General features: G+C 37.1%; 2 protein-coding genes across 3 annotated transcripts; both read left to right on the forward strand.

Annotated features, from left to right (window-relative positions):
- Positions 1-6,276: 6,276 nt before the first annotated feature.
- On the forward strand, positions 6,277-32,568 carry LOC149820336 (probably inactive leucine-rich repeat receptor-like protein kinase At5g48380). Of its 2 annotated transcripts, XM_089983235.1 has the most exons (3): positions 6,277-7,121; positions 7,392-8,384; positions 32,544-32,568. In XM_089983235.1, exons 1-2 carry the CDS (start codon positions 6,288-6,290, stop codon positions 8,370-8,372), a joined length of 1,815 nt encoding a protein of 604 aa, XP_089839361.1. In that variant the 5' UTR covers positions 6,277-6,287; the 3' UTR covers positions 8,373-8,384; positions 32,544-32,568. The 2 variants fall into 2 exon arrangements, with proteins under 2 accessions (XP_089839361.1, XP_089839360.1); XM_089983234.1 differs by lacking the exon at positions 32,544-32,568 and having other exon boundaries at positions 7,392-8,542.
- Positions 32,569-38,258: 5,690 nt separating this feature from the next.
- On the forward strand, positions 38,259-41,486 carry LOC149820337 (probably inactive leucine-rich repeat receptor-like protein kinase At5g48380). The gene is made up of 2 exons (XM_089982007.1): positions 38,259-39,887; positions 40,154-41,486. Exons 1-2 carry the CDS (start codon positions 39,054-39,056, stop codon positions 41,156-41,158), a joined length of 1,839 nt encoding a protein of 612 aa, XP_089838133.1. The 5' UTR covers positions 38,259-39,053; the 3' UTR covers positions 41,159-41,486.
- The last annotated feature ends 30,603 nt before the right edge of the window (positions 41,487-72,089 follow it).

The following is a 72,089-nucleotide window of genomic DNA, read 5'->3' on the forward strand; positions in this document are numbered from 1 at the left end:
AGGCAGAGCTTTAACCACTGTCGGTTGGCAAGAAAGAAAAAGGAGGACAAGAAGAAGAAGACATGCAAAGGGGAAAGAGGTTACCTGCGGAGGCGGCTGGCGTCACGGGTTACCCAACAAGGGTCGCCAGTGAGAGCACACGAGGGAGGCAAAAAGGCAACCGAAAGGGTTGCTTGCGTCGATCCTGGTAAACAGAATAAGAGGATAAAGGAGCGAGAAGCAGTGGTGGTGGCATTTTCGCCTGGCAGCGGTGCTTGCCGACAACGACGGGTAGGGAAAGGCGATGAGAGGGAGAGTGCTCGGGGGTCAGCGGTGGTGGCACATGACAGCGAGAGAGATGGAGTGAGGGAAGAAGAAGGAGGTGAAGGAGAGAGCGGCGTGCGAAAGGCGGTGGGTGACAGGATGAAATAGAAAGGAAAAAGAAAGGGGCTCACATTAGGGTTTTATAGGAAATTTAGCGACGAAACAATTCTGTCATAAATGCCGTCTTAAATTTATGATGGAGTAGCGACGAAAAAATGTTGTCACGAAGTTGCAACGGAGTTTGAGACAGAATTTTTTTGTTGCAAATTTGTGATGGCGTTTGCGACAGAATTTTTTCGTCGCTAATTTTGCAACTAATTCCAATTTTAGGGACGGACAATTTTCTCTCGCTAATCTATCAGAACTTTGTGATGGATTATTTCTATCGCTAAATAACATTTTTCTTGTAGTGAGATCTTTCCTGTGAAATACGGGTCGCGGTCGCTGACAATGTTTGCTTGAATCCCCTAGTTAGTCACAACATGCTTCACGAACAAACGAGAAATTCGCTCGGCATGAAGGTAACATACTTTAAAAATCAATCCACCACCACAAAGATCGATCTGCAATCGTTCACATTCAATAGTCCCAACATGAAATCCATGGAGATGCTCTCCCACAAACGACTTGAAATAGGAAGAGACTTGAGTAGTCCTGCAAACTTTTGATTACTCGGCTTATCCTGCTGGCAGATCAGGCAGGTGCGAACGTAATCCTCAATATCATCCAGCATAAAAGGCCAGTAGTAGGCCTACTCTAATAAAGCAAGTGTCTGATGTTGCCCCGGGTGCCCTGAGTACCGAGTATCATGACACTCCTTGATTACCAATCTTTGTAATGATCCCCATCATAGTACAAAAATGCAATCGCCATTAGTCAGCAAGAGTCCATCTTGCATCCAGAATCTCTTAGTTTTTCCTTGCAAAACTAGGATCACTAGGTGTTGAGTTGATGGATCAGACTGGATGCCTTCTCGAATGCGGTTGAGGAGGTCGCTCTGAGGCTGAGAAGTCAAAGCTTCCTCCTCTCGCAAGGCCGCCAACTTGATCTTTTTGCTTAGTGCATCAATTACGAAATTGGTCTTTTTAGGCTTATACTCCAAAACCATGTCAAACTCTGCTAGAAATTGTTACCATCTAGCCTGCTTAGGGCTAAACTTCTACTATGTCTGAAAGTAGATAGTGACTATGTTGTTCATCTTAATGATGAATTGAGATCTCAAGATGTAGTGACACCAAATCTACAAGCAATGCATGACTACCATCATTTTTTTCTAGTGCACGCAATATCATCTCTCGACATCTTTCAATTTGCAGCTCTCAAAAGCGATGGAGTGCCCTTCCTGCATAAGCACTCCACTTATTGCAAAATATGAAGCGTTTATGTGGACCTCAAACATCTCCGTGTGGTCGAGTAGCCTCAACACTGGATAACTGGTAACAACCCTCTTCAGCTCCTTAAAGGTTGTTTGGCATGCATCCAATCAATCCTAACTTCAATCCTTCCGAAAACAAATATGTAAGAGGAGCACAAGCCAGAGAATACCCCTCAATAAACTGGCGGTAGTAATTTGTGAGTCTTAAAAATGAGTGTAGCTCCAACACAGAGGAGGGAAGCTTCTACTCCACGATGGTTTGAACTTTCTACTGGTCCACCTGCAACATGCCATGTCCAACAACATGGCCCAAGAATTCCACTTATGCTTACCCAAATAGGCACATCTCCCATTTCACATATAGATCATTGTTCTTCAACAACTGAAATACAATGCACAAGTGATGCCCATGTTCCTCCAAATTCTGGTTGTAGAAAATGATGTCGTCCAAGTAGACGACTACAAACTGGTCCAGGTATGGATGAAAGATTTTGTTCATAGGGGTCAAGAAGGTTGTAGTGGCATTCGTCAGATCAAACGACATAACCAAGAACTTGTATGTGCCATATCTCACACGCACGTAGTCTTGGGCTCCTCCCCTTCTACGATCCTGACTTGCAAATAACCCGATCGCAGGTCTAGCCTCGAAAACACTTGGGTATTAGTCACCCGATCGAATAGGTCAGCGATCAATGGTAGATGATACTTGTTCTTGACCGTCACCTTATTCAGTGTCCGATATTCCACGCATAACCATTGAGGCTCATCATATTTCTTCTGAAAAACCATGTGTGTGCCAAATGGTGCTTTTGAGGGACGAATGATGCCAGAGGCTAGCATATCATCTAGTTGCCTTCATAGCTTTTTCAATTTTGGTGGAGCCATGCAGTATGAGGCCATAGTAACGGGCTTTGCACCCGGCAGAAGTTTAATCTCATGATCTACCTCCCTTCAAGGAGGTAATCTCTTTGGGAGCTTGGGAAGCATCACCTCCTTAAACTCTTTCAATACAGGGACCAAATTAGATGGGGTGTCTGCTTGCTTTGCAGACTCGACTTCACGGAGGTATCTCCCTGCTTGATGCCCTTTTCAACTAAATCGCAGAGATTGTGCGTATCTACGAAGCATCAATAGGACAAGCAACAACCATGCACGAGCATCACTCATCCATAATAGACACCATATTTAGGTGGGGCATGATAGAGGCTTTGTTCGCCCACAAGAACTCCATGCCGAGGATCACCTTAAAGTCATCGAGTGGGGCTATCGAGAAACTGGTTGTGCCCAACCAATATCTCATCTTAACAGTTACATTTTTTGCCTCGTTGAGGATTGGTTTTGCTTCTGAGTTCATCGCTTTCATGCGGCTCACCTTCTTCATGGACTTTAAGCCCACTCACTTTGCCTCTTCCTCAGAGATAAAGTTATGGGTGGCACTTGAATCGATCATAGCCTAAGTGACCACTCTTTTCACGATGACATCAACGTACATAAGTGCCTTGCTGGATGAAGGCATGCCAATGCTTGCTCATTTGATCGTTGATACTCTTTGTAGCGCACCCATCCTTGGTTGGTCGTCTGGTGGGTCTTTTGTCTAAGCTGTGTTCATAGCTCTATTATCATTTCTGTTATTTCCATGGTAGCTCTTGTTTTTGTCATACTATCCCCAATAATTTCTGTTTCGATTGTCTTGGCAATTTTGCCCTTAGGCATGCTGTCTGTCTTCCCAATTATCATTCTGCTTTTTGTCTCTAAAAGTTATCTTTTTTCAGTTGCCTTCCCTTAAACTCAGGTTTTTGTAGAAATTTTGATAGTACTTCTGTTGTTGTTAAGGCGCTAGCAAGATCCCGAGGTTTCTACTTTCGCAACTCTTACTTCGCCCAAGGTTGTAATCTCATCATGAAACAGAGGAGCCGGTCTGCCTCTCCCATATCTGTAATCTCCAACATGAGGGTTGAATAGGTCTTGACGTAATCATCGATCGAGCCAGTCTACTTTAGACCCGTCATTTTCTTGTACGCCAAGTACCATCGAAAGGAAGTGACTTCACAACTCTCTTTTGAAGTCATCCCATATATCAATTGTGTAGAGACCATTTTCTATGTCATAACGACTTTTTTGCCATCATATAATGGCATAATCAACCAACCACATTGTGGTGGCTCGAACCTTAACCGCTTCATCCTTTACAAAGCTTGCATCAAAGAATTCCTCTATCTACCATAGGAAATTCTCTACTTCCTTGGTATCGTGAGCACCAATGAACTTGGGCTCTGGAACATTCAGACGAGTAGTCAACGTCTCAACTATACCGTAATTGTCGATCGTTGGCCGACATTCCAGCCTAGTTCTTATGTTCCATTCTTAACCCTTGATCCCTCACGGTGTCCAACTCAGCAACGATCAAGTCTACTCTATCTTCTAGTAACACGATAATTCCTGAGTTCTTCGTTCGCAGTCTTGAGCTCATCATCGAGCTTTTGATAGCTGAGAGAGGCTTCACACACTGTAGCCTTTATCTCTTGCATTTCTCATAGGAGTTTTTTTACCATCTTTCCCAACTTGGTAGGGTTTGCCGAAGGAGTTTCCCAAGCATCTCCAATGGTAGGTATCTCTCTCATTTTTCTTTCTTGCCCTTTGGCTTCGGCGGTATCACCACACCAAAATCTTCAGAAGCCATGATCCATGATTGTCGCTTGGTCCATCGATACTCAACAAACTTCACCTTGTCTAGGGTGAAGTTAGCTCTGGTACCACTTGTCAAATGCTAAATTTTAGATGTCCGTGCGGCATTGGAAAACCTTGACTCAACAAGCTTTTTAGCAAGTTCTAAAATTAAACACAACGGATCTTTCAAAGCAACAAGTGCGCATGCAGCATTGCATGCAAACACACAATTACAAGGAGACAACAATCACACAGAGTAGAGAGAGAATGAGAGAATAGAAGATGAGAAACGAACGCTCAATAACAATCAATTCATTGAACATGGGTAAATATAGTAGTGTCGTGCACCACAATCTCATTAATAAAAATACAAATTAAAGGTACTTAAAGTTGTGTAAACATTAAAAAGCCGAAAGGCCCGTGTGAGCCACGCAGGGCTTTCGGTAAGCTTAGTACAAGACAAAAAACTGCGCAAAAAGTTTAGGTATAACAGTGCAGCCCCAAACAGGGTTTTCCTTGCTTCGGCAAGTGTTCTTCTTCTTAAAAAAAAACAAGGTGAAAAGAAAAGTCCGGGCAACGATTCCCACGATGCCTTAAGGGAGTAGAGTCCAGTTCCAAGGAGCGGGTATATGCCATGGCGTATACCGTAACTAAGGTAGGGAAAATGGGGAGAATGCCTTCCAACTGTGCCCTTTCCCTTTCTTACTGGAAAACTAAAACACTCGTAAAGAATGTTCAGAAAAAACTTGTAAAGGCAAATAAAAATGCCCCTACTTCTTCTTCATGCTTCTGCTGTTCTACTTCTATTTGGTTTCATTCTCTTTGTCTGTATCGAAGATAAATGAGTACCCTCCCTCAATTATGCCTCTGAAAAGGAAAAAATGGAGTGAGGAGGAAAAACGGACCCTCATAGACAAGTACGCTGAGATGCTTGCTGACGGGACATTGGGTAGATGAAGACCAGGGAAAAGCGGTTCAGACCCATCGCTGCCCATGTGAATATGGCGAACCATGCCCATGACCCAATTGCCTTCCCCTGGCAGTGGACATGGTGGGATCGTATTGACGAGAGTTGTGAACTTGGGGACCAACTTTGGCTTGTATGTAAGCGACGGACCAACAAGGAATGTTCCTCGAAAGCATGATCCTGTTTGGTGTCGTGTCCTTGTGTTCAGTGTCGTTGTGCCGTGCTTGACCGGTAGACAAGGCAGAACGAAGATGAAGACTTTGCTGAAGAAGTATGAGCCAAAGACAGCCGTCGTTTTCCCACCGAAACGGTTCTTTACCTTTTGTGGGGCCACACATTTAGCATCAACCCTTGACCTTGTCATATGCTACTTTGAGTGTACCATACTCAAATGACTTTTTTTTTTTTACATTTTATTGATGTTTTTTGGTAATCAAGTTTAATGGATAAAATCTAAGCGGTTTGTTTTAGTCAAGAATATGTTTTAGATGTTCTAATCTATACGGTTCATTGCATCGTGTAAATAGATTTTTTAAGAGCTTCAAAAATCAATGGTCAACAGTAGATTAAAGTTTCTGGATTGTACCAACAGGGGCTTCGGTTGTTTGGTAGGAGCAGTGAGTGCACGCCATCTTGTGTTCGGACGTTGCAAGTTCAAATGCTATTGGTATGGTTGTATAACTGGTAGGGGTCTGCCTAACCCTAGCTGGCCTATCAAAAAAAAAAAGTTTCTGGATTGAAAATGAATTTTTTTTCAAGCAAACTACAGGATAGAAAGCGTAATTCTAATAAATGAACAATCATGAACACATAACACATCGACGGTTAGATTTTATGTATCTACAGATCATATGTCATGTGAGGCCAAATTGGTCAAAATGAGGTACACGCATCATTGAATTTTTATTAAAGTGAGCGTATTTAAAAGCAATGGTATCAAATTTGGTACGCACAGTGGGTTTTGTTTGGTTGATCATGATTATGGGTGCAAACTGGAGAATCTTTGGTTTTCTGTATATTCTCGCGGTGTTCTCGGTGAACACAGATCCCTGTCGCTCTACTGACACTGATATACTGTGTCTGAAAACCATACATTCGTCTTTCGTTGATCCCTTGAAGTCTTTGGCGTCCTGGAATTTTCAAAACGCTACAGAAGGTTTCATCTGTAACTTCATTGGCATAGAGTGTTGGCACCCAAATGAGAACAGGGTCCTCAACATAAAGCTCCCCTCCATGGGCCTTCAAGGGAAGTTCCCAGCTGGTCTAGAATATTGCACCAGCATGACCGGATTGGATCTTTACCAAAACGAGCTCTCCGGGCCCTTGCCGGCTATTATTTCGCGCATAGTCACAGTTGTGACTTCATTAGATCTCTCTTACAATAAGTTCTCTGGTGAAATCCCTGGTGGCCTTGGAAACTGTACTTATCTCAATACATTGAAATTGGACGCTAACCAGTTTACCGGCCAAATTCCCAGTGAAATTGGGAAGCTTGATCGCCTCTCGACTTTTAGTGTTGCAGATAATAAGTTAACAGGGCAAATTCCTCCATTCCGGAAACCACAGGCTGTTGAAAACTTCGCAAATAATACTGGGCTTTGTGGGTATCCTTTAGTAGGTTGCAATTCTCAGAAAAAGAGTGGCCATGTTATTGCTATCGCTGCAAGTGCTGGTGGCGCAGTTCTCTTGATCGCTGTACTCGTGATCATCGTTTCGCTGCTATGCTTCCGCAGGAAGCCCAAGAAGAAGGATGAAGACATTGAGGGAAACAAATGGGCCAAGAATATGAAGGGAGAAACAGGAGTAAAGGCAAGCAGATCTCTCTTAATAGTTTTATTAGTAAACACTTTTGTTGTTTTTCTTTCTTTTCTTATTTATTCATCCTTAAGTGCATGATTTTTTTTTCAATTTGTCACCGTATTTGCATGTCTAAATTCGTGTGGTTCAAATTTAGCCTGTTTGAAATATCAAAAAGAAGAGAAAATTATTTATAGTTCATTTTCCTTTCGATTTGATCTTTACTTCTTCTTTTTTTTAATTTTTATCTTTTAACAATGGATTATCGTTTTGGATATGCAGGTATCCCTGTTTGACAAATCTATTCCAAAAATGAAGCTGAGAGACCTAATGAAGTTTACTAACAATTTTAGCCAACATAATATCATAAGCTCAGGTAGAACAGGAACTGTGTACAAGGCAACCCTTCCAGATGGTTCATTTCTTGCAATTAAACGACTCCAGGATTCTCAACATACCGAGAAGGAATTCAAGTCTGAAATGGAAACAATTGGAAAAGTAAGTCATCAGAATTTGGTTCCTCTCCTTGGTTTCTGCATCGCAAAAAAGGAAAGGCTTTTGGTGTACAGGCACTTGCCAAACGGGACATTGTACAAACAACTGCATGAAGTTAAGGCTGATTCTGAAGTTATGCCATGGCCTTTAAGACTGAGAACAAGTATTGGGGCAGCAAGAGGGTTTGCTTGGCTTCATCACAGTTGCAATCCACGCATAATTCATCGGAATATTAGTTCCAACTGTATCCTGTTGGATGGTGACTATGAGCCAAAAAATTCTGATTTTGGGCTGGCCCATCTTATGAATCCTGTGGACACCCATCTTATTCCTTATGTAAATGGTGAATTTGGTGATCTGGGTTATGTGATTACTACTCCGAAGGGAGATGTGTACAGTTTTGGGGTAGTTCTGTTGGAAGTAATAACTGGTGAAGAACCCACTCATGTGGCAAATGCCCCAGAAACTTTCAAGGGAAGCCTGGTTGACTGGATTACTCTACTTTCAGGTGACTCTCTTGTTCAAGAAGCCATAGATAAGTCCCTGATTGGACGTGGTTTTGATGATGAGCTACTGCAATTTTTACGAGTGGCATGTGCTTGTGTTCTCTCGGCCCCTAAGGAAAGGCCTTCTATGTTTGAAGTCTACCAGATGCTAAGAGCTATAGGGCAGAGGTACCAATTTACAGCTTATGATGAAATGCCACTTGAACCTGGCAGTGTTAGTGATTGCCTTGATGAACTAATTGTGTCCAAAGAAGCAAAGTGAATGCTGTAGAAGGTACACAACTTCAGGAACATATACTAAAGTAGGAAAATGTGTGTTAAATATGTCTGTAAATCTAGAATACCTTTGTTATGGCTACCTGCGTATTATAAATGTTTCAGGTTACAATTATCACATCCCATAGGCCAGCATACGATGGGGTGTTTTTGTCTTCTTTTTTTGGAGATAATCACTAAATGCAAGTTTTCTACGTGCAATGGGATTCTTAAAAAAAAAAGGCATAATTTCGAAAACATTGAGTGCAAGGATTAAAAACAGAGACCGGGGGAGGGGGGGCCGAGAGATTGGAGAAGAACGCAAAAAAAGAGAGAAGAAAATGCACAAAAAAAGAGAGAGGAAAATAAAGAAAAAGAAAAATCTCACATAAAAAGAAAAGTGACCTCACAAATGCTCTGAAAGAAAAAATGTGAGGCATGAGAGGTGCACATAGGCTAAGGCCTGTTCCAAAAAATAACTACCATGAGGGTAGGGATTGAATTAGTTCACAAATGCATAAAGCACCAGGACGAAAAGGCATGAGAGGTGCATTTAGGCCAAGGCCCAACTTGGGTTGGTTCTATCATGGGGGGAGAGGTTGGATTTAAAAGCCAAATCTTAGACCAGATAAGCCACCATGAGGTTAGAGGTTGGATTAAAATATCGTGCGCTCGGAGAAAAACCGACTCTAATCTCATAAGTACATGGCATGGAGGGTTAGGCAAGGTTGGGTAGTGATTTGCATTGCCCTTGCACTTAAGGCGATGTCAAAATTGAGAACAAAGCCTTTCAATTTTAAGTCATTGAGAAAAATTGTCTTTATTTCTTGAATATAGAGAATTATTCATCTTGAATCCCAAATCAACTAAAGGTTCTAAAGCTTTTAATGGGGGAATCACTAATTTGTTATTTTCAGTCAAAATTGGAAAGGAAAGACAAATTCTGGGATACTGAACGAATTCCTAATCCAAAATAATTTCTGAAAGGAGATTGGAAAGAAGAATTTTCTAAATTTAAAAATCAATGATAAAGAAAAGATAGGATATCACACCTTGAAATAAAACAAGTGATGCACTTCCAGCACACATTTCACTATTTCAAAATAACTTTTCAAAATTCTAAGACAAGTTTTGGGGCAACCTAATTTTGAATAATCATTTGATTAAGATATTAATTTGCGCTCTCAAGCCAAGAACATCCAATTAGAGAATCCTACAAATGATTTTCTCCAAAAGAATTCAAAGATGCTTTGGAAAATTCCCAGAATTTCAAAAGCCAGACAAGTCTCTTTGCCAAAAGCATAAGATTTTGAAAATTGAAAATTTTTTAAAAAATCCTTTATATGCCATTTTCTCCTAAAATTCCTCTTTGAAAACAAAGTTTTCAAAAAGTCTTTGATTTTCTTTTTCTGTCAAGGTCATTCTTCCACCCAGGGAAATAAGTTTCCCACCGAGCCCTGGTCAATGTTTTATATCTAATTTTTCCACCGGGTTAAAGTTTGACCTTGACTTCTTCAGCTTCGTTAACGGGTTCTCCTCTAATGAAAGTTGTGTGATGAACTTACCATTATGATCATCTCTATTGTCTGTACTCCCAAGGAGTACCTTGCCTTCTAATCCTATCTAGGATGGGGGGCTTTCCCTATAAATAGTAAATGAAAATAAACAAAAATAAAAAAGCTAAAATCCCTAAAAATTTATAAAATTTCAAAAAAGAAAAGAAAAAGAAAAAGTTAAAAGGAGACAAAGCCATTAAATTATACGTGAGAAAAACCTTAAAACAAGAGAAAAGTTTGTAAATATTTGAAATAAATCCCCATTATACATAGAAACTTTTCTCGTAAAAAGATTAAAAAAATGGTTAAAAAAGAAGTAATAAAAATATGACACAATGAAATGCCAATACAAGATCTCATAAAAACACGTCTCAACTCATTCAAAACAGTCTTCTCATAAGATTTTCTAGTGAACTTTATCGATGAGCGTCGATTTTCTTTCTTCTTTTCTTCTTATTGAAGAAGAAATATAAGATATGAGTGTTGCCTCTAAAAATCAAGTTTCTTAGTAGGGCATGGACTTAGGAATGATTGTTAAGGCCAAGAGGAACATCAATGAGATCCTAAAGGCCTGTTGATGTTCCCTGTGTATCGTCCAAGTAAAGTCGCTTCAGAATGACATTTTGTTAAGAGAATATCTTGGACAATTCTCTTTGACCAATAGTGGATGTTGAAGTGAGACACCGCTAACTTTTGGAGGCCTGGACAAGATATCTCATCAGATATCTGATTCCTCCGAGTGTGTCTACGATTCTTATCGATATATCCCAACCATCCTTAGGGATAGATAGTTTTGTACATGCTCCTAGAATGATTTATTTGGCCAATTTTTCATTTTTTTATTGATAAAAGCCTAGTCCCTACATAGCAGTCAAGGATGACCCTATACTCTTTAAGAATTTTGGAATCATGTTTCTCTAGGTTATATAGCGGATCTAGAAAGATTGAAAAAACTTGAAGAGATAGGAGAGATTTTAGAAGAATTACTTTTTGGTTCTATCGAAGATAATGATTTGAATGAAAATGAGAAAGAAAAAAACTCGATGTCCCTAATAGAGTGCCTAGACCTAGGTGAGGGAGGTTGGATGCACGCACAGGTGAATCAACTAACTAGAGAGAGTGTGAGAGGCTCAGTTGCTCTTTTCTTTCCTTTCAAGAGATTTTTGATGGATAAATCACCCCCCCCCCCCCATGGGACAAAAATCCAAAGAAAATTCTTAAAATCTTAAATAAGGTCTTTTGTATGATTGGAATCATTGAAAATTTATAAGAACTCAAAAAATGTTCAAAGAAAATCAAGAAAAAACTTGAAAATGTTCAAAATTCTCTAAATATCTAAAAAGTGGTCTACAGGTTCTTAAACATCAATAATCCCATTTGATAAAATGCATTTTATGATATATTCCTATAAGGTTTTAGCGTTTTTGGGTATTTTAAAAAAAAATAGTTTTTATTAAACTTTGACCCATAAAATAACATCCTGCAATGTGACATAATATAAAAAATTGATTAATAAGTATACAGAAATACTCACAAATTTGACTATATATATATATATATATTTATTTATTTATTAATGACTTACCATTTTCTTCTGGTGGCTCCCAAAAGTCCTAGATCCACCTGTGTGTAGATGCGTATCGGGCATCGCTGATCGGTTTTGTGCAACCTTTGCTGAGCGGTTTCAAAAATCATTGCTCGTCCACTTGTTACACATGCCCTCCCAATAATCTCTCATGACAGTAGCTAGCCCATGACCCTTCCACTGCAGTTGATCATCTATCCCACCAGCTATTTTTTTTGCTGCAGTCTTCATATTGTGCAGGATGTCGGCAAATTGATTGATAGTCATCTTCTGCCACACTATCCTTGTGTCCTTCTCCTCATTTGCACTCGCGAAGCGATGGGAGGCCTATAAATACTTTCAGAACGTTAGCATACATTTCAATAAAACACTGCTTGTTATGATAAATGATTGCATACCTTGAATAAGAAAATTAAGTTGTCCAACACCTCTCTCAGGTACTCTTTTCATTGCACTACCGATCCTGGAAGATGATGCAGTAATGACTTCGTAATTTCTCGTATTACTTCTTGTTGCTCAAACCTTACACTACACATCAAAAGATACACATTAACAATCGACCGTCAATATATATTTTTTATAAGTTAAATATTGAACAAGTGACAATGAAATACTTACGGTCGACCATCGATATACACTATTTGAATTACTTGTCATGGGTCACATGGAGAAGACCTTGCATCCGGCGTATGTGGGTCATGTGTAGGCGAAACAGCACCTACAGAACAATGAGTTAAAAATTCATATAATGTAAATTTCAACTAATCAAATATATAATTATTTAAATAATATACCTATCGAAGGAGCCTGTGAAGATGAAGGCTCAGACTGACTACCACTGGGTACTCGACGACTGCGTCCTCCATGAACGATATTCTAACAAATTAAAATGTATTGTCAATACATTCAAACATTGCATTATATTTCAATATATTCAAATTATTCAGATCAAATTGAAAAAATCTTCATGCAAGACATTCAATAATTGCAACACATTTCAATATATTCAAATCAATACAATACATTTCAATATATTCAAATCATTCATATGAAATTGAAAAAAACTTTATGCAAGACATTCAAACATTGCAACATATTTCAATATATTCAAATCAATATAATATTCAATACATTCAAATCATTCAGATCATTCATATGAAATTGAAAAAAACTTTATGCAAGACATTCAAACATTGCAACACATTTCAATATATTCAAATAAATACAATACATTTCAATACATTCATATCATTCTAATCATTTAGATCAAATTAAAAAACCCTTCATGCAAGACATTCAAACATTGCAATACATTTTTATATATTCAAATTATTCTAATAATTTAGATCATTTATATGATATTGAAAAAAACTTCAGGCAAGACATTCAAACATTGCAACACATTTCAATATATTCAAATGAATACAATACATTTCAATACATTCATATCATTCTAATCATTTAGATAAAATTGAAAAAACCTCCATGCAAGACATTCAAACATTGCAATACATTTCAATATATTCAAATCATTCTAATCATTCAGATCATTCATATCAAATTAAAAAAAACTTCATGCAAGACATTTAAACATTGCAATACATTTCAATATATTCAAATCATTCTAATCATTCAGATCAAATTGAAAAAAACTTCATGCATGACATTCAATGATTGCAATACATTTTAATATATTCAAATCAATACAATACATTCATATCATTCATATGAAATTAAAAAAAACTTCATGCAAGACATTCAAACATTGCAACACATTTCAATATATTCAAATCAATACAATACATTTCAATACATTCAAATCATTCAGATTAAATTGTATTACAAGTTGTATTTCACTAGCTCGTGAATGACTCATCATCACTTGTCTTACTTTCATAGTCTTCTTCCTCCTCCTCCTCTTGGTCATCATCATCTTCTTCTTCATTTAGCGTTCATCCACTTCGTATATCATTTGGATCACATTCTTTCATGCATGTGCCATCAGCCAATGTAGATATGACATGCATACCATGTGCATCATCGTGACCATAAAAGAAGTCATACATATCATCTGATTGATAGTATTTATCATCTTCATCAATTTTGTCTTCCTATAACTGATCATACTCGGGGTATAATTTAGACTTCACCTTACAAACTGCCCACCATTCATTTCTATCTAACTTCCTTGTAGACGGATATGATGTATAATACACTTGTTGAGCTTGTGAGGCTAATATGAATGGTTCATATGTTCCAAACCTTGACTTATCATTCAACTCCACAATGATTGAGACTTTGTTGACTCTGGTTGTTTTGGGATCAAACCATTGGCACTTGAATAAAATTAACCTGTTATTTGTCCCTAAGTAAGTCAACTCTATTATTTCTTCTATAACACCGCAGTAGTCATGTTCATTTTCACCATAGTTGCTACCCTTGACACACATGCCACTATTCATCGTTAACTTGTTGACACCGTAGTCTTTTGTATGGAAATGATAACCATTTACGATGTACCCGTTGTAACACTGCATAACTTTAGACGGACCATTCTGTAAATCACATATTCCTTGATCTTTAATATCACCATAGTGGACCTACAAGTGCAAACAAAGACTATGATCGCGACAAATATCTTATTGTTGTATAAAGGAAAAAATGTATACAATCATCCTTACCAACTCCTCCAACCATGCCACGAATTTATTTTCATGTTCTTTCTGTACTTCTGCGTCAGTGAGTTGTAAAAGTTTTCTTCACAATTCTAGATTAAATCGTCTACACTTAACATAAACGTATTTTATCGAACCATGTATACACGTATAGAACTTAATGTTACGTATTAACTATACTTACTCAATGTATGGGTCGATTACTGAGCAATTGAAAAGGATATATATTTGTGTTGCGTCTTGCTCTCGATCTTCCAAGAGTCTTGACCGACAATTGCCAAATGCATGTCCAAGTGGTTGAAATATAGACAGTTTGTCAGTTCCAGTTAATTGTTCTGCATCATCATTATGAGGTGGACATGTATAACATGTTGGAATGTGAGATTCAAAGTACATAGATGAGAAATTTGAAATCTCTTTCAGGGTGTATGCCTCACAAATAGAGCCCTCTACTCTTGCTTTATTCCAAACCTTTTTTTTGAGATCAAACATGCATATGTCAACAATATACATCTTGGATTACAATAAATTTCTCAATAGTATTGAAAAGAAAATTTTAAATAAACATATACCTTTCAAATGGGTATATCCATCGATATTGCACAGGTCCACCAACCCTAAGTTCATATGGAAAATGTATCACCACATGTTTTATAACATCAAAAAATGCTGGTGGAAATATTTTCTTCAGCTGACAAATAGTAGTTACGACAGATTCTTCTAGATTCTTTACCCCAGATACTATAACTTCATTTGCCCACAATGTTCTAAAAAATCTACTCAATTCGGACAATACCCCCCCATATAGGTTTGTCTAACATATCATGGAATGCTAGGAGCATCAACCGTTGCATAATGATATGACAATCATGGCTCTTCAACCCATATAATTGTTCATCATCTATCTTAACAGCCTGAGCAATATTAGAAACGTAGCCGTCTAGAAATCTCAACTGCCTCAACCATTGACATACCAGCTTTACTTGATCTGTAACAAACACATACCTTGCCTTTGGTTTCAGTACTTTGCCATTGTACTCTTTGAGTTCCAATTCTGATCTTTTACATACCACTTTTAAATCCATACGTGCCTTCAGATTATCCTTTATTTTCCCTTTCACGTTCATTACTGTATAGAATACATTATCGAACAAATTTTTCTCCACATGCATGACATTTAAATTATGCCGTATCAATAAAGTTGGCTAATATGGTAGTTCCCAAAATATAGATTTTTTTGTCCAATTGTGATCCTTCCCAAATTCAATAATGGGCATCTGTCAGTCTACATGAAAAGTATCACAATCTTCTTAAAATCTCTATGCCAGACAACCTTGTTGGTGGACCTTCCATTTCAATTGTTCCTGCTCGAAACATATTCTTTTGTCGTCGGAACAGATGATCGCTGGGTAGAAATCAACAGTGACAATCAAATCAGCACGACTTCCTTCCATGCGTCAATCTAAACGATTTTGTATCCTCCATGCAGTACGAACATGCTAACCTCCCATGTGTGCTCCAACCAGATAACATATCATATGCAGGAAAGTCATTGATTGTCCATAAAACAACAACCTTCATATTGCAGTTTTATTTTTTATGGGCATCGTACATTAGAACATCGTCATCCCACAGTATTTTCAGTTCATCAATCAATGACCTCAAATATACATCAAGATTTTGGCCGGGAGATGTCGGACCAGGGATCAATAGAGACAAGAAAAGATTTTGATGCTTCATACATAAGCTTGGAGGAAGGTTGTATGGGGTGACAAATACTGGCCAACACGAGTATGGGGTTGATCTACCCTCAAATGGATTAAATCCATCTGTACATAAACCTAACCTAACATTTTTTACTTCCAAAGCGAAGTTCTGATGAGTACGATCAAAGTGCCTCCAAGCTTCTGCGTCAACAGGATGTGTGATATTGTCTTCATCATGTCAAACTTTATTTGCATGTCATATCATTTGTTTAACTGTCCTCGAAGACATATAAAGATGTTGCAATCTAGGGGTGAGATGGAAGTAGCGAAGTGACTTATACGACACTTCTTTTGACCTTGTGCTACCAATTTTTTTTGTCTTTGGCTTGAACCAAGGATGTCTACATGATGGACATGATCTGCTTTTTTCTTGATCTTTAAAATACAACATATAGTGATTGGGATAAGCATCTATCTTTTGATACCCTATACCTAGAGCATTGACCATAACCTTCGCACGGTAGAGATTTTGTGACAATTTTTCATCTTTGGGCAACATACTCTTCACAATAGAACACAGACGGTCAAAACATGACTGAGTCAAATTAAACTCTCACTTCAAATTCAGTAGTTGAAAAATTACAGTCAGGATAGTGTTGAAATTCCACTAGAGGGGGGGTGAATAGTGAAATATGATAAAGATCGATAAAATAAACTAATCAGGCAATAAGGCACAACACATAAAACACAGAATTTATACTGGTTCGGTCAATACCCAGACCTACATCCAGTCCCCAAGCAAACCACTTGAGCTTTCCACTATAACATCCGAGTCACCGGATAAATAGTACAACACCCTCTTCCTTAGAGGTCTTCTTCTCTCAACAGAGAAGGGGCACACCCTCTTCCACAGAGGTCTTCTTCTCTCAACAGAGAAGGACAACACCCTCTTTCACAGAGGTCTACTTCTTTCAACAAAGAAGGAATACAGTGAATAACAGAAAGTTACAATACTTCCTATAGAACCTTCAGAAAGATATGAATGCACGAATGAAGGATTCTCAGAATGTTCTGTTTGTCAATCAGAGGATACTCTTTGTCAAAGAGCTGGACTTGACTTTTTCTCTTTCTTTTCTTTTTCTCTTTCTTTTTCAAGGCTCTCTTTTCAAATAATGAATAAAATTTTTCTCGTTGTAAGCTCACACGTCTATTCCATTCTCCTGTAGAATAGTTTTTTTGAGTGTGTTTATATAGATTTAAAAAAGTAGTCGTTACATTTTGAAATCGTAGCCTTTTTGAAATGTGAAATGTTATGTCATTTCAAAAACATCTTTTAGAGAAATTCGAGAATGCCTTTTTCCATAAAAGTAAAATATATGGTACACTAGTCGTTGTAATATTTTAGGTAATACATATTTTATGTAAAAAGTCTATTTCTTACAATAGTACATTGAACGTTGGATTGTAGTTTTGTTTTTATTCTAATTAATGATTTGAGGTACGTAAGTACTTCTTTACTTTAAATGAGTGTAAGTACAATGAGTGCTTTGAGATATTTATTTGTACATAGTCATGTCAAGTGTTTTCTTTATGTTGTGTTTTCCAAAGTATTCAGAGAGAATGAGGACTACAAAAAAGTCGACATTCTTGAGAAGGATATTAACAAGGATTTCTTACAGGAGATATTTAATGCTTGTACAAAGAGAATGATGACTTCAAGTAAGTCGACATTCTAAGGGTTTGTAGAAAAGTAACTAGAGTCTTTTCAAAACAACATATTATATTTGTTTTCTTTGTGTAGCCGATTTTCATGTTTTGTCTTTTACCTATTTTTGAAATCATTTCTTTAAAGAAGGTAACTAGAGTCTTTTCAAAAACATTATTATACTTGTTTTCTTTGTGTAGCCGATTTCATGTTTTGTCTTTTTCCTACATTTCTTTTCATGTTGTCTTGTATATAGTGTAAGGTACAATTATTATATGTCAAAATATCTTTTTCATAAAAGGTTGTAAGAAGGTACAATTATTAGTTTTCAAAAAGGAGCTTTTTGAAACTATCGTATACTTTTATGATATAGTTTTTATGAATAAGTAAGTAATATGCAATATGCATGTTCCTGAAGGTTCTGTTACATATGACTCTAAAGAAGAAAAAAAATCTTCATCTTGAGGTAGCCGATATGTTCAGTTGAACTTTAGGAATGCATGGCTCATCAAGCTTTTTCTTTAAGGAGTATGATTGCACTAAAGTTGTACTTGAACAGGAAGTCTCCATCCTTTTTGGGTGAGATATCCTTGCATCAAATACTCGTTAGATGTATGGCAAAACATATTCAGTCATAATATAACATGTTTCAAGAGGACATATTATCATATTATATGAAATCAAATACGACAGTGTATCATATTATGTGACATCAAAACATAGTTTCTCAACATTCTCCCCCTTTTTGATGATGACAAAATATGTTCCCCCTGTCAAAAAGACATTATGCATAGAAATAATAATATGATAAAATATTTGAAAAATGTTTAAAGAGAGTATTTCTCCAATAATGGAGACAGGTTTTCTCCCCCTTTGTCATAGACAAAAAGGAAAGGATCAGAGTAAAGAGAGTTATTACAGACCAAAAATATTACTGTCCAAAATTAAAAGTTATTACAGATCAAAACAAATAAGTTTATCTCGAAGGTGGAGGATGTGGATGTGTTCGGTTGACTCGATCCCACTGGAGGGTACGTAGAGTTTGCTGCAACGAGGCTTGACGGCGAAGAATACGATCCTGAGAGCGCTGGACATCCATCAGAGCAGGGAAGTAATTGAAGGTGGATGTTGGATCTTCTTCATCAGAGCCGGGCATGTGCAGGGACCTTAGATTAAAGGTGGTAGCATCGAGGACCTGAGAGGGATAGAGGATGACTTCGTTGTGAAGGGGTACTTTGAAGTAGTTGAGAATGAGAGTTATGAAACACCCGAAAAGAAGAGGCTTGAATTTTTGATAACGAATAAAAAGGTCGAAAAGAATGGAGGACCAGTTTATCAGAGTAGAAGAAAAAATTGCATATATAAGAAGAGAGATTTTTCATGGAACTAATCCCTTGCGGGGAAGCTTGGGATAGATGTTGTGGAGAAGAATCTGGGCAAGTAATTGAGCATGAGGTTGGAGATTCCTCATGTGCCAGGGAAGTTGGTAGCAGTTCGTGCAGAGAAGAATTTTTCGAAGTACCGATCGTTCGATTGGTACTATGGTGTTGAGGTCTGTCCCGGTGGAAGGTAGGTTTAGAATTCTACCTAGTGAGGAAGAACGAAAGATCATCAGTTGTCCGCGAACTTTGGTGGTGATTGTAGTTTGTTCATGATCAGTGGAAAAGTTTGTATAGAAAAGTCGAACTAGTTCAGGATAGTAGGCAGCTTGGGATGAAGATCCTAGTAGATGTTTGAGTTCAGAGAGATAGTTGTCTAAGTAAAATAGCATGAAGCCGTCGAAGTTAACCAATTTACCTTCATGAATGGGGCGAGAGCATAGTAAGCTGTAGTCGTGAAACAGATCTTGATACCTTAGATCTGCTGCAGTAATCACATTGTTGGAGGAGGAAGAAGCCATTGCAAGAGTTTGTAAGGAAAAGAAGGACTAAGGAGAGCGAGTTTGAAGTGGGAAATAGTTTGTGGGAGAATTGATAGATACGAGTGGAATTGGTATGGGATGAACCAATCCATTAAATAGAAGAATGAAAATAATTTTGAATGACATTGGAAGTGAGTGATTTTTAGAATTTAGTCAAATAAGGAAATCCGTGAGTAGTAAGTTAAGGGGCTTGTGAATGACAAATCAAATCAATGTTTGAAGATAGTGTATTATATTGGGTTGAGAAGGACATAGTTTTGAAATAATTAATATATATATATATATAGATTTTACTATGGGTGAGTTTATCGACTAGTGAGAGAATCCCTTAATAGAGTATGGGGTGTCATGTTGAACTAAAAAGAGTGAATGATTTTAAAAATAGTGGCCTAATAAAACAAGCAACTTTTTACTTTATGTGGACGTATTCTTAATTCGTGAATGGAGAGTTTAGAATAGGACGGCCCATAGGGTATGAGTGAGAGACAATAATAATTTTTATTTATATATATTGATAAGCGTGAAAGGAGAGTGAATAGACATAAAAAGATGATACGGATGTGTAGAAAAATGAGAAAGGTTATAAAGGACAACAATCACTTGATTTAGATATGACATAAAGTAGAGTTAGATTAGCCAATAGATAAAGTTTTGCTTGAAAACAAGATTTTTATGAATCTCGATTTAAGAGAGACATAAAATGAGAGAGAGTCATGGTCACAGATGGAAGGTCACTTCATATGAGATAAAAAGAGAAAATAAAAAGGGTGGTACTAGTAGTGCTAGAAACAATAGAGGACAAGTTGTCGACAAAGGAGAGTTTAAAATATTATTTCATAAATGATGTGACAGGATGATAATAGATTATACTTAAGCTATGAAATAACCGATGATATAGTAAACGTTTTACGTGAAGTATAACCACTTAAAAGGTAAAAAAAATAATTACTTTGAATTTTTCATAAGAGGGTTTAAGATTTTCGAGAAGAATATTGATAAAAGGTCATAAAAGGGAATATATCACATGAATATAATTAATTAAGAATAGTAATCAAAATTATGAGGAATCATGTTTGGAGGTCGGCTAGCTGATCGTATGAGAGGTTGTCACAAAAAGACAAAATATATAAAAGGTGAAATGAACATGAGTGATGTGATCCAAGTCATGATGGCTTTTTACTTAAAGTAAATGGTTCTTATGGATATACGTAAAAGGAGATAGGACAAGAAGTCATTATGAGAGTGTACTTGAAAGATGACAAGTTGAAAGACATAAAGAATGTGTCATAATGAATATGTTTCTATGAGTATTGAGAGTATACGAAAATATGAAAACATAGTTTGACTTTGAATAGTAAAACAAACACACAAAAAAATCGATACGAGAAAAGCCTTTTAAAATAAGATATTATCAAAAGCAATGATCTTAATAAGTGTGATTAATTTATAAGTCACTTAGTTTGCATATTCCTAATTCTCTTCTAATACGTGTGAAGTCTTCATGTTTTAGTGGTTTAGTGAATATGTCCGCTAACTGTTGATTAGTGGGTATAAATTCGAGTTTAATAATGTTGTTTAAGAGTTGTTCTCTTAAGAAGTGATGTCTTATTTGAATGTGCTTAGTTCGTGAGTGTAAAATGGGATTTTTAGACAAGTTTATAGCACTAGTATTGTCACAGAAAATAGTTGTATTTTCAAAATTTAAACCAAAATCTTTTAAGGTTTGTTTCATCCAGATAACTTGTGTACAGGCTAGGCTAGCAGCAATGTATTCGGCTTCAGTGGTTGATAAGGATACACAATTTTGTTTCTTACTGAACCATGAAACTAGTGAGTGCCCTATCATGTGACATGTTCCACTTGTGCTTTTTCTATCAGATTTACTTCCAGCAAAGTCAGCATCGCTGTATGAGATTAGATCAAATGTAGAGGATTTTGAATAGAATAATCCAAAATCAACTGTCTTTTAAATATCTCATTATTCTTTTTACAGCTTTAAGATGTGATTCTTTTGGATTTGACTGAAATCTAGCACACAAGCAAACACTGAACATAATATCTGGACGGCTAGCAGTTAAATAGAGAAGTGATCCTATCATACATCGGTATACCTTTGTATCAACAGACTTACCATCTTCATCTTTGTCCAAAACAGTAGTAGTGCTCATAGGAGTAGATTTTGAAGCAGTTGAGTTCATGTTGAACCTCTTTAGAAGTTCACGAGCATACTTAGACCGATTGATGAAAACTCCATATTTGGTTTGCTTAATATGCAGTCCAAGAAAGTAGGTGAGTTCTCCCATCATACTCATTTCAAACTCTTTCTGCATGGACTTAGAAAATTCTTCACAAAGAGTGTTGTTAGATGATCCAAAGATGATATCGTCTACATATATCTGAACAATTAGGGTATGATCATTCACTATTTTTACAAATAATGTAGAGTCTGCTTTGCCTATCGAAAAACCAGTTTTTAACAAGAAGGTTTTGAGTCTATCATACCAAGCACGAGGTGCTTGTTTTAAACCATACAAAGCACGTTTGAGTTTGAAAACATGATCTGGATATTGTTCATTTTCAAATCCTGGAGGTTGTTTTACATAAACTTCTTTATTTATAAAACCATTTAAAAAGGCACTTTTAACATCCATTTGATATAATTTGAAATCCATATAGCTTGCATATGCTAAAAGCATTCTAATAGATTCAAGTCTAGCAACAGGAGCAAATGTTTCATCAAAATCAATACCTTCCTCCTGGTTGTATCCTTGAGCTACTAGTCTGGCCTTGTTTCTTATAACATTATCTGTTTCGTCTAGCTTGTTTCTGAAGATCCATCTTATCCCAATGATTGGATGATCCTTTGGTCTAGGTACAAGATCCCAAACTTCATTCTTTTGGAATTGATTCAGTTCTTCAGTCATGGCTAGCATTCAGAACTCATCGATGATGGCTTCATCAATCTTCTTTGGTTTAAGTTGAGAAATGAATGCCATATTTGCAATTCGTTCTAGCTGAGCTCTAGTTTGAACCCCCTTTGTCAGGTCTCCCAAAATCTGCTTTTGAGGATGATCTTTGATATCGACAAATGTTCTTTGATGATCATCTTCATTAGACTTAGCTGTGTTATCTAAAAATAAATTTGTACTTTCAATATCATCATCGTTAGTTTGCTTATGAACAGATTGATCAATAGATTCACAGAAACTAACATGCATAGATTCTTCAATAGACTTAGAATGCTTATTGAAAACCCTGTATGCTTTACTATGACTTGAATATCCTAAAAATATGCCTTCAATAGATTTAGAATCAAATTTATCTAGGCTATCTTTTGTGTTTAGGATAAAGCATTTTTCTTGGAGTTCTGTCATAGAATAGTTCATATGGAGTTTTATTTAATAAGGGTCTAATGAGAACTCTATTTGTTATGTAGCATGCAGTATTAACAGCTTCTGCCCAAAAAGATTTAGCAAGATTATTGTGTTGGAGCATAGTCCTGGCAGATTCCTGAAGGGTTCTATTCTTTCTTTCTACTACACCATTTTGAGGTGCAGCTCTAGGAAAGGCAAAGTTATGAGAAATACCATGCAAGTTACAAAAATTTTCAAAAAGTTCATTTTCAAATTCTCCTCCATGGTCACTACGGATTTTAACAATAGAACAAGAATTTTCATTTTGTAACTTTTTACATAAGATTTCAAATTGACAAAACGTGTCACTTTTGTTTTTCAAAAATATTACCCAAGTAAATCTTGAGTAGTCATCTACAATGACAAAAGCATATCTATTATGATTAAGGCTAGCTACCCTAGAAGGACCAAAAAGATCCAGGTGGAGAAGCTCTAAAGGTCTTTTACTTGAAATGACATTTTTTGATTTGAAAGATGATTTTGACAGTTTTCCTAATTGACATGCATCACAAAAATGATCATTTTTAAAAGATATTTTGGGTAACCCACGTACTAACTTATCTTTAGCTAATTTAGACATGTATTTAGAATTGACATGACCCATTCTCATGTGTCATAGATGTTGAGTGTCATTATTAGCTATGAGGCAATGTTCTGTGATGTTTTCTAGGTATAGTTCATATATGTTATTCTTTCTTATACCTTTTAAGATGATGTTTCCATTAGTGTCAGTTATGAGGCATGCATCATGATTAAAGTTAACATTATAACCTGTGTCACACATTTGACGGATACTTAGTAGGTTATGTTTTAAGCCTTTAACAAGGAGAACGTCTTTGATAAGAGGTTTATCTATGTTACCAATATTACCAATACCAATTATCAAACCTTTGTTGTTATCTCCAAAGGTGACGATTCCTCCTTCTTTATGATGAAGAACAACAAAAAGGTCTGGATGTCCTGTCATGTGCTTTGAACATCCACTATCTAGTATCCATCTGTTCTTCTTCTTTGGAGCCTGCAAAACATTAAGTAAATCTCTTTTTTGGTACCCAATCGGGTCCTTTTTTGTTAGACTTTGGAACCCATATCCATTTGGATTTGGGTTTGTCTATATCTTTAGAGGAGTTCAAAAAAATTATCATTATAATACTCCTTATTTGGTTCAGACGAACCTTTCACAAACGTGGTCTTTTGATTGATACAAGAAGGCTTGTTGAAATGAGAATAGTCAATACCATTCTTGTAGAAAGAGACTTTCTGAGAGGATAAGAGTTTATCCAAGTTCTCTTTACCTTTAGTAAACTTGAAAACCGTTTTCATGAGGTTCTCAGTTTTACTTTTTAGTTCTGAAATTTCTACTTGCAGATTTTTAGTTTTGGAGATAGTAGAAGAGATTTCAGACATAAGCATTAAGTTTTTCTTTTTCAACTCAGAGTTCTCACTACTGAGTTTTTCATTTTTCTGAGAAAGCTCTAGATTTTCAGATTTTAAGGCTTTGTTTTTTAAACTCAATTTTCTAGATTCTTTAAATAATTCTTAAAAAGCATCTAGAAGTTCTTCAAAGGAAAAATCAGAAATTTCACTTACAGAGCTTTAGTTTGCCATGAAACACATGTTTGCAGTTTCGGCTTCATCATCACTTGACTCTTCACTGGTGGATGGTTCTGAATCATCCCATTGAGCATGCAGAGCCTTTTTCTTGAAGAACCTCTTCTTTGGTTCCTCAGTCTTGGATTTTCTTTTGAGAAGGGGACAGTCACGTCTCAAGTGGCCTGGCTTATTACATTGATAGCACATGGGATCTTCTTTAGGATCTTTTCTTTCCTTGTGCCTGTTTGGAAGCCGGTTCCTTCTCATGAAGCGCTGGAATTTTATGGTAAGTAGCGCAATTTCGGATTCTTTATCTGAGTCTTCATTCTCAGATAGAGCTGGGAAAGCTAGAGTTTTCTTTACTGGTTGCTCTTCTTCCCTTCTTTCTTTCATGTGGACTTCATAGGCCATAAGATTGCCTATTAAGTCGTCCAAAGTAAGCTTAGATAAATCTTGAGCTTCTTCAATAGCTGTAGTCTTCTTCTCCCAATCAATTGTGAGAGATCTCAAGATTTTCTTCACCTTTTCTGTTTGGGAATATGTTACACCCAGAGATTTCAGATCGTTGGTGATGTTGGTGAATCTGGTGAACATCTCTGTGATGGGTTCATCTTTGTTCATTTTGAACAACTCATATTTTCTAACAAGAGATGAGATTTTGGCTTCTTTTACTTTATTGGTTCCTTCATGAATAACCTTCAAAGAATGTCAAATGTCATATGCAGATTCACATATAGATATTCTGTTGAATTCATTCTGATCAATGGCACAATATAAGGCATTCATAGCCTTTGCATTTAGGTTTGCCATTTTCTTTTCTTCATCAGACCATAAGTTATAGTCTGCGGATGAAGATGTGTATGGATGCTCAACAATTTTCCATACAGCAAAGTCTATGGATTTGAGAAAGATAACCATTCTACACTTCCAGTATCCATAGTTGGAGCCATTCAAGAAAGGAGGACGAGATGCGTGTTGACCTTCAATATCACGAGCATAAGAGGTAGATGCCATTTGTGCTGGAAGACTTGTTATGTCGAAACCAACAAACCTGCTCTGATACCAAATGAAATTCCACTAGAGGGGGGTGAATAGTGAAATATGATAAAGATCAATAAAATAAACTAATCAGGCAATAAGGCACAACACATAAAACACAGAATTTATACTGGTTCGGTCAGTACCGAGACCTACATCCAGTCCTCAAGCAAACCACTTGAGCTTTCCACTATAACATCCGAGTCATCGGATAAATAGTACAACACCCTTTTCCTCAGAGGTCTTCTTCTCTCAACAGAGAAGGGGCACACCCTCTTCCACAGAGGTCTTATTCTCTCAACAGAGAAGGACAACACCCTCTTTCACAGAGGTCTACTTCTTTCAACAAAGAATGAATACAGTGAATAACAAAAAGTTAAAATACTTCCTATAGAACCTTCAGAAAGATATGAATGCACGAATGAAGGATTCTCAGAATGTTCTGTTGGTCACTCAGAGGATACTCTTTGTCAAAGAGCTGGACTTGACTTTTTCTCTTTCTTTTCTTTTTCTCTTTCTTTTTCAAGGCTCTTTTTTTAAATAATGAATATAATTTTTCTCGTTGTAAGCTCACACGTCTATTCCATTCTCCTGTAGAATAGTTTTTTTGAGTGTGTTTATATAGATTTAAAAAAGTAGTCGTTACATTTTGAAATCGTAGCCTTTTTGAAATGTGAAATGTTATGTCATTTCAAAAACATCTTTTAGAGAAATTCGAGAATGCCTTTTTCCATAAAAGTAAAATATATGGTACACTAGTCGTTGTAATATTTTAGGTAATACATATTTTATGTAAAAAGTCTATTTCTTACAATAGTACATTGAACGTTGGATTGTAGTTTTGTTTTTATTCTAATTAATGATTTGAGGTACATAAGTACTTCTTTACTTTAAATGAGTGTAAGTACAATGAGTGCTTTGCGATATTTATTTGTACATAGTCATGTCAAGTGTTTTCTTTATATTGTGTTTTTCAAAGTATTCAGAGAAAATGAGGACTACAAGAAAGTCGACATTCTTGAGAAGGATATTAACAAGGATTTCTTACAGGAGGTATTTAATGCTTGTACAAAGAGAATGATGACTTCAAGTAAGTCAACATTCTAAGGGTTTGTAGAAAGGTAACTAGAGTCTTTTCAAAACAACATATTATATTTGTTTTCTTTGTGTAGCCGATTTTCATGTTTTGTCTTTTACCTATTTTTGAAATCATTTCTTTAAAGAAGGTAACTAGAGTCTTTTCAAAAACATTATTATACTTGTTTTCTTTGTGTAGCCGATTTCATGTTTTGTCTTTTTCCTACATTTCTTTTCATGTTGTTTTGTATATACTGTAAGGTACAATTATTATATGTCAAAATATCTTTTTCATAAAAGGTTGTAAGAAAGTACAATTATTAGTTTTCAAAAAGAAGCTTTTTGAAACTATCGTATACTTTTATGATATAGTTTTTATGAATGAGTAAGTAATATGCAATATGCATGTTCCTGAAGGTTCTGTTACATATGACTCTAAAGAAGAAAAAAAAATCTTCATCTTGAGGTAGCCGATATCTTCAGTTGAACTTTAGGAATGCATGGCTCATCAAGCTTTTTCTTCAAGGAGTATGATTGCACTAAAGTTGTACTTGAACAGGAAGTCTCCATCCTTTTTGGGTGAGATATCCTTGCATCAAATACTCGTTAGATGTATGGCAAAACATATTCAGTCATAATATAACATGTTTCAAGAGGACATATTATCATATTATATGAAATCAAATACGATAGTGTATCATATTATGTGACATCAAAACATAGTTTCTCAACAAGTGTGACTCTCGCAACCATTCCATAGTGGTTCATCAGCATCTCTAAGTAAGTCATAGAATGTACTAGCTGCATCGTTTGTTGCTTCTTCATCTACCCCAGTTGGTGCATCACTATGTCCCAAAGCATAACTCATTTCCGGTCCTGCAGCATCAAATATCAGGTCCACATATGGATTATAATGCACCACATCCACCCTTGCGTCATAATTATTCCAAAAATTTTCACCATGAAGCGTCCAATTTTGATAACCACTAACAAAACCCTTACTGTATAGGTGATGTCTAACGCCATGAGGTTCTATAAATCGATTATTCTTACACATTGTGCAGAGGAATCTGATCCGACCGATAGGATCCACTGTACTGACACTTGCCATTGCAAATTCAATAAAACTGTCAACACCATCCATATATTCATGCAACACCTCATTATCAACTATCCTACGATACATCCATTCACGGTTTGCAGTCATTTTGTCCTAAAATATTACAGATATTTTCATCACTAGTTAAAAGAAAATCTTAATAATGCTATGATGACACAAATATATTCATTTGAACAAAAAATTTATGATACAATTTCACATAGAAGGTATAATCAAATGGAAAATAACTTCATGCAAGCATGGATACAGAAACATCAAACATTGCAATACATTCAAATCATTTATATCAAAACAATATCAAACATGTACTTGCAACAAATACACTCTAATATTCCACTAACTACTACCATGCCTAGCATGAAATCTGTACTTCAAAAATAAGAACACTTTTATTCTCATACATTAAAGTCATGCTCAGCATGATCTCCAAACTCCATCATAGCAGTCCTAGATATCCACAACTAAGTGAGTGTGTGAACAAAAAAGTGTTGCATCTAATAAATTAAATAACATGTGATGCGCTTGCATCACTTACTCACCTCGGGTATTTACCCGATTTGAATTGCTTTTCACTGAAAATCATTTACAAGCACAGTGCTCAGAGCTCCTTATATTTACTGAAAAACCGTAAAACCTGTTGAAAAATCACACGAGAAACTTAGTTGAATGCTAAAACAGATTAAAACAAAACAAAACAAAAATCGAGGCACCCCTTGCCTGTCAAAAAATCATAGAGGCACCCCCTGCCTGTCAGAAAATCACAAAGGCACCCTTTTGCCTGTCAAAAAATCACAAAGGCACCCCCTGCCTGTCAAAAACACATAGAGACAGGGGGGCTTTGCCCCTTGCCTGTCGAAAAATCTGAGCAGCAGGGACCGAGGTCCCTGCCAGACTGTAGGAGGCAGGGCCTCGCACTCCCTGTCGAAAATCTCGAACGGTGGGGCCGAAGCCCCCGTCAGATGAGAAGAGGCAGGGCCTCGCCCTGTCTGCTAGAATGACCCGAGAGGCAGGGGTGCCCCTGCCAAAAAAAAAATAGAGACAGGTAGGGGCTCTGCCCCTGCTGGAAAATAAGGCGGCAGGGGTGAACCCCCTGCCTAATAGAGAGGAAAGAGGCAGGAGGGCTTGGCTCTGCTTGACCAAGGAGAAAGGCGGCAGGGGCATCGCCCCTGCTAATCTGCTGAAAAATGATAGGCGGCAGGGGCATCGCCCCTGCCGGTCTGCTGAAAAATGACAGGCGGCAGGGGCGACGCCCCTACCGAAACAAGATGAAGAAGAGGAAGGGCAAGAAGGAGATGAAGAAGAAGACTGGGGGAGGGAGTTACCTGAGAGACTGGGGGGCGGTCGCCGGTAGCCGAAGAGAGGGACAGGGCGGTAACCGGAGGGCGTGAGGGGGGCGGTCGCCGGTAGCCGGAGAGAGGGAGGGGGCGGTAGCCGGAGAGCAGACGGATAGCGACGCGAGTGAGAGAGAGAGAGCGGCGCGAGTGAGAGAGAGAGAGCGGCGCGAGTGAGAGTCAAAAAAAAAATTGATTTTGTGCCCTAGGGGGATTTACATCGAAAGTTAGCGACAAAATATTTTCGTCGCAAACGCCCTCACTAACTAGCGACAAAATTATTCCGTTGCTATATCCATCGCTAAGTACATCGGGTTTTGCGACATAAAATTTCAGTCGCTAATCCGTTGCTACTTAGCGACGGATTTGATGATGGATGCTTTTCCGTCGCTAATTTCGTAAATATTTACGAGCGTAGCGTCAGATGTTTTTCTCTCGCTAAGCCATTGCAACTTTGCGATGGAAAAATTTCGTCGCAAAATTTCGTCGCTGTTTGGCATTTTTCTTGTAGTGTTTCTTCTTCCTTTCCTTTGCTTCATGGAGAGACTTTATGAAGTAAATTTTTAACTTTCTCTCTAGGTCAGGTAGCTTTTCAAGCTAGTTTTTCCTACATTTTATGCTAGATTTCTCACTTGGCCATCAAGTTGAGAAATAAGAAAGTGTGCTTTTGACACTCTTTCAACGTAAGAATAGTTTACTTTTGGTGCCTTTCACATAGGATTTTCTCATGTGGAGTTGGAAAATTTGTAAGTTTACTAATATAGTTTAGGAATTAGTTTTATGGATTAGTAGATTAATCTGTCCTGCTGGGAGTGCCTTTTCTCACTTAGGATATATGGTGGTCATAGAGACAAAGCTCTTCCAAAATTTCAACTTGTGGGTGAGCATGGAGGTTATGTTGGTCCAACAAACGAGGGCTAGGGCTTTTTGGAGCCAGATTAAGTATCTTTTTTTCTTCTTTCTCTATTATTTTTTTATGAATTATTTTTCTCCACTCACTATTTACTAACTGGACACACTGTTTGTTTGAGCCTTGAGTGGGTCCACCACCCAAGACTTATTTCACATGTACTCAAAGGAGGCTTCACAAGATCAATTTTCTCAAAAAATCTCAACATTATTTTGATTATCCCTTGCCACTTGGGGGAGGAATGGCCTGGCCTTGTACCAGCGAGTGCCCACAACATTTTAAAAAGAAGTTGGATTTCAAGAAATATTTTTCAAATAAATACTATTGTTTTCAAAGGTAGGATTTCCGTCCCTTAGGTATATTTTTCCATGGAGAAATAGTCCGGCTCCCAAGGGTCTAACTATTTCTCCATGCTTTTGGGGAGAAATAGTCCCTGTAAACCCAAAAGGCATGGGTACTAGTATCTGATAGCGCTGCAGGACTCGTGTCGTAATGGGGGTAAAATGTCCACCCTATATATGATTTCCGAGTTATCAAACATGACTTTATAGAAAACAAATTAGATTCTCGTAATCATGTTAACCTTGAACCACCTTTCTGGCTTTTTTTTTTCAGCTCTTTCAAAATTAGAAAATGTATTGTTGTTTGAACCATGATATCATATGGTAGTGATCTAATCACAGATGTGTTCAGCAAGATTTATTCACCATTTTAGAAGGTCTAATCATTATTATTGTATAATAATATTTAATTATATTTAATTTTTAAGTCGGTGAAAAATCCATGAAGATATTGATGGTTTAAAAATGACTCAAACCATGTTGGAGTAAACATAAACATGAAAACGTTAAAGTAATAAAAAAGTTGGGCTAATTAACATGATTGATAGGTTAGTTTTTGCTAAGTCTATGTAAATCTCGAGCATACTCCAGGGTTTGCTATTACACTAGTTGCACTATATATTCCTTAGGCCTCATTTTTCGTTAGGTCCTGTTAGGCTCCATTCAAAAATCGTAGTTTTAAGTGTTTTTTCTCATGTCTAACACCGTAGACGTGATCTGTAGGTTTTGTTTAGTGGGAACTGACTTTTGGATCTCCGGAATCTAACTTGTATACAGGTTTTCTGGTGATTCAAAATCAATGGCTATGAAGGTACCAGTTTTTCTTGGCTCATAAAAATATATTTTTCATCAAAAAACATGATCCAGTAATCGATTCCCACTAAATTGAGCATGCTAAACACATCTAACGGTTCAGATCTATCATACAAAACATAAAACCTATGGGGCAGAACGATAAATGGGGCCTAATATGTCCAGTTCCTCTGTCTCTTTATATATATATATATATATATATATATATATATATATATATATATATATATATATCATTGGAGGTAAACTGGGTGATTTGGAAATGGGAAGGCAAAGCCACAATCATGTTAGGGTTGGGTTTGCTTCAGATTTGTATGTTGAGGATTCCTTTGTTTGTATGTATGCAAAATGTGGGTGTTTGTGCAATGCATACTGGATTGAAAATAGATTTTATACTTTTCTTGCATGTAAAATTAAATTAGTTTAATTATTTTTATTTTTTTGAGAATTTATTTGATTTTTTAATTTTTTCCCCCGAGATTTTGCAGAAAAAAATTCAAAAAATTAAAAATCTCCCAAGAAATTCACTCCCGAGAAATTGCCGTTTTAAGCTTTTGTCACACTGTGAGGAACCAATCACTCTTACTGTTGATATTATCTTCAAGAAAATGATAGGTGAAATCTCTATACACTCAAACCGACTCCATGTTTATTAGAATGCACTTTGAGTGGAGTTGTGTCCACGTAAAATCTGTTTTTTTTTTTTTTTTATCAATGAAATTTTAATGTATCATGTGTCTTTCACTTTATGCATGTGTTCTTGATCAACCTATTTTTACTCTATCCCATCAACAATAGAAAGGGTCCAAAACTTGGATGTTTTTGTCTTTGGGGAACCTCAAAGGGTTTTACGCTAAGCCTAGCCAGAAAAAAAGCCTTAGATACCAGTCCCACACGGTCTTCTACTCGGTGTGATGAAGACTAGAACCCAAGATCCACTTGGCATTCTGAGTGACATGACTAAGAATTCCTTATACAAACTCACTCATGTACACCAAAGGCTTATGTATCCTTATATAGGCTCTTACAATTCTTCACAGCTAGGTTAGCCCATGTCCATGTCTATGTCTATGTCAATGTACAGATCCTTCCATTAAATGACTTTTGGTCTAGGTCAACCGTATAGTCGCGATTGCCCCCACCTACAAGATACTGGATCCAAACTGACTACCCTTGAGCAAGATATTAATATAGACCGTGTCGAATCCTGACTAGTTACTTACCCTCAAGAGCTAAACATCAAGGTGGACCCATGCCTATACATCACAAAGATGATAGCACTTCAACAATGGCACCAGATCCAGCAAGACCAATATGCTGACCTTGTTTTTTAACGAAGTCAAGTTGACTTGGACAAATTTAAGGCCTCATTCAAACTATGTGCTCACTTGCAGATGCAAACCAGGTAGGCAAACAAATATCCATCTGACAAAGGCAGTGATGGACCGCGTGGCTAGAGGGGGGGTGGTTGTGAGGGTGTTGCGATGAAGGCACTGGATAAGAACAAGTGTGTTTGTAGTTTTCAAAGGTGGGCCACGTAAGGCATGGTGGACGTACAGCCCCAAACAGTGTTTTCCTCGCTTCGGCGAGTGTTCTCCGTCTTAAAAAAAACAACGTGGAAAAGGAAAGTCTTGGCATCGGTGACCACAGTGCCTTAAGGCGTTGTTTGATGGCGCGTCCTGCACGATGCGCGGGACTAAAAGGACAAAAAAAGAAAAACAGGCTTTGAGGTAAACATTGGACGCTGCGGATGTGTGGAAACTGGAACGTCGTCTGCCGTGTTCATAAAAGCATGTTCAAATTGGTTCTACCCCCTGTCCTGTTACAAAAATTACAGGAACAGGAAGAACATATTTTACTGTTTCTCGATGAGCGTGCCCGATCCCTCTCTTGTGCAGCGGGCGGACGAGCAGAGGCAGACCAAAAAAATAAAGAAAAGATCAAGGGAGGAGTGCCCGCCTTGAAGGTGCTGCTCCAGGGTGCCCTTGGGAATGAACTCAGAGACCAGAAACCTCTGTTCCTTGCAAATGCAGTAGCCCAGCAAGGACACCTCGGTGGTGCACCCTGTTAATTATCTCCACCTTTGCCTGAAACTGCCTCTCCGCCTACCGCGATTTGGTCTCCTTTAGCCTCTTCACGGCGACTTCCTTCCCATCCGGCAGCCGTCCCCTCTAGACGAACCAGAACCCGCCCTCTTTGATCAGGTTCTGCGCTGCGAACCCACTGGTCGCGTCGCAGAGCTCTCAGTAACTGAACATATACCTCCATATCCACAAGGTCACAGGAAACAACACCGTTCTTTCCGGCCACAGCACCGTCGGTTTGCCTGAGTAGGCCGGAGGAATGCTTGAATCATCCCTAATCACAAAAATGCATCATCGTCTTGGCAGCACTGGTTTCGCTGAGCTCTGTTCCTCAACGACCAGAAAAGGACTAATCCGGCGAGTAATAGTATGCTGCAGGCAGCCGTAGTTTCGATGATGGTGGCCCATGGGAACTTTGTGGAACTTGGTGAATTTCTCTGGATGCAGGGATTTTGGTGGCCATAGCCAGAGAGTGCCGTCTGAATGGTGAAGCTGGCGATGGTGGCAGTCATAGTGGTGGTTGAAATGAGCCTAGTTTTAGTTGTGGGGAGGAGGTTTTCATGAGAGGCAATAGACGAGGGGCTTGTGGTAGATTGGGGGCTAGAGAAGGTGAACCTTTTGGAGTGAAATCAAGGGAGAGGAGAAGGAAAGGGTGAATTGCGGGCAGACGAAATTGAATTGAGTCATACGATCCAAAACGAAGTAATTCAACCCATTATTCATGACTATTCATGTTGTTTGCACATCGTCATCAAACAACCAACATTTGGAACATAAACAATGGAAACAATGTTCTAATCTGTCTTTTTTGTTCATTTTGTCTAACTCTGAAAAAGCCATCCAACATAGTCGAGTCCTGTTCTAGGGAGTGGGTATCATGGCATGTACCGCATGTGAAGGTGGGGAAAATGGGGTGAATGCCTCCACATTGTGCCCTTCTCCTTTCATACTGAAAACAGAAACCCTCGTAAAGAATGTTCAGAAAAAACTTGTAAAGGCAAATAAAAATGCCCCTACTTCTCATGCTTCTGCTGCTCTACGCCTATTTGGTTTCATTCCCTTTGTGGGTATCGAAGATAAATGAGTACCCTCCCTCCATTATGCCTCTGAGAAGGAAGAAATGGAGTGAGGAGGAAAAACAGACCCTCATAGACAAGTAAGCTGAGATGCTTGCCGACGGGACACTGGGTAGGATGAAGACCGGGGAAAAGCGGTTCAAACCCATCGCTGCCCATGTGAATATGGCGCACCATGCCCATGACCCAATTGCCTTTCCCTGGCAGTGGACATGGAAGGATGTGTCCAAGGTGCAGAACAGAAGATCAAAATGAGCATGGTAGCTGATCCTGATCAGGGTGGTGCCGCCGGGCACGAAGAGTATGATTGGGTGAACAGCCTAACCGACTGGCCCAATTTTCTCAGATACAAGGATGTGTTTCCATGGCTTGATGATTCGGTTGTTGATGGGGCAAATCCTAGGAGCTCTGGTGCGATGAATGATCAGATTCATTTTTTCTGAACATTTTTTTACGAGTTTTTTTTTTTTTTTTTCAGTATGGAAGGGGAAGGAAAAAATGAGGAGGCATTCAACTCATTTTCCCACCCTCCAATACCTTTCCGCTAACTGGAACCGGACTCTAAAGGAGTCTGTGATGTACGAATACTACATTCGTCTATCAGTAAAGACCCTATGGAACCCAGACAAAGCCGTCCCACCAAAGGGGCCTCCATTAATTAATCGTAACTCTTGGCAGGGATAACCACATGTGGTCTGTCATGAAGCCTGATCTGCATTCATTGACTGCTCCCGTTTCTCCTCACCTACCACCATACCGACAAATATGGCGACATTTATGAAAATCTCACGATAATATCGCGAGAAATTGCCTGAAAGTTTAAAACGACAATTTCTTGCGAGATTTTCAAAATATCGTGAGATTTATGAAAAAAACATAAATACTGTGAAGTTAAACTTGATATTTATGTTTTAAACGGTTATTTATCGTAAAAAAATGTGTATTTTTATTTTTAAATAATTTTTATTAATATTTTCTTATAAAAATTATTTTATATATTTTTTAATTAATTTTTTTATTAGCAAGATTTTGCTGAAAAAAATGCATGATTTATGAAAAATTTTCAATTTCTCGCAAGTTTTTTTTTTTGAAAAACGAGATTTTGCCAAAAAAAAAAAACGTTTTGTCACTGTCTATACCACCTGCGCCCAAGTTTGATGGTTCCCTCCTTTCCGTTGGCCTATCAAAACCCGGTGGCTTGTCTTCAACAGATTTCCCGTCCATCAGGTATCAAAGACCTGATCGTGCTGGCTCAGCCTACCATACCTACTGCGGTCGTCTCAGAGGGGTAATCACAATATTTTTGAATAGTATCAAAATACTGATTATTTTGTAAAATATCATATTTTTATCACGACAAGAAAAATCATCTTTTGAGGCAAGATTTTACCGAGAATTAGAATTGTGACTGGTACTGGTGGGATCGTATTGACGAGAGTTATGAACTTGGGGACCAACTTTGGCTTGTGTGGTCTGTACGTTAACGACGGACCAACAGGGAAGGTTCCTCGAAAGCATGATCCTGTTTGGTGTCGTGTCCTTGTGTTCTGTATCGGTGTGCCGTGTTTGACCGGTAGACGGCAGAACGAAGATGAAGACTTTACTGAACAAGAAAGTGTGGGCCAAAGGCAACCCGCGTTTTCCCACCGAAACGGTTCTTTACCTTTTGTGGGGCCACACATTTAGCATGAACCCTTGACCTTGTCATGTGCAACTTTGAGTGTACCATACTCAAATGACTTCTTTTTTTTTTTTACATTTTATTGATGTTTTTTTGGTAATCAAGTTTAATGGATAAAATCTATGCGGTTTCTTTAATCAAGAAAGAGAGCACCATTATAAAGTATAATATATTTCCTGTAGAGAAAGGGAGAAAGAGAGGGGAAAATGCAGTATATAGAGAACATATGTGGGGCCAAATTGATCAAATGAGGTGCATCTTTGAATTTTTATTAAAGTGAGCTTATTTAAAAACCACCGTATCAACCAATCTTTTGGCACTTCTTTAAAAATCTGGCGCAGATCTGTTTTACGCTTGATTTTATAGAAATCTATCAAAAGATAAGGTGCAATATGATTGCACAAATATTTGTGCATTAAGCACCTGATCACCCTCCATTTTGGGATAGGCCTGTCAGATGCGGAGCCAAGTCCTGATGGAGGGCAATCAGGAGCTTAATACCCAAATATTTGTTAACCCATCTGGATCCTTACTAATGAGCCGTTTTTTTAGAACCTGAAAATTAACGGCTTAAAATTTTCATAAAATATTCAAACCTCAAGGATCATAGTTATTCATTTAAGAAATACAATTCAAGTGACGATTCTTTACAAAAAAGACGGTCGATTATATCTTGGGGGTTGAATTGTGAATATATATATATATATATATATATATATATATATATATATATATATATATATATATATATATATATATATATATATATATATATATGGACGAAAGTATCTTCAAACACACTAAAATGGAACAAATAGTCGAACGCAGAATCATGCACCAACTATAGTGATAAAGGGTCTTTAGTGGCAGCAGTCATGACTGCCACTAAAGACCTCTATAGTGCAAAAAAAAAGAAGTATAAATCTTTTTTTTTTAACTTTTTTTTAAATCAAACGTTACGTGTTCTAATGAAGGTACAAAAGCTAATGACTAGAAATTATTTTTTTCTTCAAATTTTTTTAATTCTTTTGTAAATCAAATGTTTCTTAAGAAACTTGTTTTGAATCATGTGATCATGACAAGTAATTAGGCTTTTAAAGAGGTTCAAAAATCAACAACCCACACTGTACCAAAATTTTATAACTCAAAAGATGACATTTTTACCTCATAAAGCATGATCCAACACATCTATGTTGCTAGATTGAGTTGATACAACTTGCACCTATGATTTTTACCTTCATTAGTAGCCAATATTAACTTATATATATATGTTGGTAATAATAGGATGCTCTCAATAACCTAAGCTTTAAATTTTTAAACTTTTAAACTTTTTTTTGTTGATCAGACCCTATAGATATGATCTATAAGCATTATTTAGCAGAAAAAGTTTTGGATCATGTAATTATAACATAGATGTATGTTTTTTAAAAACTTCAAAAATCAATGGCTTGCAATGTATCAAAATTGTATTACTTTAAAAAGCTGTTTTTTATATATAAAAAAACATGATCCAAAACATTAATCCTATCCAATAAACTATGTTGAGTACATTAATCAGGTTTAATTAAAAAGATACAACATGCAACCATGATTTAATTCGTAAGAGTAGGTAGTATTACTCTCTCTCTCTATATATATAGAGAGAGAATGAGGGGTAGCTGCCAACCACTCACTTTGCTAGATACCAGTGGACGTGAAGACATCGTGTGAGATGAACCATGCATCCCACACATGCTAAAAGTTTACAAGGGCACACATTAAGCGTCCATTAAATGCATTGATGGATGCTCAACGCGTATCCATTAGCGTCTAACCAGAAAGTAGTATGCAACTATCACTATATATATATATATATATATAAAGAAAAAAGAAAGACCATGAAAGCAAAGAAAAGTAAAAAATCTATAACCAACGACCATTTGAATTTCCTTCTTCAATGCTTGAGTATCTCAATAATTGGACCTCATATATTTATTTTTTATAGTTTATTTATTAAGAAATATGTTTTACCCAAAAACTTTACGATATATAGTCATGTTTTCGTGAAAAATCAAAGACACGCATTTAAAATTTATTTTTAGCCTTTTTCAAAAATATATTTAAACATAAAAATTTATAATCTAAAATGTTTCACGATCAAAGTATAATATATAAAGTTCCATCAACGAAAAACTCAATGGATGGAGAGGTGGGGAGTATTGGAGCTTTTGGTTGAACGGTCCTTTTCTCTGTAAGATTAGGACGGACAAGAAAAGATTGCTATAAAAGAACAAAAGACGGAAAAAAGAGAGGAAGATGTATCACCTGGTAGCGTTCACATAGACCGAGTAAGGGAGGTGTCAGTATAGTGTCTTCTCCCTAGTCAAGTCAACATGATGGGACCAGCAATTTTTTCTGGTCTATTTCTTATTATTTTATCTCATTTATAACAAACAGCAAGGAGAGGCACCATGATTAGGGCATTTTTAGTTCTGTGAATCGGCGTTTTGCCCTCTTCTTCTCTCTTCCTCTTCCTCCATGGCAAGGAAGAACGTGGCTGCCTTGTTCCATCCTCCTCCAACAAATCCGGTGCGCTCTTCTTAGACCTGCTGATCCTTGCTGTTTCTAGCGTCTTTTTCCGAGTCCTTCCGCATACAAAAGGGAGGATCTTTCCGGTTTGAGGTAGATGAATCATACCCTTTACACCCCTGTGGGATTGTTATAAATTTGGTCTTGAATTTTTGAGATGGGGATGCGGGAAATTGGGTTTTCTTCATATGGGAAGGGCGGATTCTCCGGAAGAGGTGGGTTTTCCTTAATTGGTCATGGTGATGGACATAAACTGTAGAATTATCGGTTTTCTGTGTGTTTCTGGGGTGTTTAGAGCTTTCCTTTGCTTCCAGAGATTGAATTTCAGAGGAATATGATTTGGGTATTCTTGAGATTTTGGTGGTGATGTCAGAAACTCTTTAAATTCTTCGGTTTTTGGTGCTTTTGTTTTGGGATTTTTTTAGCATAAATAGTTGCAGAGAAGTTGGATGTAGTGGAGAAGAAGAGGAAAAAGTGGGTTTTGTTTGGTTGATCATGATTATGGGTGCAAACTGGAGAATCTTTGGTTTTCTGTATATTCTCGCGGTGTTCTCGGTGAACACAGATCCCTGTCGCTCTACTGACACTGATATACTGTGTCTGAAAACCATACATTCGTCTTTCGTTGATCCCTTGAAGTCTTTGGCGTCCTGGAATTTTCAAAACGCTTCAGAAGGTTTCATCTGTAACTTCATTGGCATAGAGTGTTGGCACCCAAATGAGAACAGGGTCCTCAACATAAAGCTCCCCTCCATGGGCCTTCAAGGGAAGTTCCCAGCTGGTCTAGAAAATTGCACCAGCATGACCGGATTGGATCTTTCCCAAAACGAGCTCTCCGGGACCTTGCCGGCTAATATTTCGCGCATAGTCACATTTGTGACTTCATTAGATCTCTCTAACAATAAGTTCTCTGGTGAAATCCCTGGTGGCCTTGGAAACTGTACTTATCTCAATACATTGAAATTGGACGCTAACCAGTTTACCGGCCAAATTCCCAGTGAAATTGGGAAGCTTGATCGCCTCTCGACTTTTAGTGTTGCAGATAATAAGTTAACAGGGCAAATTCCTCCATTCCGGAAACTACAGGCTGTTGAAAACTTCGCAAATAATACTGGGCTTTGTGGGTATCCTTTAGTAAGTTGCGAATCTCAGAAAAAGAGTGGGCATGTTATTGCTATCGCTGCAAGTGCTGGTGGCGCAGTTCTCTTGATCGCTGTACTCGTGATCATCGTTTCGCTGCTATGCTTCCGCAGGAAGCCCGAGAAGAAGGATGAAGACATTGAGGGAAACAAATGGGCCAAGAATATGAAGGGAGAAACAGGAGTAAAGGCAAGCAGATCTCTCTTAATAGTTTTATTAGTAACACTTTTGTTGTTTTTCGTTCTTTTCTTATTTATTCATCCTTAAGTGCATGATTTTTTTTCCAATTTGTCACCGTATTTGCATGTATAAATTCGTGTGATTCAAATTTAGCCTGTTTGAAATATCAAAAAGAAAAGAAAATTATTTATAGTTCATTTTCTTTTCGATTTGATCTTTACTTTTTTTTTATAATTTTTATCTTTTAACAATGGATTATCGTTTTGGATATGCAGGTATCCCTGTTTGAGAAATCTATTCCAAAAATGAAGCTGAGAGACCTAATGAAGTTTACTAACAATTTTAGCAAACATAATATCATAAGCTCAGGTAGAACCGGAACTGTGTACAAGGCAACCCTTCCAGATGGTTCATTTCTTGCAATTAAACGACTCCAGGATTCTCAACATACCGAGAAGGAATTCAAGTCTGAAATGGAAACACTTGGAAAAGTAAGTCATCAGAATTTGGTTACTCTCCTTGGTTTCTGCGTCGCAAAAAAGGAAAGGCTTTTGGTGTACAGGCATATGCCAAACGGGACATTGTACAAACAACTGCATGAACTTAAGGCTGATTCTGAAGTTATGCCATGGCCTTTAAGACTAAGAATAAGTATTGGGGCAGCAAGAGGGTTTGCTTGGCTTCATCACAGTTGCAATCCACGCATAATTCATCGGAATATTAGTTCCAACTGTATCCTGTTGGATGGTGACTATGAGCCAAAAATTTCTGATTTTGGGCTGGCCCGTCTTATGAATCCTGTGGACACCCATCTTAGCACTTATGTAAATGGTGAATTTGGTGATCTGGGTTATGTGGCTCCAGAATATGCTCGTACACTGGTTGCTACTCCAAAGGGAGATGTGTACAGTTTTGGGGTAGTTCTGTTGGAAGTAATCACTGGTGAAGAACCCACTCATGTGGCAAATGCCCCAGAAACTTTCAAGGGAAGCCTGGTTGACTGGATTACTCTACTTTCAGGTGACTCTCTTGTTCAAGAAGCCATAGATAAGTCCCTGATTGGACGTGGTTTTGATGATGAGCTACTGCAGTTTTTACGAGTGGCATGTGCTTGTGTTCTCTCGGCCCCTAAGGAAAGGCCTTCTATGTTTGAAGTCTACCAGCTGCTAAGAGCTATAGGGCAGAGGTACCAATTTACAGCTTATGATGAAATGCCACTTGAACCTGGCAGTGTTAGTGATTGCCCAGATGAACTAATTGTGGCAAAAGAAGCAAAGTGAATGCTATAGAAGGTACACAACTTCAGGAACATATGCTAAAGAAAATGTCTTGGGTCTTGCCATCAGTCATGGTTCTTTTCTCTCTTTCTTAAATATGTGTGTTAAATATGTCTGTAAATCTAGAATACCTTTGTTATGGCTACCTGCATATTATAAATGTTTCAGGATACAATTATCACATCCCATAGGCCGGGCATATGATGGGGTGTTTTTGTCTTCTTTTTTTGGAGATAATCACTAGATGCAAGTTTTCTACGTTCAATACTACATATTTTCACTCTGTTGCATGCACAGTTTATTTAAGCTATACTTAGTTTTTCCCCCAAAATTAGTGTCATATCTCCATTTTTCCTTTACTGCTAGAGAGTTGTATGTGCATGATCTTCGTTATACCTGCTCACGCTGGACTTCTTGCAAATGCTTGCATTAATACATCTGAAATTCCAACTCTTATTGTCTTCAGTATGTGGTCTGAGAACAGGGTATCCCAGGGACATGTCTTAATTTCAGAACACTATGATCCATATCTGGGTTATGGATGTATGCTATGAATTGTGATGGATAATTTGCTGTGGTTGTTAACCTGGAGGCCTAGAAGCATATGCATCTTGACAAGCCAGAGGCTCGTTTGATTAAGAATTAATTACCTAATAAGGGAAGATGTCTGCCTGTCCAAATTGCAGCTATAGAGAATCTTGGTTGGCTAGAAATTACAAACTGAGCATTACTACTAATGCTCAGTTTGTAATTTCATCTAATCATCTTAATTTGCTTTTGGACACCTGTGCTCGGTTTGTAAGTTTTTCTGATGATTAGTATTTAGGAAAGCTTTGGAGGGGTACACGTTAACTTTGAGCATTTTATTTTCCAATATTTTTCTGTACTGTTGTTTATTTTTATTCATTGAATATAGATGGCAAGTAAAATTTAATGGTACATTTTTTAAAATTTAGGCACATAATGATTTATGAAGTTCATTACTGATGTCACGGGCTAAAGCGAAGGCTCCCGTGACATGCCCTGCTGTACCCCAACACCATAATGGCCTTTCAAGCACACAACAAAAATCGAGCTAAACATCGCTCGTCAAGCGTGCGGGTGCAATAGCACAAGCACGCCCATACACAATCACATAAAGAATGAGGGAAAGCAAGAGAGCATAGAAGAAGACAAGAAAGGAGATTTCTATTAGCAAGTTAAGGAGGACCGAGGGACCCTGGAATCCCCTTGTATCTCGGGGTTCTTAGGCCAAAGGCCATTACATGCAACAAAAGTAAAGAGCTTGGTGGTCCGGAACAACCGACTTGGTTCTTTATATTCCTTATCGCTTTTAGATTTTTAAATTCTTCGATTCATTCTTTCTGTGTTTTCTAACGCTCAGGGACTTGTCCTCAAAAATGTCCTGCCACCTTCCTTGTTTCCATTGCTTGCAAGTAGATGCTTGATTTTGCTTCTCATTTGGCCCTATCTTTTTTCTTTATTTTCTTACATGAGTATGTTTTAGTGGTGCTAGCTCATTAAGTCACTCTGTGGCTCACTTCAGAGACGCTTCTTGTTCTTTTATCATCTTGCTTCAGCAGCCTTTCTCTCTCTCGCTCAAAACTAAGGGCACATTTGAAAGCAAGAAAGATGTAGGAAAAGTGATGCAATATAGAAAATCTGTTCGGATTTTCCTACCCTTTCCAATGAGACTTTTCATTGAGAGTTTTTCTAAAAAGTACACTTTTTGACAAACATTCCTCCATCGAGGAATGTTTCCTACCAAGCTAAGAGTTTTTCTTTTGTTTTCTAGTTCAAAGGGCCATTAAGGAAATTTTGGGGAATCTCATCTGGGTTGATCCATATATAGATGGATACAAATTTTTGCTGGCTTTTTTTCTAGGCATCAGACATTTCCTTCTAATAAGTTTATTTTTTTGTATTTATTTTTGAGGAGTGTGGGGAAGGGGTGTAGGATTGAGATTTATTTATTTGTATTTAATTCTCATGTTTAGCTTAGTTAACGTGAGGATTTGCCAGAAAAAAGTGAGTTTTTTTTTGTTTCGACAGAAAGCTGGGGTTAGGCAGACCCATAGCAGATATACAACCATATGCCATTGGGATTCTAACTTGCAAAGTCCCAACATAAGTTGACATGCACTAACTGCCTTTGCTAGACAAGCAGAGCCCCGTTGGTAACAGTTGAGGGTTCCTCCTAATATCTTATAAACAGTTCATGCGAGTAATTGGGATGCAAGAAAAATGGAACTTTGTACAATCTGTGTGAGTTCATATCCTTGGTTACTAAAAGGTAGTCTGTTACGGACCCTTTTTCTGTTTCAAGTCTGACCAGAAGATCCGCCCCAGTCCTAAATCTGCCCCCGTGGTAGCCGCCCAAGCCGTTTGAGACTCTGAGAAATTATCAGAAACCCACCCAGCTTGAACTCCTGCTCAGGTGGAGACTTTGGTGGGACGCCTCCCCTAGAGTTCTCTCTAGGATGCGATTGTGGATGTATTTTTACCTTTGTATTCATTTATGTTTTTTATATAGTTATGCATAACTATTTTATTTCTTAATGAGATTTATTGATTGCTCCTCTAAATTTCGTTCATGTTCTTGTGTGATTGCTTGTTGAGGGAAAAACTGCTCTCTCACCCTTCCGCCCATCACTGTCTACGGTCAGCTAATCAGTAACGAATTTCTCTCTTCCAGCCGTTGCTTCCCCTTCCGCTTCACCGCACTGGCCAGCAAGGAGAGACGCATGTCTCTCTCCCTGCCGGATTTCCCTTAAGCTGAGTCCTTGCCCAAGACTAGCCCTCTTTCTCTCCCTGATTACACCACTGTGTCCCCTGCCCTAAGATACGGCCTTGCCGCATGCCCATCCATGTCAGCGGTGGCCTGCCCCCTTCTTCCTTGTTCATCTGCAACGTGTCAGGTGCTATGCGGGCATGCCACTGCCTCCCTCTATGGTGCATTTCCTTGAGCCGCACCCCAGCCAGCAAGCAAGATCTGTTAGAGCCGACCTCTCGGGGATCGGAGTCTGACATAGTTGATATGGTATTTTTCTTTGTGCATACTTGTGAAACACCAAATATAAGAAATCAAACGGTCTGCCCCTTAAACCTACTTAAATTATGCTAGGCTCCATGCTTATTGCTTTAAGTAGCATTATCATAGGGTGTTTTAGTGTGGATATCCGCCAAGCAATATTTGTGTACTCTCATTCGGTGTTCAAAACATTAAGGCTACGTTTGGAAGCCTTGTGATATATCCAAGCAATATTTGTGTACTCTCATTTGGTACTCAAAACGTTAAGGCTATGTTTGGAAGCCTTGTGTTGTGGCCAAAACAAGGTTTCCATGTGACTCCAAAATAAGGAGTTGGGATTCATGGTTTTTTCAATTCCATAAGATGATTGGGAGCTCATTGTTGATTTCAAGAGGTTTTGACACTTCTATGGATTGATGTTGGCTCCCAAACAAAGATTAATTTTGAAATTTCAATTTTTGTGTTTTTGTATGCTCAAAAGAACACCAAAATTTTCAATTTTATCTAATCCATCCCTAAAAAGGATTCTGCACAACATTCATATCAAACTATATATATATTTTAAAAGTTAGTGAAAAGATGGGATCAAATAGATGTAAAGGAAAAATGTATGCCAATTTCAAGAGTTGCATAATTTGTTAAAAACTAAAAACGAAAAAGAGAGAAAATGTTATCTCTAGTAAAATGGATTTCGGAAAATGATTGTACCTTACATAAAAAATGACGTGTTTCATAAAATGCCCCATAATTTATTAAATCTGCCGAATGAACAATACCGCAGGTTCTCAATTTTTTCTCGTCGCTTTTACCCATCGTAGGTACGAATTTTCAATTTTCGCACATCATGATGCTACAATAATACACCCATAGAACTCAACAAAATCACAATTGAGGTTGTAAATTTTCAAAAAAGTTTGTGAAATTCTAAGCAAACACATTGCAAATTTTCTTTCTAGTGTTGTGGAAGTTTGTATCTTGCGAATTTTAAAACAATTATCACACTGGTATTGCAAAATTCTTTTTTGTTGCAAAATTCCCTATGAATAGTATAAAAGCAAAGTTAGGTTTTACAGAAACTAGGTTTTTTGTGGTATCCAACAAGTGAAAAATTCTGATCATTTTTTTACGACCAAACGATGATGGTGAGAAGATTGGCAGAAAATTATCGATGCCGAAAAGATCAACAAAAAAATCATCAACGGTGAGAAGATCAGCAACGCTTCCAGTAAGGGCATCTTATGATATGGGTGGGATGAGAAATGACATCTATAGTCAACATTCAATCACGTGGTATGGGTAGGATATGCATCATTCTTGAGGTCATCCTGCTCTAATGAATTGTGATAGTTGGATAGATGTGTTTTCTCTTCATCAACACAAAGTCGAAATATCTCATAGTCACCGTTCAATCACATGGTATAGGTGGAATACTTTATTTTCTCTTAATCAAAGACGCAGTGAGAACCATGAATGCAATGAGTGCAATGTATGAATGACTTTATTTTATGAAAACTGAAATGAATGCAATATATGAGCGACTTTATTTTGTGAAAGAATGAAATGAATGCAATGCATGAGTGACTTCATTTTGTAAAAAATAGAATGAAGCAACGTATGAGTGACTTCACTTTGTTAAAGCGCATACTTCGTTTATCAACCCCCTTTTTGCATTAGAATGCCATGTTTTTGCAAACCCTAAATTTCGGTCTCCTCTAGTAATTTTTTTGGCGAATTTCCTGTAAAAGAAATTTGGAGATTTTGCAAGAAAAAGAATTTTTGCAATACTGGCACGATGCGATTAAGAAATTTTGCAATACCGGTGCCAAATTGCTTTCGGATTGAAAAAAAAAACTGAAATTTGCATGTACCTTACGAAATTCATTTCTACAACAACAACAACAACAACTACGCCTTCATCCCAAAACAATTGGGGTCAGCGATATGAACCAAAAAAGAAATTCATTTTGGGTCTTCCACATGAATCCTTTTCCTCCAATCATTTCTATCCAACGCCATGTCCTCGGTGAGGTTCAAAGCATTCATATCCTTTCCTATCATCTCCATCCAAGTCTTCCTAGGCCTACCCCTACCTCTTTTAACTAATATATTTTCCCATTTCTCCAACCTTCTAACTGGAGCATCATTAGGCCTTCGCCGAATATGTCCAAACCACCGTAAACGATTCTCTCGCATCTTATTCTCAATGGGTGCAACACCTACCTTCTTACGTATCTCTTCGTTCCGAATCTTATCTTTTATTGTATTTCCACACATCCATCTAAGCATCCGCATCTCAGCTACACTCACTTTTTGAATATGATGTCTCTTGGCAGCCCAACATTCCGTACCATATAGTAAAGCGGGTCTAATAGTCGTCCTATAAAACTTTTCCTTCAACCGCAATGGCATTCTACGATCGCACAGCACTCCAGTAGCACTTTTCCATTTCATCCACCCAACCTTTATCCTATGATTTACATCTCCATCAATTTCTCCATACTTTTGAATGATGGATCCTAAATATTTGAAATAATCATTCACCGGTATATCTTGCTCACCAAGCTTCACTACACTCCCATCACTACTTCGTTGCTTACTAAACCGACATTCCATATATTCAGTCTTACTCTTACTCAACTTAAAACCTCTAGCTTCCAATGTCTGTCTCCATAATTCTAACTTAGCATTAACCCCAGCTCTAGACTCATCAATCAAAACAATATCATCAGCAAACAACATACACCACGGTACATTTTCTTGAATTGATCTCGTAAGCTCATCCATCACTATCGCAAATAGGAAAGGGCTTAAAGCAGATCCTTGATGTAACCCAACCGTTATCGGAAAATTGGTTGTCACCCCTCCATAAGTGCGGACATTGGTTACTACTCCTTCATACATATCTTTAATTATACTAATGTACTTGAGAGAAACACCTTTCTTCATCATTGTCCACCAGAGAACGTCCCTAGGTACTCTATCGTATGCCTTCTCTAAATCAATAAAAACCATATGCAAATCTTTGTTCCTCTCTCTATATCTTTCAATAAGTTGTCTAAGAAGATGTATAGCTTCCATAGTTGATCTTCCAGGCATAAAACCAAATTGATTCTCCGATATCATGACAACCTTCCTCAACCTAGACTCAATCACCCTCTCCCAAAGTTTCATAGTATGACTCATGAGTTTTATACCACGATAGTTTGTGCAATCTTGTATATCACCCTTATTCTTATATAAAGGCACCAAAGTACTCTTCCTCCACTCATTAGGCATCTTATTTGTTCGCCAAATCAAGTTAAAAAGATTTGTCAACCATTCTAAACCTTTCTCTCCCAAGCATTTCCAAGCCTCGATAGGTATACCATCTGGGCCAACTGCCCTTCTTGATTTCATTTTCTTCAAAGCCTCTGCAATTTCTTTCTTTTGAATCTTGCGCATGAAGTCACGATTTATCTCATGAAAAGGAATGGAGAAGTCTCTAAGATCTTGAGCATGACTATCATTAAATAGCTTATCAAAATAATCTTTCCACCTCTCCTTAATCTCCTCATCTTTGACTAAAACCCTTTGCGTTTCATCTTTGATACATCTAACCATACCCAAATCCTTCGATTTCCTATCTCTCATCTTTGCAAGCCTATAAATATCCTTCTCGCCTTCTTTGGTATCCAACTTGTCATAAACCTCCTTATATACCTTAGCCCTCGCGTTTCGAACAACTTTTTTAGCTTCCTTCTTTGCTATCATATACTTCTCCAAATTCTCATTATCACGACTCTTACTTAGATTTCTATAACACTCTCTTTTAACCTTAATAGCTAATTTGACATCCTCGTTCCACCATGATGTATCCTTACCTAGTGGTGCACCGCCTTTAGACTCACCCAATACCTCCTTAGCTACTTTTCTCATACCACCCGCTATCTTATTCCACATTGATTCTGAATCCTCCTCGAGACACCAATCAACTTCCTTAACTACCTGCTCTACAAACATTCCTTGTTTAGCTCCTTTCAGTGCCCACCACTTAATTCTAGGATCTATCCTATGTCTAACCCTTTTGCGGCATTGTCTAATTCTAAGATCTAAAATTAAGACTCTATGTTGTGTAGCTACACTTTCTCCTGGTATAACCTTACAATCGATGCAACAACCCCTATCTCTCTTTCTAAGTAGGAAAAAATCTATCTGACTCGTATTAACCCCACTTTTAAATGTTACTAGGTGAGACTCCCTCTTCCTAAACCAAGTGTTTGCTAAGATCATATCATAGGACAAACAAAAATCTAAAATCCTTTCTCCACTTTCATTTCTTTCTCCTATACCATAGCCTCCATGGATATTCTCAAATCCATCCTTACTAATGCCTACATGTCCATTAAGGTCACCGCCGATGAAAAGCTTTTCTCCATAAGATGTCTCTTGTACTACTCCATCTAAATCTTCCGAAATTCACATCTGATTTAAAAAAATAAACTTAAATTCACATCTATCTTGCAAAATTCCTTCCTGATGCGAAAATATCACAAGTTACATAACATGTTCATTCTATGTTATATACACATTAACCACAATTGATTCTAATAAACAAATCAATCACCTGTTAAATAAACAAAACATATCAAACAAAGAACAAGATCAAATAACTTCATTCTCCGTTATATACACAATTCATTCTCCTTTTATATAAATAATTCATTCTACTTAAAAAACAAAAATCAAACAATTTTATTTCCTGTTATATATATACACAATGCATTTTTCTCAAAAAACAAAAATCAAACAACTTCAACTTTCATTGCCGCAAGCGCAATGGTCACCTTCATCAGCTTTCATCCACAGGCACAAGTGCATCCTCCAGCTTAGATTCTTAGCTGTTGCAAACTAACCTGCATTAAATCGAATGAGCATTTGAAAAAAAAAAAAATACAATATTGAAAAAAATATATGTAAACTACAAAGAAACATATCATAGACTACTTTATAAATGCATCAAATACTCATACATTACCTCCTAATCATGATTCTACCTATTGTAGCCAAGCTTGTGACATACACTGCCCTTGTATGATACCACCTCCTTGTGTCCCGTTCTCTGTATTTTCACTTTAGGTCGTCTTGCTTCCTTAATTTGCACTAGTGATAAGATGAGAATATGGGTCGGAGGAGCGACACGTGGGACATTATCAGCCATCGAATTAAATGGATAAGTACCATATGCAACTCAATACAATTCAATAGTATAGAACTTGTTGCAATAATCATCTCACAGGTTGCCCTCATACAAAATGCATGCAATGGCATGCTCGCAAGAAATCTCGCTAACTTGCCACTCTTTGTGCAGTGGATCTTCCATTGGCAATCTACCATAGTTCGTGGGTTTTTTCTCGTACATACGAGAGTGACTCTGTTATTGTTGCTCTTCACAAATTTTATTTTAAGGTTATTCTTAATTGCATGTTCTCTTAAAAACTTGCGACACTGCTCAAGATAAAAACCTTTTGCCGTAAGCAATTTCACGATTGTTTGACTTTATTGATAGGTACTAGAACTGTTTACATTCATTAATTTTTTCGTTGTGCAACTCATCATATAACTGAGAAGCCTCTGTATTAATTATTTTCAATTGCTCTTCATTGAATGAGAATCTATTCATTGAAAACCAAGGGTTTGATTTCCAAACTATCATTATTGCATCATTCTGAACCACCAGTACTTGTTTCAAATCATCACTAATTTAGTCTTCCACTATCGTTTTTGAGTTAGACTCAACCAACATGGTATACTCAGAATCATCACTATCATCTGATTCTGCATTGTTTTCATCATCGCTGCTAGCGTAAAATGACTAATCGACTGCACAAAGTAAATCAAAACTTGTCATATCTATGACTCTCTTTGCTTCAAAAAATGCAACATTTCTACAATCCCAACTTTTAAGATTAACTAAAAAAATAACATCTCCAGTTCAAGCATAAATTAGAAAGAACTTCAATCTTTACCAATATTTGTCATTTGCATTGGAAGGCTGGATGTCATACAACATCCTGCAATGAAGATCGCTAACATTGGTTTGTCCAAGTGGTTCCACATTGTTTGCAGTGATCCTCTCATCATTAACTGTTGGGAACAATGTGATATTCATAAGAGGAGTGAGCTCAATAGCTGGTAGGATGTTCCACATCGTTTGCACATTATCCACATGATTTTTATCATTTCATTCATGTACATCTGACCACGTATTGTGTAGTTTTACTAGCAACTATAAGTAAATGTTGCTCTTATATAACATTGATTGTATATCATCGTCATCCAAGAGATGTATGAGATGTATCCATACTTCTTTACCATCTAATTTTGAAGTGCACTTATACCAGAGGACCATTAACTCTTCGATATATTCATTTTTTCAAGACATTAATGCTACAAATTTTTTATAACTGTTGTTTTTAGAAACCATTATAAATCTTCAAAAGGGTTGCTCAATGCTACAATAATTTACAAATACCATTTCAACAGTCATCATAATTGCCTACACTGACCATCAATTAATATATTTATAAACCAAGAACCCACTAGTCCCAATTAAACAAAGATGAATATTGACAAAACCACCAAATATTGATAAGCATCAGACAAAAATAAGTAACTATATGTGCATTTATATGGGATGAAAACCCCAAAAAATTGAAAAAAAATCGGGAAAACTATTTGGCAAATCGATGAGGGATTTTCGCAAAGTAGCTGCCCGTCGAAATATTTACCAAAATATTTGTCTGAATGTTGTCAGAAAATCACTGGAACGATTGAAAACTACAAGAACACTAGGTGTTGCAAAAATAGGGTATCCAGATGAAAAAAAGGGGTTGCAAGATGAAGCGTCATTTATATGGGACAAAATTTCATAAGAAAAAATAATTTTGCAATATAGGTACGATTAGAATAAGAGATTTTGCAATATCTGACTTTCACATATATCTTAAACTTTTGCAATACTTCATGCGATACTCGTCAACAATTTCATAATTATCAAACTTTCATAAATTTTATGATTTTTGCAGGATTTTGTGTAAAACTCGTGATGAATTTCGCAAATTGTTTGAAATTTTGCAACCTCATATACAATTTTATTGAGAAGTTTCGTGGGTGTATTATTTTAGCATCATAACATGCGAAAATAAAAAAATGTGCACGTACGAAGGGTAAAAGCGATTAGAAAAAAATAGGAACCTGCGATATTGTTCATTCAACGAATTTGGTAAATTGTGGGGCATTTTAAGAAACACGTCATTTTGATCGTATAGTACGGTCATTTTTCGAACGGGATTTTCAATAAAAAATTCTGTTTCATGAAAAACCATTCTTTCTAACAAATACATGAAAAAAATAGTACTTTTCAGACCCTTACTTCTTTCTCTAACAACTTCTGCTTCTTCTTCCACCACTGCATCACCAGTAGCCCTATCAATCAATCCCCCCCAAAAGCCATTCTTCTAATGAAAAAAGACATGTTCAATTTCAATCTAGGAAGAAGAAGAATAGGAGGAAGAAAAAGAACAAGAACCTGGGTGCTGAATTCGCCTGAGATGCATCTGAGCGGCGTTGCCGCTGCGTCCAATCCTTGTGTTGTCAACGACTACCTCTTCAAGAGGGAATCATCTTTATTGTGTTGGTGATAGAGTTGGGTTGCCAACTCCAGCCCCAATGCATGATTATCCAAAGGCAACAGTGGAACCCACAACACTGCCAAAACCATGTTCCCAAACATAGCCTAACCGTAGGGCCTCATTTTTTAATTCCATGGAGGGCTATCCCTGTTATGCTTATGAACAAAAAAAAAAGAAAAAGAAAAAAAAATCAAACAAATGTCGATGTCTTGGCAACTCGGGTAAGTTCTTCATAAAGATAATATGAAATTCAAGCTTCCGTGTTCATGGTGCATTTGCTTTTGTTATATTTTCTCAGATATGCATACTTATTTTGAAAGATCTGTTGCATAAATGTCAGATTAGTAAAGCACTTGCTTTCAGGTTTGAACATACTGATCTTTCAGCTCTGCGTCCTATAATGGGTCCAATCAGCATGCATGCAATGCAAAGCTTGTGGTTGTGTGATTTAGCTTTTGCTTTCTACATGTGTAGTATAGTAAAACAGTGGATCCCTTTCGGTTCAGATAACGATTCTGTTGTGCCTCTCATGGAATTGCTGCATCCATTAGGAAAAGGAATGATTTGATGGGACCACGTGCGCGTGTGCCTGTGTGTATTAGGGCTGTCAATGGGTAGGGTTTGGTTCTTACCCAGGTAGAACCAGACTTGAACTAGATTTTCAGGTGTGGTATCGGGGTCCGGACATTGAGTCTATTATATAAGAGAAATCATACCCGGACCCCATAAAAACTACATAAACCAGACCCGGTAAAATATTTTTTTTTTATCATTTTCACAATGAAAAATTGCGGGTCTTAATCGGAACTCAAGTTGGGCCTGGGTCTGGTATAAAATGTCACAAACTATATGCAGGTCCATGTATTAATCGAACTCTCTGGTCCGGACCCCAGGTCTTAATTGGGTCTTCTTATTTGTCACCATGCCCGGACCCTATAAGGTTTGGTCCGGGTCGGGTCCAGTTAAACCCAACCCGTTGGCACCCCTAGTGTGTATGTGTTGAGATGAGCGGTTCAAGATGCAAGCTTCTCACTCTCTCTCTCATACATGCACAAAGAACAGTGTACAAGTGTGACTTTAGATACAAGAGGTTGAAATTACATTTTTCTTTTTTTTTTTGAAAAACAAAAATAAAATGTGTAAACAAATCTCGAAGTTCAAAATTGTGACTGCTTTTTCTCAATGGAGCCAGCTGGAGCTCAACCTGTGCTCATAGTGAGTTCACCGCTTAACAAGCCCGAGCAAAGTCCTCATGTTTTAATCTTGCAGTGGTAGAGTCCTCATGTTTACCTGTTCATAGTTTATGTGTTTTACCAAATATTCTAAAATTGGTTTTTATACAATACAGAGGGAGGGGAAGGGAGGGGAGGGGAGGGGAGGGGCCTCCATTTCATGGGTCACATGGTTGGGAATGTTGGCATTTAAAAATCACAATCGGAATGTAAAAGCAAGAATACATACCAGTAGACGTCATGGATAAAATAAGCATTGGCGTAGATGCATGTCATTCTCTTCAGCTTATCGATGCCCACGATGAGCCCAAGCCACCAAGTTGATGGTGAGCAGGACTCTGAACCCAAATAAGAGAAAGCAGACACCTTGGTTGCTCTTATCACACAACCATGCATCAATTTATAGTGGGAGGAGAGTGGGGGTTACATATATGACATTCATGTGTGTGAACCCTTCACATGCTATATTGAATGTGAACTCTTCGCATTCACGTAACTCCCTCCCCACTATCTCTCCATTAATGACTTCATTAGTGTCTTGTGTCAAACTGTGTCACTCAGGGTTGGACCCGATCCGAAATATCCAATAGAGAAAAGTATAAAATGCCCCTTTGCGTACCAAATGGCTGAGCCCCGCAAAAAAAACTGGGGTTTTTTTCATGCACTGCTACAGTGGCCATGCATGGGTTCCCAGGGGCAGCCATTTTTATAGGAAAATGGATGTCTTTTCTGTGTAACAAAAGTGCCCACGTACAGATGAAAAATAGAAACCTCTCAAATATTATGCTTATTTAAAGAATATTCTGAAAACATTATATATTACAACAATCACAGAGTGAGGACCCACAAAAAACCTTACAACAAGCCTCTCCCTTCTGGTGATAGGGCTGGGAAACAAGTCGAGCCACTTATGGCTCAGCTCATGTTCAGCTTGTTCAAACTCGTAAAATTGGCTTGGCAAGCTGAATATACGCATTAGGTATTGGGTTGGGCTCAACTTGTACAAGCTCGTTAGATAGTAATATTTTAGATATATCTTACATGTAGTTTACATGTATTTTTTTTAAACCTATTTTTTTCAACTTTAAAAAAATATATTTTTTCTACAAACAAGCCAAGCTAGCTCGAGCTTGAATTCGACTTGACTTGCCACAGGAACACTTCAAGCTGGGTTGGTTTACCAGCCCTACCTGGTGGTGGTGCCACTTGCTAGCACCACTTGCACATAAAGAAAAAGGATGCTTTAGGAATTAACATGTCACGATTTTGGATTGAATGCGAAGCAAAAAATATGTCGAGATCTATCACAGCTGGGTCGGTCGATTGCTTTCCTAGATTGAGTTTTATAAGGCCACAATTATTTGATATATCATACTATTTCTCTTACTACAGTAAAGTTGAAATATGGGCACAATATCTGGATGCTTTACTTTTTATTTTTTTAATCTTTAAAACCTTTGCACTATATATGAGTGGATATGACTTTCTTGCATCAATCATTTTCATCATGTGGGTGTCAACGGGCCTAATTTACCCGGACCCTAACCAAACCCTATAGGTTCCGGGTATGGTGATAAATAAGAAGACCTGATTAAGACCTGGGTCCAGATTCAAAGGTTCGATTAATACATGGACCTGGGCAAGGTTTGTGAATTTTTATAGCAGACTCGAACCCGACATGAGTTCCCATCAAGACCCACAAATTTTCAATGTAGAAAGGATAAAAATATGGTTTTACCAGGTATGGTCTGGGTCATCTGGATATGGTTGCTCTTATAGTGGACCCATTAGACCCGGGTCTGAATCTGATACCATACGCCAAAATTTGGTCCAAGTCTGGTTCCATCTGAATCCGAACCAAACCCTACCCATTGACACCACTAAGAACACGACCTAAAATGGATAACCTGTGCAAGAAGGGATCCAGAGAGCGGCTAAGTGCTATGACTATTCGACGCAGCCGATCACATGACAACATTTCATGTGGGGTAGCTAGCTGTGGGCCCATACAATGCTGTCATTTCATAGGCTATGGCACGTAGCAGCTCCTTGCATAACCTATGCATAGGTGCTTAAGGTACATGACATTTCAGTTTTCAAATATTTAAAACAAATGCCTCCTAACTTTTTAAGAAATTGCTCACGTGACCAGTTGAATTACCTTTTAGCGAACTATGTCTGCTTTGGCTTGAAATGACAGTTTTAACCTTTTTACAACCTTTTATCCCTATAAAAAATGATCCTCGTTTTTTCTCAAATTCTTAATATGAGTCATAGTTTTCTTTAAAACTGTCAAATATGGACCTAGGTAACATCAATTTTCTTGAAAAAATGTGATTCTTTTATGTTTCCTATGTTGCCCCTCAAAATTGAAAAATACTCATTCATCCTCTTAAATAAGTAGAACGTAAAGACTTTGAACACTTGATTATGAAGCATATTATTGTAATTTAACTCATTTAATAGATAATGATTAACATAGTCCTTTGTTTGGCAGATTTCATGAAAACAAAAACTTATATCAACAAATTCATAAACATAAGGCCCATTTTTTATATTAGGGGCAAAATGATGGGCCTCTAAATAAAATTTTCCTTTTTTCAATTATTGAATGATATTTTAGCTTCTCATTTTTGTAGAAGGAGTTAAAGGTAAATAAATAATTTTAAAAGGTAAGAGTAATACTTGTACGAGTAGTGTGGAGCATGTTTCCAACCTAGAGGGTAGTTCTATAATTTTATCATAGACTTCTTGTTGTATTACTACAAGAAAAACGTTATTTAGCGACGAAAATTTGTGATGAAAATAATCCATCTTAAAGTTGCGACGGATTAGCGAGAGAAAACAATTTGTCCTTAAAATTGGAATTAGTGGCAGAATTTGCGATGAAAAAATTTCATCGCAAACGTCGTTGCAAATTTACGACGGATTAACGACAAAAAACTTATGTCTCATACTCCGTCACAACTTTGCGACGAATGAGCGATACCATTTTTTCATCGCTACTCCGTCGCAAATTTGCGACGACATTTGCGATGAAATTTTTCTGTCGTTAAATTTCTCGTAAAACCCTAATATGAGCCCCTTTCTTTTTCCTTTCTGTTTCATTTTGTTGCCCGTCGCCTGTCGCTCGTCGTCTGTTGCCTGCCACTCTCTCCTTCCCTCACTCCATCTCTCTCACCATCGTGTGCCGTCGTCGTCGACCCCCGAGCACTCTCCCTCTCGTCGCCTTTCTCGACCCACCGTCGTTGGCGAGCACTGCGTTGACACGATGGGGCTCTCACCCTCACCGTTGTCAATTGCATTCCCAAACAACCCGACTCGTTGACAGTGCCTCGTAGTGCGATAGGGTCTGTACACGATGGGGCTCTCACCCTCTCCAGCACCCCTTTGCAGTGGACTTGGGTCCAGTCCATCGCTGAAGATGCTTCTACAAACTATAATTCGAAAGGTGAAGCCTACCGATTCTCAAGCTGGGCTATTCCCGGTTTGCTTACCGTTGCTAGGAGAATCCTTGTAAGTTTCTTTTCCTCTGCTTATTGATATGCTTAAACTCAGCGGGTGGCCTCACCTGACATGGGGTCGCTAAGCTGAGATAAAAAATCGCCTTTAGAGTTCTAGCAAATTTTCGACGCTTCATGCGAGCTGTGGCAATCCACCACACACAGAGTGCACATCTATGGTAATCCACCGCTTGCCTCACCGCATCGTGTCGTGAGCCAACATTGCAGCTGATGGCACACCCATAAAAAAGGCACCACAGGCCAATCCTCCATTTGTATATTTGTGCTTTATAGGTGAGTAGTTGAGCTAATTGCGAGATGCTTAGTGCTAAGCATCGCATGCAGCTAAAAATGCCATACAATAAGAAATAAGAAAAATGCAAAGGCAAAAGCATGCAAATCAAGTAAATACCTGTGTTGAGTAAGTGATGCAAGCGCATCACAGGTTATTTAATTTCTTTGATGCAACACTTTTCTGTTCACACACTCACTTAGTTGTAAATATCTAGGACTGCTTTGCTGGAGTTCAGAGATCATGTTGAGCATGATTTGAATGTATGAAAATAGAAGTGCTCTTATTTTTTGAGTTCGGATTCCATGTTAGTCATGGTAATAGTTAGCAGAATATTGGACTGCGTTTGTTGTAGGTACATGTTTGACATTATTGTGGTATGAATGAGTGATTGTATTGCCATGTTTGATGTGACTCTATCCGTATTTGCATGAAGTTATTTTCAATTTGATTATGCCTTCCATATAAAATTGTATCATGAAAACATGCTTCAAATGAATGTATCGTGTTGATGAATTTGATTTCATCATTCTAAATATCCTTATGATGAGTGTAAATATGATGTGATGGTTTTGTACATGAAAATATTAAGTTATCAATGCATGCATCATAGTTCTTGTGATTGAATGACATCATATATATATATATATATATATATATATATATATATATATATATATATATGTGTGTGTGTGTGTGTGTGTGATATATTAAATCATTACATCCACCATCAATGCATGATAAATTAGATATTTTCTTCATCATAGCATTCTTATGATTCTCTTTTAACTGATTAGGATAATATTCGTAACATCATAAGACAAAATGACTGCAAACCGTGAATAAATGTACCATAGAATAGTTGTCAATGAGGTATCACTTGAATATATAGATGGTGTTGACAATTTTATTGAATTTATAATGGCAAGTGTCAGTACAATGGATCCCACTGGTCGGATCAGGTGCCTCTGCATAATGTATAAGAATAATTGATTTGTAGAACCACATGGCGTTAGACATCACCTATACAGGAAATATTTTGTGAGTGATTATCAAAATTGGATGCTTCATGGTGAAGAATTTTGAAATAATTTAGATACACGGGTAGATGTGGTGCACGATAATCCATATGTGGATTTGATATTTGATGCCGCAAGACGAAAACTAGGTTTTGCTATGGGTTTTAGTGATGTACCAACTTGGGTAGAGGAAGAAGCAGCAAACGATGTAACTAGTAGATCTTATGACTTACTTAGAGATGCTGATGAACCACTTTGGAATGGTTGCGAGAGTCACACTATCTTGTATGCAGTTCTTCAACTACTGAATTTGAAGTTCGAGTATAATTTGAGTCAATCATGTTTTGACTGTTTGTGCTCTATTACGAAGATTATGTTGCCCAAAGATGAGAAATTATCAAAAAAATTTTATTGTGCGAAGGTTATGGTTAACGCTCTAGGTATGGGGTATCAAAAGATATATGCTTGTCAAAATCACTGCATGTTGAATTTCAAAGATCAAGAAAATAGCAGATCATGTCCATCATGTGAGCATCCTCGGTTCAAGCCAAAGACAAGAGACAATGATAGCATAAGGTCAAAAGAAGTGTCATACAGATCGACCCCTACATTGAGTAAGTATACTTAATATGTTACACTAAGTTCTCTACGTACGTACATGGTTTGGTAATATAATTATTTATTAACTGCAAACGATTTGATCTGGAGTTGCGAAGAGAACTTCCACATCTCACAGATTCAAAAGTATAGAAACAATGTGAAAATAAGTATGTGGCATGGTTGAAAGAGTTGGTAAGGATTATGACATGCATTCTTTTCGTGTAAACAAAAATATGTTACTTAATTGGTCGTGATCATAATCATTGTTTATGCTTGTAGGTTCGCCATGGTGATGTTAATGAACAAAGAACATGTGATTAAAATGGTCTGACCAAAGTTGTGCAATGTTACAACAGGTACATCATAAATGGTTATTGATTTCATACAAAAGACTAATTTATAAGTATTATTGTATACTTTTTAATTAATTTTTTATCATTTAAACTCGTAGGAAGCAGAAAAAGGAGGCATTGTGCCTTACAAGGATGTGTTTGTTGAAACACATAAATGTAAGAGCATGAGAGAGTTCGTACCAGAAAAGGTGAGAGCGACAACAATATGTATTTATTGTATTAATAAACATTGTAATAGACAAGTTACCATGAACATTATAATTCTTAATTATTAATTCATACTGTAATCATTACTTTATAGAAGTCATACAAGCAACAGATGTTAGAGAGATATGACGATAACTTCACTCAGCATCCGCCTTTTGATTCTGCAACATGGATGACTGCAACCGGTGAACCAAAAAAAGGTCGTGTGTTCGAGTTTGGAAGTAATATGAATACCACACCAGTTGTTGCCTCCTTTAGCCAGGGCTCTCAGAGTTCTCCCGTCTGCATCAACTCCCAGCGTCCGATTGACCCTGCTAATTCTTGGGATGGTGTCCGCTAGCTTGTTAAGGACACAGTGCATGACTTTTTACATGAAGCCATTTTTGACGTTGTCCATAATGAGTTGTGCAACTTTTTTTGGGACAGGAGAATTTTGTCTGCAGGTGCCCGTCAGGTATGAAAGTTTCATGTCATTTTTTTATGTCGTTAGATTTCAAGCTAGAATATGCATGATTTCATCACTATGAAAGTTTTTTGACTGCCTTATAACACATATATGCATGATTGAATCACTATGAAAGTTTTTTGACAACCTTAGAACACATATATAGGCATAATTTCATCACTATGAAAGTTTTTTTACTGCCTTATAACACATATAAGCATGATTTCATCACTATAAAATTTTTTGACTGCCTTATAACACATATATGCATGATTGAATCACTATGAAAGTTTTTTGACAACCTTAGAACACGTATATAAGCATGATTTCATTACTATGAAATTGTTTGACTTCCTTATAACACATATATGCATGATTGAATCACTATGAAAGTTTTTTGACAACCTTAGAACACATATAAGCATGATTTTATCACTATGAAAGTTTTTTTACTGCCTTATAACACATATATGCATGATTGTGATACATAACATATTTATTTGACAACCTTATAAACCATATATGCATGCTTGAATTACTATGACATTTTTTTGATAACCTTAGAACACATATTTGCATGTTTGAATCACTATAATTTTTTTTTGTCAGCCTTAGAATACATATCTAAATTATGTTAATGTCTTTCACTTTATTGCTAGTCTATGTGTCATTCATCCATGTTACTTTGATTGCCTTAGATTAGGTGCATTACATATAATTTATTTCATTATATTTTATTTATCAATACTAACCTTTCGGTTCTCTTGTAGGATGTTGAAGATAATCAACGTAGAGGAGCTGATGGAGGCATGGTTGAAGGGGCAGATCGAGACAATGAAGAAGATAATGCTTTGAATCTTGGCGATGATTAGATTCATGTGTTGAATTTGTTGTACCTTCTTGTTGTTTCAAACGAAACTCTTTGTATATGTTCACTTATCAATAATTAGAACTTGGCGAGGATTATAGTGGATTGATAATTTTTTCCCTTGTAACTTGTGTTAAATTTGTTTCCCCTGCTTTGTATATGTATTTTTTATGTGTACTTTGTTTTTTATACACAGGATATATAATTGTATAACGAGAAATTTTTTCTCGATATTTATATTTCAAACAATTTGTTTTTAATTTTTGCGATGGATAATATCTGTCACTAATTAGTATCGGCCTCAAATTTAGCGACGGATTAGGGCCAAATATTTATCCAATGCAAAACTAAATTGGCCGATATTTTACGATGGATTGTAATTCATCGCAAATCCGTCGCTACAATAGCGATGGAATTAACGATGGATGTATATTTGTCGCAAAACCAAATCTTTGCGGATTAGCGACAGCCTCACGATGGACCATGGCATTCACTAATCCATCACAAATTAGCGACGAATGTAGCGATAGATATGTTTCGTTGCTAATTAGCATCTAGAAAATTGCAATGAAAGTTATCCGTCACTAATCTATCGTTAGTCCATCACTAAACTGTTCGGTGACGGATTTGTGATGGATTAGCGACGGATTACGTCCATCGCTAATCCACAGATTTCTTATAGTGTATCCAACACTAGTAGACTCTATATAAAATTCATAGACTTCTCTTACTTAAGGCAACATCCTCTTTTGTATTGTGTATCCCAATCAATAAAGAAGAAGGCTTAGTATGGTCGTGGACATAAGGATGTCGAACCACATAAAATTATTGTTTATGTGTGTGATTATTTTTTTTCTTTTGGTTTCATCATGTTTGTTTTTTCGATTCATCTATAGGTCAAAGGATCATTCACTAACAACTACTATCAGAGCCTCGGTTCGAAGGAAAGAGTTTGAGCGATAACAACAGACAAAAGAAATGTGAAGATCGACAGGTTCGATGGCAAGAACTTCAATTTATGAAAGATGCAGATCAAAGACTATCTGTATCAAAAGAAGTTGCATAAAGCCTATTTTTGAATCAAGTCAGCGAATATGAAGTAGGAAGATTGGGATCTATTGGATAGATTATTGTCTTTCTTATTGGAGAGTTAGGGTGCGACCGTGACTACTGTGAGCAGTTCTTCTAGTTCAAATATGTTAAATTAGATGAAGTGAATATATTTGCAGAAGAGAATAAGGTGTATTCCTGAGTTCTGCCTTGAAAATTGAAGGCAAAAGAAGAGCAAATCAGTGAGGTTGAGATCATAGTAAGTCTAAGTCTACGAGAAGGAGTTAGTCTAGACCCCGAAATAAACAGAAGGTACCCTGTTGCTAGAACTGTAAGAAAAAAGAGCACATAAAGAAAGATTATAGGGTGCCTAAGAAGCAAAATCATAAGTAAAATAAAGAATCTACCAATGCAATAACAATAGAAGCAGTTATCGCTGCCGTAATCTTGAGTGGCGACATCTCTATTGAATCTTGGATCTTAAATTTTGGAGCATTATTTCATTCGACCTCATACAAAGAAGGTATGCAAAATTATGTTGCTAAATTTTTTGAAAACGTTGATCTTGCTGATGATGAACCTTTAGATATTGTGAAAAATGGTGATATTAGAACTAAAATTACTATTAGTAATCTATGAAAGTTGCATAACATGAAACATGTTTTAGGCTTAAAGGTAAATCTAATATGTATAGGACAACTTGATGATGAAGGGTATGTTATGACCTTTGAGACAAAATCTTGAAAAATCATCAAAGGTGATATGGTTGTGGCAAGAGGCAACAAGATGAATACCTTTTACATGACCATGGATACGATCAAAGGTGCTATGGTTGTGGCAAGAGGCAACAAGATTAATACCTTTTACATGACCATGGATACGAGAAGCACTATGACAACCACTGATTCATCTCTTAACTTTAAAAGTTGGCACTATAGACTCAGGCATGTGAGTGAAAAAAAGATGAAGATATTTTTATCAAAGGAGAAACTATCTGACTTGAAGCCTGTGGATGCTGGTCTTTGTGAGGACTATATTTTTTAAAAACAAAAAATGGTTAGTTTTTTTAATACTGGAAGGACAATAAAGACAGAAAAGCTGGAGATTGTATGTACAGACACATGGGGTCCTTCTCCTATATCATCTCTTGGAGGCTTATGCTACTACATTACCTTTATTGATAACTCTACTCAAAAGATATAGATTTATTTTCTCAAAAATAAATCTATATCTTTTCTACTTTTAAAAAATGAAAATTTCAAGTGGAGAATGAGTCGAGGGTAAAAATAAAGTGTTTGAAGTCTGATAATGGAGGTGAGTACAATAACAAAAAAATTAAGAAATTCTGTGTAGTTAGTGAGTTTCGAATGAAAAATATAGTTTTAAGAACCCTATAACAGAATGAAATTGTTGAACATATGAATAGAACCTTGAATGAATGAGCTAAAAGCATGAGAATAGATGCTGGATTACTCAAAATGTTTTGAGCTGAAACAATGAGCACATCAACTTACTTGATCAATTAAGGACCTTCTGTTCTTTTAAACTTTGAACTACAAAAGGAGGAGTGGACAAACAAAGAGGTAAATATGTCATACATGAAAGTGTTTGGTTGTGTTTCATATGTGTATGTAGATTCTTATAACAGTCTGAATCCAAAGTTGAGGAAGTGTTTTTTTCATTATGTATGGCAATGATGAATTTAGATATCGGTTCTAGGATGATCAAAACAAAATGATTATAAGAAGTTGATATGTTATATTCAATGAAAATTTCTTATATAAAGACAAATGTGTTATAGAATCTGATAATACAGGAAGAGGTGAGCATGTTGAATTGGAGGAGATCTCTAAGCATGATGTGGCAAGAAGAGTTCAGGAGAATCTTGAAAACATTATTCCACAACCAGAAACTAACACACTTGTGATGGAGAAAAAAAGATCATCTAGAGTGTCTAAACCTCCTCAGTGATATTCTCCTTATTTGCATTACTTAATATTGATTGATAATGGTGAACCAAAATATTTTAGTGAAGCAATGCAGGTTAATGATTCTCTCTATTGAGAGCTAGTTATGGAAAAAGATATTCATTGCATGCAAATCAGACATGCGTTCTGACCCAACTGCTAAGGGGCAAAATGAAACTTCATAACAAATGGGTCCATCGAATTAAAAAAAACCATGATGGTAGCAAAAGATACAAAGCGGAACTAGTTGTTAAATAATTCTAAGAGAAGGAAGGTATTGACTATACTGAGATTTTCTCTCATGTAGTTAAATTAACTATAATCAGGCTTGTATTGAGTATTGTTGTAGCTGAAAACTTGCACTTAGAGTAGTTAGATGTAAAAATTGTTTTTCTTCATGGTGATTTGTAATGCAACTAGAAGGATTTATCATACAGGGTAAGAAAGAACTTATGTGAAAAGACTGTATGATTTAAAGCAAGCTCCCAGACAATGATATAAGAAGTTTGATGAATTCATGTGTAACCACAAATTCATGAGATGTCAAATAGACCATTGTTGTTACATTAATAGTTTTGATATCGTTATATTATTTTGCTTTTGTATCTAGATGATATGCTTATTGCGGGATCTAACATTTAAGAGATCAACAAGTTGAAGCAACAATTATCAAAAGAGTTTATAATGAAGGATCTAGGAGCTGCAAAGAAAATACTTGAGATGAATATTTCTCGAGATCGAGAAGTTGGCTCTTTGAAGTTGTCTCAAGTAGACTATATTGAAAAGGTGTCAAGCAAGTTTCTTATGCAGGATGCAAAACTCGTAAGTACTACTTTGACAAGTCATTTCCAATTATCAAAAGCGCAATCATTCAAGTTAGATGAAGACTATGAATATATGTCTAAAGTTTCATATGCTTTAGCAGTTGGTAGCTTAATGCATGCCATAGTTTGTACCAGGTCAGACACAACACAAGCAATGAGAGCTGTGAGTAGGTACATAGCATATCCAGGGAAGCATCATTGGAAATGTGTGAAAGTGATCCTTCGGTACTTGAGAAGTACAACTGAGAGGACACTTTGTTTTGACAAAGGTGACATGATTTTGCAAGGCTTTGTTGATGCAGATTTAAGTAGTGATGTTAATAATTGTAAAAGCACCACATGTTATGTCTACACTTTGGGTGACATTGCTATAAGTTAGGTTTCTTAGTTGCAGAAGATTGTGGCTCTCTCTACCACTAAAGTTGAATATGTTGTTACTTAAGAAAACAAGGAGACTATCTAGTTAATTACAGATTTTTTTAGAAGAGTTTGGCAAAAAGCATAATAATAATGTCATTTTCTGCGACAGTTAAAGTGTGATTCATCTAGCAAAGAATTCATCATTTCATGCTAGAATGAAGCATACTCAGATGAATTATCACTTTATTCGTGATTTGTTGGTTGATGGGACATTGACACTCAAGAAAATTCATGTATCAAAAAATTTGACAGACATGTTTACCAAGACAGTTACTGCAGAGAAGCTGAGGTTGTATATAACCTCAGTTGGCCTTCACAGATAGTAGTTGGAGACGTGACACTGAGATTCTGGATTGCATAAAGAGAAAAGTCACAAGGTGTGATTGTTGGAAGGAAATCAGTCTCCAAGTGAAAGATTGTTGGAGTGTGAAGCTTGTTTCCTACTTGGAGGGTAGTTCTATAATTTTACTATAGACTCCTTATTGTATTCAGGAACACTAGTAGATTCCCTGTAAAATTCATAAACTTCTCTTATTTAAGGATCAATACCATACTTCTCGTATTGCATGGTTGGTAGGAGCTGTAAGTTTACGTCTCTTTGTGGCAGGACATTGAATAATAATTGATTAGAGTCTGCCTAACCCAACTTGCCTTTCAAAAAAAAAAGCTTGAGAGCGTCCACCAATGGGAGCTCCGCATTATTAACATAAATAAATTAATAAATTAATTAATAGGTAAAAATTAAAGGCCATCGGATCGGAAGTATGGTCTTGATTGGATGGGGACTTCCATGCAGACCATACAATTCATATTTTAAAAATTCCAAAAATTGAAAGTTAGACTACTTTTTTGGATGGTTTGGTGAAGCAAATTGCTCACGGATTTGGTAGTGTTGGGCTATCTTGTCATAAAAAATAAGGGTTCATCTCTCAGCTTGTTGAAATCTTCTCTTCTTCTCCCTAGGAAAATTGAGTCAAGAGTTGGCCTTGGTGTTTCCTTCGTACTTTTGAAAGATTTAAAGGTGGTTTTACCAATGGGGGCTCTGCTTGTCTGGTAGGAGCAGATCTGGACTTGACCTGAACCAAATCCTATAGAGTCCAGGTATGGTGATAAAGAAGAAGACTCGATCAAGACCTGAATTTGGACCCGAAGGTCAGATTAATACATGAATCCAGGTATAGTTTGTGAAATTTTATACCAGATCCGGGCCCGACCTGAGTTCGATTAAGACCTGCAATTTTTCAATATAAAAATGATAAAAAATATTATTTTACCGGGTATGGTCCAGGTCTAGTTCATGTAGTTCTTATCGGGTCCGGGTATGGTTTCTCTTATAGTGGATCCGATTAGACCCGACACCAGACCTGATACCTTACCCGAAAATCGGGTCCAGGTCTGGTTTCACCTGGGTCCGAACCAAACCCCGCCTAATGACACCCCTAGTCCACGTCACCTTGTGGTGGGACGTTGCAGGTTCAAAACCCAATGGTAATGTTGTGTAACTGGTAGGGGTCTGCCTAACCCCAGCTTGCCTTCCAAAAAAAAAAAAAGATTTAGGTGGTTTTAAACAAAAGCAGTTGCTTCTATTTATTTTATTTTGAGTTTATGCAATTCTTTTTCTCTTCAGATCAAAAGTTGGGGAATGCTCTACTATGTATAATATTCTTAAAAGTCATTCAAGTGAAGAAGCCTAATATGAATGTTTATTTATATGTATGATCTGCATGCTTAATAACAACAAACAAAGTCAAGCTTTCTACCAATCTGACTTTCACAATAAGTTAGCTTTAAAAAATTTTATCATTTTAAAATAATGCAATTTATCACGAAGAGTAGTAGCCCCAAATGGGCATCCTCTTTGAAGTGCTGCTTGGAAAAAAAAACAAAGGAAGAAATAATCCTTAGAATTGACAATCACAGGTAAACTATTTAGAATTTTAGCCTACATAAGGACCTACATTTTCCTTCAAGTCTACATGATCATGTCACCAGCCATGACAAGACCACTTTCCCCAAGGTCGAAAACCAACCAACTTTTCATTCATTGGAAAGAAAAAAGAAAACCAATCTTCCACTTGACTACAGAATGAAAATACATTGCAGTTTATGCCAATAAGCTGGAGGCGTGGTTATGTGATCGGGATCGAGTAATTTAAAAGTACTAAGGCCACACAAAACACAGAAAATCGCGAACGCAGGTAGCCATTTTCTGTGTAAAACGTGAACACAGAAAATCGCTATGCACGTAGCACTTTTCTGTGTTTTGTGTGGCCGGAGTACTTCACAAAATACTTGTGCCCGATCACTGGATCTGCAACAAATAGACTGGCCATGGAGCTCCGTATTTTGACACGTTACCAATTAAAATTGTTTAGGTCATGCTTAAGATGACAATTAGTTAGTGAAGGTAATCTTTTACTTGCAGACCAAAGAATGGGCTATATCAAGCTTCCAACCAGAACTGCTGTGTACATGGAAATGGACTTGTCCTTAGATACCCAATATTTTTGAATAATAACTACACCAATTACTTCCAACTTGCTAAACCAAGCTGTAAGCAGAGTTTGAATCAAAAGGTAATCTACTCGGTAGATTGTTGAGATAAAAACAGGCAAATATTTGTTTTTTTTTTAAGAGAAAAACTCAGGCAAGTAGTTAAAAACACACCTGTTCAATGATTCAACGATTTAACATAAGACTCCTCTGCTTATCATTCAATATCCATGTTGGGTTCTTACACTAGCTTGTGAGTGAGATGGTTTTCCACGGTTGTTAATTAAAAAAAATTTTGTTAAAGCTGCAAGGCTTATACTCAAAAAGGTGGAAAAAAAAGAAAAAACAATAACACAGAAAACCTATCAAAAGCTTCATGTCCTAATTGAATCTTAACCATCGGCTTCCCCTCAATTGATTTTGTTCATCTAGAAATTGAAAGGCATCGCAAACTTTGTGGGACCAATCTAGGTTGGCACCATTGGGTAAAATAGTCCACAGTGGCGAAACACTAAAAGCTGCTAGCTATCTATCTTGCAAAAATAAAACTTGCTGTCAAGAGAAATTTTGCTAGTAGAAATATTTACCTTATGTAATATACCTAGAAGATGTATGCATCATGTCCAATGATCAGATGGATATGACTGCAGGTACAGGGATGTGGTCATTTTTATGAAGTTTGCAATACCGATTGCTGTATAAACGGACATAAAAAAGACCCAAAATCGGGGCATCCGTGTGACAAATGATGGGTAGCTCATCGAAAGTATTTTTTCTATAACAGGGAGAAACCACTAGTATGGTACACTTGTTCAGTTACAGGCCAAAGAGGTGCTACGTTGACTGTGTCCTTGTTTCAATGTCTGCGGCATAGTTACTGGAACTGCCTTCCTAACCGGGGAAGCGCGTTTCCGAGGAACTCGCTTCTTCCCTCTCTTCTATTTTGTTTCTCATTGGCTTCTCTCTTGTTTTTTCCTCACTTTCCACATTTTTTTTTTGTTTTTTGTGTTTTTTATGTTATTATTTATTTATTTTTCACTTTCCAACTCGTGCTTCATTTGTTTCTCACTCTTTTTTTTTTTTTGAATTTTTTATTATCACTTATTTTTTTGCTTCCCATTCGTTTCTCCGCTTACCACTCGTCCTCCATTAGTTTCTCCCTCGTTTTCTTTTTTGCTTCTCATACACATACACAGTCACTATCAAAATGAATCCTGCTTCATACTATTTTTTAACACCTGCTTCTCCGCTTCTGCTTCTCGTATCTTTTTGGCTTCCTAGTGACCATGGTCTGTGGGGGGGGGGGGTAAAACTCTACCCCCACAGGGGTTGCTTGCTTACCAAGTCATCCTGGCAAACTCTTCAAGTTTTATTTGGAATCTTGACTTGACTTATATTAGAAAAACTACCAACTATACAAATGTCATTGTAAGCATGTACGATTAGAATAATTTTCAAATCCTTGACCAATTCTTGTTTGGTTACCGAGTGTGAGCATCATAAACACCACGTACCATGTCCACCAAAAATGGGTGGGTCTGGAGCCGGATACAATTAAAAGTTCTAGTACCAAGTCCGAACTTGGGTCTGGGTCAATTTTCCAACAAAAAAATTATACCAGGGTCCAATAGAGATTATTTATGAAGCAGTCCCAGTCCATACCCTCAAAATAATATTTTTAATTTGTCCTTTATGTTGAAAAATTGTGGATCTTAAACAGACTCAGATCAGACCCAGGTTTGGTATGAAATTTCCACGAACTGGACCTCATGGATCGACGTAAATAGTTAAATGGTCTCCTTTCATGGTTACCAAATTCTGACCCTACCGGATTTGATATTGAGATCAAATCACACCGGACCTGTTGACACACTTAATCTGCAGCATTTTAGCATTCCTAAGTTGTTGACAGAAGAAGCATTTTAGCATCCATGTGGCACCATTGCAAAAGCTACCCAAAGAAACAAGTTGTGCCCAGCAGGTGGCATTTTGAACATTTAAACCAAAAAAAAAAAAAAAAATCACGTTCACGGAGACAAATCAGAATGAACCCTTTTTATTTTATTATTATTATTTTTTATGACGAAAGAACAGAACCGAAGGCCTGCCTTTCTGCCAAGTAAAATTCCGGGTTGAGGATGAAAGCAAATCATATTCAGTTAACAGCCACATCAGAAAGGTTCAGGTAAGCAGGGTTAGCACAAAAGAGAAAGATTGAGTCAGCGGATAAAGATAAGGACAGAAATGACAGTAACAACGGCAAATAAAAAGATGAAATATAGCAGATAAATAAGGACGGGTTAAAGCTGGATCATCTTTCACATGTAGGATTTCCTAAAATCAAGGCTATGGTTGAGAGGCCTAAAATCAAGGCTATAGTTGAGAGGCCTAAAATCAAGGCTAAGATAACCTTGCTGTTTTGGCTCTTTTCTATATATTTTTTAATTCAAACTTTGGCGCCATTATCTTGGCTGAGTTACTGTATTTATCTGAGCCTTAGCCACTGGAATGAAACCATCATGATCGTGTGTTCTGCCTTGACGTAGGATCTACTGATCCTAACCACGTTAAACCCTTGACTTATTCTTTTCATATCTGTCTTTTTGTCTTTATGGTGTCAGAGCCTTGAAGATGAGTCTTTCATCTTCCTATATGGCGTTATTGGTTACCCTGTCATTGGTCTATCCATACCCTTCGACACTGAATTTATCAAATTTTATTTTCCTGAAACCTTCTCAATCTAATTTTCTTTTATAGAAAACCCAAGTCATGGCCATGATTGAAAGCCAATGCAAGGGTTTCTAAACGATGAGACGCCTATGCTACCACCTATGATTCTTGCTAGCATATACTTCTGAATTAAAGGAGGCTCCTAACCCTCAGTATACAGCCTAGAAGAAATCAAGTCGTCTTCTAAAAGGCTGGATCACCGGTACCTTGTCTGAAAGCATTCTCGAACTGGTTGTTGGGTTGAAAACATTGAAGGAGATTTAGATGGATTTGCTTGACGTTTTCGCTCAAGAGTTGCAAGAAAGGGAGTTCCATCTCATGCACATGATACAATTATCAAGAAATGTACAAATTCTATTGATGTCTATGTTCAAAAATTTAAGTCAATTTGTGTTGATCTTGCTGCAATCGAGAAATCTATTGAGGACAAAAAAAAAGTTTTTTGGTTATTATAAGGACTTGTCCCTAAACACGAGTCTTTTGTAACGACTATGCTGAAGCCTTTGGTACCTTCTTACAAAGATATTATTCCTCTTCTTCAAAGTTGAGAAGAGATGAACAAAATCTACAAGTCGAATAAGCTACAAGTGACTTTTTATGAACAACATGAATCAAGTAAAAGAAGAAGAAATGTAAATAATCACTACAAGTTTAATTCAAAAGGCCCTGGTTTTGTCCAAACTAAAAATTTCAATGACATGAAAAAGGATGGTGAGAATCAATACCAAAATGAGAGAGTGTTATTTGCCAGATATGCAATAAGAAGAACCACTCTGCACTAAAGTACTTTAATCGATTAAATCACACTTTTCAACCTGAAGATGTTCTACAAGCTTTGGTGGCTATGACCTTGTCAGACATCCAAGATGTCGAATGGTTTGCTGATACAAGAGCTACCGCACATGTCTAAAAACCTAGGTAAATTGCATAACCTAAAACCGTATATTGTACTGGTAATAATTTAGTGATGGTTGGGAATGGCAAAAAAATGCATATTACCCACACTGAAGATACTTGTATAAAGTAAAATTCATATTCTATCTTTTTACAAGATGTTTTATATGTTCCCAATCTAAAGAAAGATCCTGTGTTAGTAAGCCAACTAATGAGTTATTTGCCATATATTTTTGAGTTTTCATTTGGGTGTGTCATACGGAACAGGAAGATGGGCATGATAGTCGCCAAGGGGAACAGAAAGGAAGGTCTTTATGCATTCAATGCAAGTCCTGAAGCATTCTTCTCCAGCCAATTTAGAAGAGTTTCAGAAAAAAAGTGACACAAGCGACTTGAACATCCTCAAATAAGCATTGTGAGCTATTTAAATAATAGAAATCTCATTGGTGTTATTCCTGGAAATAAAAGCGCTATATGTGCTAGCTGTCAACTTGGCAAGACATGTCATTTAATGTTTTTAGATTCTAATAATATAGCACTTGAACTTTTTGAAAGAGTGCATTCTGATATACGGAGACCATCTCCAATATTGTCTCATGAAAGTTATCGTTATTATGTAGTTTTTATTGATGATAGCACCAGATTCACTTGGATATCTCCTTTGAGGAGAAAATCAAGTTTTTTTGAAAGCTTTGTTCATTTCCAAAAATATGTCGATTGCCAATTTAACAGATAAATAAAGGTGTTCCAAGCAAATGGGGGTGGTGAATTCATGAGTGAAAAGTTTATCAAATACCTTGGTGATATGGGCATAAGGCATCAATCATGAGAGCAAAATGGTGTCACAGAAAGAAAACACCGGAGTATAATGGAGTTAGGTCTTACCATGATCTTTCATAGTGGATTTCCAAAAAATATTGGGTAGAAGCATTTTCGACAATTGTTTTTCTAATGAATCATCCCCCTTCTTCTAATTTGAATATGGATTCTCCGTATTTCATACTGTTTCGAATGTAGCCAGACTATTCAAGCTTGCATGTCTTTTTCTCATGATGTTTTCCCTATTTAAGAGACTATGAAAAAACAAATTTGACCTAAAATCTCTTTCTTGCATTTTTCTGGGGTATAGTATCCAGTATAAGGGTTATAAGTGCCTTCACATTGCTATCGAACACATATACATGTCAAGACATATTGTTTTCGATGAGAACATTAATTATGCCTTACAAAGGCCCTGCATCATTATATAAAGAAAAAAACATTTCAAGAGATTTTTAGTTTAAAAAAAATTGGAATCATGAAGGTTTTTTTGAAAACTGAGAAACTGATGATTTTT

The sequence above is a fragment of the Nuphar pumila genome, chromosome 12, assembly GCF_984573655.1.
Source record: "Nuphar pumila chromosome 12, dmNupPumi1.hap1.1, whole genome shotgun sequence".
In the NCBI taxonomy this organism is placed as follows: Eukaryota; Viridiplantae; Streptophyta; class Magnoliopsida; order Nymphaeales; family Nymphaeaceae; genus Nuphar; species Nuphar pumila.

Coding starts and splice junctions, on each gene's coding strand:
- LOC149820336 (XM_089983235.1), top strand. CDS start 6,288: ATGATTATGGGTGCAAACTGGAGAATCTTTGGTTTTCTGTATATTCTC. Junction 7,122..7,391: donor AGGGAGAAACAGGAGTAAAG/GCAAGCAGATCT, acceptor TTGGATATGCAG/GTATCCCTGTTTGACAAATC.
- LOC149820337 (XM_089982007.1), top strand. CDS start 39,054: ATGATTATGGGTGCAAACTGGAGAATCTTTGGTTTTCTGTATATTCTC. Junction 39,888..40,153: donor AGGGAGAAACAGGAGTAAAG/GCAAGCAGATCT, acceptor TTGGATATGCAG/GTATCCCTGTTTGAGAAATC.